The 72,089-nt window shown below is 43.7% G+C and overlaps 1 protein-coding gene across 1 annotated transcript; it reads left to right on the top strand.

Annotated features, from left to right (window-relative positions):
* The first annotated feature begins 21,882 nt into the window (after positions 1–21,882).
* On the top strand, positions 21,883–66,397 carry EIF4E3 (eukaryotic translation initiation factor 4E family member 3). The gene is made up of 7 exons (XM_015411443.1): positions 21,883–22,146; positions 36,755–36,827; positions 37,895–37,989; positions 57,768–57,828; positions 62,603–62,669; positions 64,924–65,079; positions 65,170–66,397. Exons 1-7 carry the CDS (start codon positions 21,959–21,961, stop codon positions 65,214–65,216), a joined length of 687 nt encoding a protein of 228 aa, XP_015266929.1. The 5' UTR covers positions 21,883–21,958; the 3' UTR covers positions 65,217–66,397.
* The last annotated feature ends 5,692 nt before the right edge of the window (positions 66,398–72,089 follow it).

Raw genomic sequence — 72,089 nt, 5'->3', positions numbered from 1 at the left:
AGGATCTGAACCCAGGCCTTCCCACATTCTGACTTCTACCCCACACTGGCTGTTAGTGCTGCCTTTGTCTCTTTCCATGTTCTAGTTTGTAGTTGAGACATAGTGTGGTGATGTCACAGAGATTTGTTGCTACTGCTATGCATTGGATGGCTTCTTCCATATATGGCTAATGTGAGGACAGTGTTGCTATGCTGGTTTATGACTGGTGTCTGTCAGCAGTGTCAATATGGGTTCCAGTGCTGTTGCTATGCTCTGAGTTCTTTGGGGTTGGGATTTTTATTTCTGTCATTTTCTGTGGTTAGGGGAACATGGGGTATTGACTAGCTATGCTACCAGCATGGTAGGCTTTAGGATTGGGCTGTCCATCACAGTCAGTGGCTGACTGACAGATGTATTAGAACTGTTGGGGTACTTCTCAGCGAAATTTGGAATATGTATAAGCCCAGCAGTGCAAAGCCAGTTTGGTGTAGTGGATAGGCGTGCGGACTCTAATCTGGGAGAACGGGGTTTAATTCCCCACTCCTCCACATGCATCTGCTGGTGTGACCCTGGGTCAGTTACAAGTTCTTTCAGCGCTGTTCTCTCACCAGCAGTTCTGGAAAGAGCTCTCTCAGCCCCACCTACCTCACAGGGTGTCTGTTGTGGGGAGGGGGAAGGGAAACGAGATTGTAAGCCACTCTGAGACGCCTTTGGGTAGTGAAGGGTGGGGTATAAATCCAATCTCTTCTAAGACTTCTAAGCCTCTTAAGGGACTTAGAAGGGTGTAACGCTGTTTAGGATTGCACTGTAGGACACCTTGATTACTAGGGAAAAAGACTGAACTAGGGTATTAGTACTTGGCTCCTCAAAACAGAGCAATCAAACGCCCTTTTCAGCCATTATGATTTTTGTGGGCCATTTACATGTTAGGTGAGCTAGTACCACATATTATCATCTCTATATACATGGTTGCCATTTCTTGTGAACAGGGCACATGTGTATGGTCCTGCTTTGGTATGTGTGAATGCATATTCTGACTGATACACCAGGGTTTTGGTCTGCATGCCCTGAAGCAGAAACATATGCACATTGCCCTATTCATACAAAATGGCAACTGCTTGTATAGAAACACTTGTACATAATGTGATCTCCCCTAACACACAAATTACAAACATACATTGTAATGACTGAAAAGGGCTTAAGTGTATTGCCAAATGATTAAGGTACCTCCACACCACTTACATAGCTGACATTTGTCACACTCCTAACCCTATACTCTGATTTTTACAGATGCCTGACAGGGAGCTATTTGCACCCAACAGTGAAAATATGGGACATTAAGTTTACGTCATAATAGATGACTGTATTCCAACTCACAGCAGGCCAAGCCACCCAGAATGGCAGGCTGTGACAAGTATCCTTTTTTTGTTCAGGCTTGAATTTGGATCTAACAGCGAGATTTACAGTGTAATCCTAAACAGTTAAGCTGTTCTAAGTCCATTGAAGTAAATGGACTTTGAAGGATGTAACTCTATTTAGGAGCACACTGTTAGTCAACCACTCGCACATTACTTAGCCATTTGCTTCCACTGAATGGTAATTGTAACCCATTTTTGACACACAAGACTAATTTTGTTCCATTCAAGACAGTTCAGTTCTTAAAACATACTAATGACATCGTAAACTAAGTCGCCTCTTGCAGTTTGGAGCCATTGCCATGATTACAGGACTTGTACACAGTGCTGCTTTTGCCAAGTTGTCAAACCCCAGTCATGCTAGGGAAACTCTTCACTATTGAATAATTTGCCTAGCATAGATTAAAATCACCTTTGGTACCATTGTCACTGCTCTACACACAAGGAGCTTGTGTATTATGGTCCATGTAGTTTGGCCTTCCAGTATCTATTGTGTACAAGTTACATATTAATTGAGCCATAAGCTGCCTTGAGCATGTTCTGATAAAAATTGTCTTTTCAGCTTCAGTTTGGGCTTCACAAGACCTTAACCTCCCTGTCTACCACTCTTCTTAAAGCTTCATGATGATTAACCAGCGTTCTCTGGAATGACTTTTCCTCCACTGGTGCAAAACTGCTCGATTCCTACACTGATCTCTTTGATTAGCAAACAAGAAGCTACGGGGATGGTTCCATACTACAGTCCTTTTGCACTGCTGAAGGATCAGTTTTCCACATTCTATAGCAAGCAGGGTTGAAATGGTGTTTCCACACAGCGTTATATTTCCCATAAAAATTCAGCCCCACAGGCAAGGTCCTATGATATACCTGCTCAGAAGGAAACCTTACTTCAAAAAAAAGCTCCTGCTGCTTGCAGATTCCCCCCCCCTTTTTTTTTTGGCCTAAGTAACTATTTCCCAGGAAGTAGCATTCTATGGCAGACCCATTTATCTCCGTCATTCATAGTTATTTGAAGACACACACGCAAGCATGTAACTTTAGCAACCACATGACACACATGAAGCTGCCTTATAGTGAATCAGACCATTGGTCCATCCAGGTTATTATTACTCAGACTGGCAGGCAGCGGCTCGCCAGGGTCTCAGGCAGAGGTCTTTTGCATCCCCTATTGCCAGATCCTTTAGCTGGAGATGCTGGGGATTGAACCTGGGACCTTCTGCATGCCAAGCAGATGCTCTACCACTGAGCCACAGCTCCTATTGGTTCCTGTTCCCTTGGAACGATGATGGACGGTGTTATGTGCTGCCTTCTGCTTTGGAGCCATTCATAGTCACTGCTTATCATTTTATGTTATCGTTTATTATCATAGCAGCATGACTACAAAATAATCATCAAAAGCTATAAAACCAAATAGCAGCTTCAATTGAGTGAAAAGTATAAAACAGTACTTCATTGTGCACAAGGAGCAAGAGGTTGCAACTGATTTATGAATCCTCCAAGAGAACCTGCTGACCAACAATAAATAATTAAGTAAAGGAGAAGAAGGAAGGCAGGGATGACAATTTCAAAAGGATAGTAGCCCTCAGAAGCTGCAGTAGCACATCAGTGATGCACACGGGACACCTTGATGCTACAACTGTATTCTAAGTTTACAAAATCACCACAAATCACATTCAGAAAAAGACTACAGAAAACTCATGAATGCAATAGATTGAGTACAACATTGTCTGAACTGTATCTAAAAACGAAGTGAACAAATCATGGTAATTCTATACTAAACAGCTAGTGTGAAACCATCCAGCATTGCTTTAAACCACAATCACATTGCCTGTGCACCTAACAACTATGGGCAGCAGCTAATGAGCTTGTGGAGATACAAAGACACAGTAATCTTCTTAGTCTAGTTATAAGTAGCTCTACCACTACTTTGCTGTAACACTATTATTCTTCTCAGATGAAAAATCCCTTCCCTTAAGAGGTAAGCACTTTATATCTTGAAATTAATAAAGTGTACCATTAGTTACTCGTACGTAGCATACTCAGAGCTGGAAAAATATGTTGGATGTATGCAGGAACAGATCACTAATACATTGATCCCAACACATGGCAAAGAATTCTCCATCACACATAAAAATGATAGACAGCACTAGACATCTTTTTGCAAATAGTGAAATAATAGGCTACAATCCAGCAGAGTTCAGGGTGCTTGGGCCCTTTTTTACAGCTTAACTTTTTGATAACCTTGAACTTTCCTTCTGAATAACATCGGTGTAGTCTTTGAGGTTTTCCCAGAGCTGCAGTACTCATGCTCAAACATATGAGATGGTTCATCTGGGATGAGGGTCAGTCACAGGCAATTTGTTGATTTAGCAGCATGACACGGACAGTAGCTACTTACTGGATAGTGACAGGAGTTCCAGTTATGCAGAAAGGTATGGGGGGGGGAGGACCGATGCAGTTGATGCTAATGTCACCAAGGCCCTGAAGCCTGCATGTGCAGGTATTTCTCACAGGAGGATGGCCATAGGCAGACAATACCAAGTTACTAATTTCCTTTCAGCTTCTCAGCCTGGCTGAGTAAAAGAGGTAAGGACAAGGTAAGTAGAACATGGCATATTTTATATATTGCATAACTTAACTAACGTATCTCACAAAAAGGAACTGTAGAATTCACTGAAAGGATACATGCAAACCAGTGTATGTGGTAATAAACTATTGACACTAGACTGCTTGTATATTGTGACCTGACCTTTCCTAAGGTAAATGTCAGAATTGGATCTGAACACAAATGTATAACAAACCGTTGTTTCAGTAGCTCAAAAAGTATTGATGGAAACCAAGGAAAGTGAGGAATCTCTGTTTCATCGTTTCCATTAATAAAATATGGAGGCTCCCTCTAATGGCCAGTTTATATAATAGTTTATATAAAGTCTACTTAATTGGCTTTGCAAGGTGGTATACTAAGTGCTCTTTGTACTTTGCTGTGCACCAAGATAATAAAAGTTTAGGCCAGTCACAATGCCAGGGCACTTCACAGACAGAATCTAGGGATTTGGAGTGCTCCAAAATTTCTTTTGCGTGCAGCTTTTTTCAAATCTCAGTTCCTTATTCAAGCAGAATGTGGCAGCCTGATCCTGTGCAGAATTATGTGTGCATAAGCCCACCTAAGATCAAACTGTTTCTTAAATAAAGAACTTGGGATCAGTCTCATCCCTCATTGACTAGAGCGAAGAGAAGAGGAGATTGGATTTATACCCTGCCCTTCACTTGGAGTCTCAGAACATTTTACAATCTCCTTTCCCTTCCCCTCCCCACAACAAACACCCTGTGAGGTAGGTGGGGCTGAGAGAGCTCCTTCGAGGACTGCTCTTGAGATAACAGTTCTGAGAGAGCTTGTGACTGACCCAAGGTCACACCAGCAGCTGCATGTGGAGGAGTGGGGAATCAAACCCAATCCTCCCAGATTAGAATCCGCGCTCCTAACCACAACACCAAACTGTCTCTCAGAGCTGCTGCCAGAATGTGAACAACTGAATCATAACACCAATAATTTTTTAAACCTGTGCACATTCATATGTTTAGCAGAAATTGTTATTTGGGGAAGGGCTGTGGTTCAGTGGCAGAGCACCTGCTTTGCCTGCAGAAGGTCTCAGGTTAAATTTGAAGGATTATTTGGTTAGCAGAGTGCTCAAAGCACACAACACAGCAGAGTCTATCTGGTTTGTGGTTGTTGTGTGCTTTGAGCACGCCGCTAACCAAATATTCCTTCAAAATCCTTATCATCAAACAATTAAAAGGAGCAGGTATTAATTGATGTGGAAAGATACCTACCTGAGACCCTGGACAGCTGCTTCCAGTCAGAGCAGACAATGCTGAACTTGATAAACCAACTAGATTTGAGTCTAGTAGCACTCGAATCTAGCTGTTCAACGTGGCTACCCTCTGAAATTATCTTGATAGACCAAGGGTCTGACTCAGCATACAGTAGCCTCATGTGTTCATTCCACGATTCCAGAAACCGGTTTCTTCCTAATCTTCCACATACACTCTTCATTTTCAATACACTGCATCAAACTTGTGCACACCATTGAGCCTGTTCATGCATATTCAATGTTACTAAGGAAAGAGTAATTGGGGTTGCCTACCTCCAGGTGGGTCCTGGAGATCTCCTGGAATTACAATTCATCTCCAGACTTCAGAGATCAGGTCCCCTGGAAGAAATGGCAGCTTTGTATGACGTTATACTCCATGGAAGTGCAGAAAAGGGCAAATGGATTGATAAAAGGGTTGGAACACTTTCCCTGTGAGGAAAGGTTAAGGCGCTTAGGGCTCTTTAGCTTGGAGAAACGACGACTGAGGGGTGACATGATTGAGGTTTATAAGATTATGCATGGGAAAGAGCAGGTAGAGAAAGAGGTACTTTTCTCCCTTTCTCACAATACAAGAACTCGTGGGCACTCCATGAAACTGCAGAGCGGTCGGGTTAGAACGGATAAAAGGAAGTACTTCTTCACCCAAAGAGTGATTAACACATGGAATTCACTGCCACAGGAAGTGGTGGCGGCTACAAGCATGGACGGCTTCAAAAGGGAATTAGATAAGCATATGGAGCAGAGGTCCATCAGTGGCTATTAGCCACAAGGTATAGATGGGGGCTCTGGGGCAAGTGATGCTCTGTCTTCTTGGTGCTTGGGGGGGTCAACAGTGGGAGGGCTTCTAATGTCCTGGCCCCACTGGTGGACCTCCTGATGGCACCTGGTATTTCTGGCCACTGTGTGATACAGAGTGTTGGACTGGATGGTCCTTTGGCCTGATCCAACATTGGCATCTCTTATGTTCTTATGTTATGAAGTCCCTCCGTTCCCCAAACCCCACCTTCACCTCAAGTCAATCACCGGGAATTTTCCAACTCAGAGTTGGCAACCCTGCCAAAAATAGTGGAAAGTTCTAGCTGCACAGATATAGAGGACGAAATGCTAACATTACTATTAGGACCAAAAAGAACAGACTGAAATGCTGAAGGCTGAATTTGTGTGTGAGCGTGGTAATGTGGAGACATAAGAAATGCAGAACACTGCTAACTGAAGCAAACAAGATTCTTGTCCTTAGATTAAGTGCCTCAATTTTCTGTAAATTTAAATTTCAAACATGCCAGATTTCTCTGGTGTCTTACCTTGGTGTTAAAACCGACACACATGTAAGATTTCTAAGCTAGTATCAATGTGGATCCATGGCAAACTAAAATAGTACAAGAAGTACCCCTGAGCTAAATGTTTAATAGGCCAAATTTAACGAACAAGTTATGTCTTGCAGTTCACCTCACTCATATAGTCCAGCTAACTGTGGTTATTTTCCTGCACGCACCCAAGTCCAGTGAAGAAAAACTGGAATGTACTTCTCTGCAATAATTCTGAACATTTAGTTAAGTAAATTATACTTCTCTGAATTCAGATTTTTGGACTGCTGCAGCACTGATGGATGGTTGTTTCCATAAAACCTCAGGCAGAATTCTATGATGCGAAGTTTCATGGGGGAAGAGATAAGCCAGTCTATTTTTCACCATTTCACGAACAAGTTAAGAAGAAGAAGAGGAGGAGGAGATTGGATTTATACCCTGCCCTTCACTTGGAATCTCAGAGCGGCTTACAAACTCCATTCCCTTCCCCTCCCCACAACAGACACCCTGTGAGGTGGGTGGGGCTGAGAGAACTCTGACATAAACTGCTCTTTTTCAAGAACAGCTGTGCCAGAGCTTGTGACTGACCCAAGGTCACATCAGCAGGTGCAAGTGGAGGAGTGGGGACTCAAACCCGGTTCTCCCAGATTAGAGTCCGCACACTTAACAACTACACCAAACCCGCCTTTGGTGGCCTTTATAGTCTATCTTATTCCTGCAATAACCCTGTGAGGTAGGTTAGTCTGAGACAAAATTACTGGTCCAGAGTCACTTAGTCAGCTTTATGGCTGAGGGCTTAACTGTATATTGCACTTTCCCCTATGTCTGGTCTCCAGACGAGGTTTGGGAATTTCTTTCCTGTGTCTCAGTTCCCATACATGTCGTGACCCAGTTTAGATCAGGACCATGGTGTGCAGGCAGAAGATGCTAAAGACTTCTCCCCGTGGCAATTTCCCACATGAAATGGCCCCAAGGATCCATTATTTGTCCCACTCTGGAAACTTATATGCAGTACACTTGGTGCTCTTTCAGTACATATTAATTTTCTTCAACAGGGCAAACAGCAGTTCCCCAGGGTCATTTCAGGTCACAAAAACAGCATGGGAGGGAGGCTTAAGTTCCCTCTTTCTATGTGCCATGGTCTCAACCCAAATCAGGCTCCTGCACACCTGAGAGTTTTGCCCTTATCTGTCAACTGGATCCTGTGTAGGGACCCACAAAAAGTGTAATATGTAGTTAGGCCCAAAGAGCCAACTAGATATGACAGTGTCCTCAAGTCCAGCACAGGGATGCTGCCATCATTAGGGATGAAATTCCCTATTTACAAAAGCCCCGGGGGACCCAATCCTGATCAGAACTATGGCATGGGGGGAAAAAGGGGTTCCTGTTCCCTTCCCATGGTGTTTTCAAGATCCCCAAAAAAAAACCCCCAATATTTGGGCTCTTGAACAGCATATGGGTGGAGGGAACAAGCATTCTCCCATAGTCCCGATCAGTGTTCCCTCTAAGCTGAGTTAGTGTGAGCTAGCTCAATTTTTTAGCCTCCGGCTCACACATTTTTGTCTTCGCTCAGAAAGGATAGCTCCAGAGCAAACCTGGTCAGAGGGCACAGCAGTTGTTTTCGAAGCCCTGTACAATTTTAATTCAGATAACATCAGTGCATAGAGCACCTACATTGATTCCCTTATGTTGGCTCTGTGGATTAAATGCAAGAGTGATGTTCATTGTTGTTTGTAATGGTTTATCTGACATGCTTTGCTACTGGGCTGGAACATCCATATAGAGCTAACATATGAGACAAAGTGGGGCAATTCAATGATCATTAACCGAACCTTATAGTGTATGTAAGCAAAGAGGGTCTGTTAGGGCCAAATGGGGGTGTACTGTCAAACTCGGTTTAACTTCACCGGGACTTGCAATGCCAGCATTCCAGTTTAAGTAATCATAGTCCAGCATATTCAGCACCAATTGCAACCATGTTCAGAAAGCCATTTTGTTTAAGGGGGAGCCTCTGAAGTGCTCCATAGAATGATGATGTGTGTGTTCAAGAAGGATCAATGGATAGAGATATACCATATAAGAAGTTTTGCGGAATGTTTAAATGTATGACTTTATATGATGAGGCTATGTTTGTGTCCACAACCCAACACAAAGAAGAGTTTATATGTTATTATTGTAAATGTAACTTTTTAGAATATTTTTCATTTGCTATGAGAATGATTTCAAGGCCTTTCCCTATGTAAGTACCTATGCAAATGTGCCCTGTTTTTGTTTGCTTTTTTTTTTGGAGATTTTGTTGTCGCACAGAGATTGATAGTGGTAGCAGTGAGCCAATATTTGGTAGTATGAATGGGAATATAAAGATTTTCATATATAGGTTTTTCCTTCTTGATTGTTCATATTCATATTTCTCTGGTTTTTATAGATTTATTCTTTAAGTAATATTTTATTAGGATGTTAGAAAGGCCTGTTATATAGAAGGCTTTCCTCTTGTAGGTCTGATATTGTCAGCAACATAATGGGTACAAAGTTCATGATTCTGTAGTTCTTAGGGCAAACCTTTCAATGTCTGGGTCAGATAGGATTTTAGTCTCGTATCAGTAATGAATACTTTTGTTTGGGAAAGAACAAGCTTTAGCCGATATGCCTTGGGTCATGTCAAGTAAATATGTGACGCTATAGCATAGGCACACCTTTCTTACATTTGACCAATAAGGAGATTTTTATGTAAATGTTGTTTCAGTTTTTGTAACCAATTATGCCTTTTGAATATTATTCCCATGATGATGGTATGATGATGTCATTTTAAGTATTTAACTTTATGTATTTCCTGAATATGTTCAGAATATGCTCAAGAAGAAGATGAAGAAGAAAAAGAAGAAAGTTGTCAATTTTTTGTTAACTATTTGATTTAATTGCTTTCCTATTAATTGAGGCATGTTTCCTGATTATGCTGAGAAGAAAGCAATCAGTTTTGATGGGTCCTTTGGCCCAACTGTTTTCCATATTTCATTACAATAAAATACAAGAACTTCCTCCTCATTTGACTTCATGGAATCTAATATCAGTGTTCCCTCTAAGCTGAGTTAGTGTGAGCTAGCTCAATTTTTTAGCCTCTGGCTCACACATTTTTGTCTTCACTCAGAAAGGATAGCTCCAGAGCAAACTAATTTATGCGGTAGCCAAATCGCTCACTCACAACTTCAATGCCAGTAGCTCACAAAGTAGAATTTTTGCTCAGAAGACTCCACAACTTAGAGGGAGCATTGGTCCTGATCACGATCAGGCCCCTGTGGCATTTGTAAGCAGAGGGAATTTTATCCCTAAAATGGCGGAGGCATCCCCATGGTGGACTTGGGGATGCCTTCACATCTAGTTTGGCTCTGAGCTGGGATTTGGACACAGGTTTTCACTGTCCTAGTTCAACAGCTTAACTACTACACCACCTCTACTGTGTGTCCCTTTAGTTACTGTTGAAATATTGGGAAGCCCTCAAAAGAATAAAGTGACACAACAGTTGTGCAGTATACACCTCCATTATGTAGTTATTAGAAATGGCCAGTAATTCAGATTTGGGCACTCTTGAGACTTGGTTCAAAACATTCAATACTTGTAGAACTCAGTTCACTTCTTATAATAATAAGTGGGAATCTATTAAACAAGTGCTGAAGTTATGTAAGAGATTAGTATTCATACAGTCCTGCAATTAGAATGCACAAATAACCTATTAGACACAGCATACAGCACCCCATATGTGCCTATTATCAGTGAAATTCATTCTGTTCCCATGACAACCTATACTGAACAGCTCAGATGATATGAGATCCTTCCTCAATGGGAAAGCTTTGCCAAAACTAAAATTCTGGAATGCAGCAATACTATCCTACTTTTAAAGGTTATTTTGTTAGTCTAAACTTGCATCATGATCATAACAACACAGATTAAGATGGACCACATGTTTTCATCCCTCCTTGTGTTTTGACTTTGCTTTTGACTACCACTAATCTAGATCTATAAATCAGTTTTGTACTGATGCCTTTCAACTAACCATGCTTGTGCAATCAGTGAGTCATGATGAATGCATGGTTTTCCTCCATCAATAATTAGTTTCAAAGATTGTATCCCCCCAGTTAGTGAGTCACCAGTATGGTAAAATCACCTGCTATTCAACAAGTAACCATAACAACCACTGAATTTGGAAACAGCTCAGACTGAAATCAGTGGTAAAAAATTGCTGCAATAAGTCTTTGTTCTGACCCAGAGTAAGGTCCGATGCATTGTTCTGAACTTGATTCTCCACCGTACTTACAGAGCGATCCTAGCCTCTGTCATACATTAAAAAGCTAATTAGAAACAGACCTAAACGCACTTGATACCGGCAAAACACAGAGTTGCTATGCGGTATGGATCCTGCTTCCTGTTTAGCATACGGGACCTAAGGCAGTGTAGTTGTATGTTCCACAGCTGTAGTTGTCCAGTTGAGCTCTGCAAGCTTTCTTGTAGTTCAGGAGTACAAAGGAGAAGACTGATTCCTTGTCACTGTAACTCTCAATAGCCATAGTTGCTATGGGAATGGTCTTGGTATAATGCTGGAGTTGGTGGTAGAACGACACAATTGCGATACTGTCTGCATTTGCAGTTCTTTTTTTCTATTGCTATTACTCTGTTTTGGAACTTTATTGGTGTATTACCAATAATAACACTTAGCATGATGTTGCAATTATTATATAATGTATTATTATATAATGCTAGCACAAAGTACATCATATACATAACCTCATTGTAATTTTCACAGCAGCCCTTTTATTATACCTGTATTGTCAATGGGTGTCTGAGTGGAGAGAATAGCTTGCCTGAGGCTGGTTAAGGAACCCACAAGATGAAATTTGCATCACAGACTTCCTTCATTTGGGCACTTTTAGCCCTCTTTTCTTGGCTCTAAGTGGCTTACAAATGTCAAAAACAACAGAAAATGATCAAATACCACAAACATTTTTTAACCCAGATTACAAATCCATCCATTACAAATCCATCCACCATCAAGAGATAAATCCACAGGGTGGAAAGGGGCAGAGTTGGTAGTAACCATTCTCCCCCTAATGGCAACAGTATAGGTATTTGATATAACTGTTCTGAAAATACAGAATTTCATTATTATCATATAATTTATTATTATTTGCATTTATATCCCGCCCATCCCGCGGGCGGGCTCAGGGCGGGTAACATCATTAGAATAAATACAATTTCAGTTAAAAACATTAAACATTAAAACACGATAAAACATTATAACAATTAAAACAATGGATACTGCTAGGAACAGCGTCATCTTGCTGGTACTTGTTGGCCCGATGGTACAATGAGTTAAAGGCCAGTTGTCGGTGGTCAGTAGACAGGTGACAGACGGGTGACAACCACCTCAGGGAGGCCATAAATGGGCCCCTCTGCCACCTCAGCCAAACGCCTGGCAGAACAGCTCCGTCTTGCAAGCCCTGCGGAATTGAAGGAGATCCCGCAGCATGATGTTAAGACATATATATTATCATATAGTTAATTTAAAGCATTAGAACTTTTCAAGTAATCTTTATTATAGAAATGGGGTGTACTGGGACTCAGAAAAGTAGGTTAATGTGGGAGAATGAAACTGAAAAAAAGACCCAGCAAGACAGGTTGCTGTAGAGCTATGAGACAAAAGGCAATAGAGATCCAGAGCTACTCCTCACCAGGGCTTTTTTGGTAGGAAAAGCCCAGCAGGAACTCATTAGCATAATAGGCCACCCCCCATGACTTCCCTTGGCTTGCCCAGGTGCCCCGTGGCTGCGGGAAGCTCAAGCAAGCCCCCCCCCCGAAGGGAAGGCCTCCCCAATGCCTCCCCAATCCTCCCAGCCCCCCCCCCCCACCTGCCTGCCTCGGAGTCACCGCACACAGAGGTTTTGGCTGTAGTGGGCGTGGTCAACTCTGAAGCCAGCTGGAACTCCATTCCTGTGCATTCCTGGCCAAAAATAGCCCTCCTCTTCACCTGGTCAGAGGGCACAGCAGTTGTTTTCGAAGCCCTGTACAATTTTAATTCAGATAACATCAGTGCATAGAGCACCTACATTGATTCCCTTATGTTGGCTCTGTGGATTAAATGCAAGAGTGATGTTCATTTTTCACAGATACCTCAGATAGGTTATGGCTCAGAATAAACAGGCACCATAGACATAGCTGCTAAATAGGTGTATATCTATTTTAAAAGGGATTTTAGATGATGTTTTTGTACCCTCAAAGTGCAACAGAAATTATGCAGAGTATCAGAATGTATCAGAGAACCAGCTGAAAAAGAACATAAGTCACTCAGTCTATTCCCCAGGGAAAGAAAGTGCAAGCACCAGAGCCACCCCCCCCCCCTCAGTCAACACAAACAAAACCACACTATGCAAAAGGCAGCATTACCAAATCGCATTACCAAATTGTACCTGCACGGCAACATTTTAGAGGACAAACAAAATTATTTTGCAACTCGGCATTTCAGGCTCCTTTTTCTCCTCAGTGCAAACATGTAACTAAGCTGGTTATTTTGCCTGTATACAATATGAAAAGTATGCCTTTGCATGCTAGACAAGTCTCACAGAAAACATCACACAACAGGAGGCAGAAATGAAGACTGCTCAATGTGGCCACTGTCTTCTGCCTTCTCTTTGAAGACAAGTAAATTAAACTAAAAAACATAAAGTGCTACCAGTGTTCTAGAGTTTATCAGTTGGGAAGTAATTATAATTTCCCATTTTTGTGATGCAATTCCTATTGTGTTTTGTTGCTTCCCACCTAATAAACAGTCACACTTTTTACAGATATTTCTGACCTTTTTCTTTGATTCAGCGTGTTATACGAGGAAACACAGCTATGTAGATGGCTTCTGGGATGAGGTATGCAGGAAATAGTTTGTCCTACTCTGTATACTGTCAGAGCATTTTATTAGTAACTAAGGTCCTGCCCCTGCTCTCTTGACTTGCCAACCCCTATAGTTCCCTGTTCTCACAATATTTAAGCAGTTCTGCCTCCTGCCAAAAGAGTTGCAGCAGCACCCATTGATTGCCAGGTTTGGATTGGGAAATAACCTGGAGATTCGGGGTAGTAAGAGCCTGGGGAGGGTGGGGGGTGGGGAGGGACTCCAATGGGGTATAATGCCATGGAGTCCACCTTCTAAAGTGGACATTTTCTCCAGGTGAACTGATCTCTGTCGCCTGGGGATCAGTTGTAATCCCAGGAGATCTCCAGCCGCCACCTAGAGGTTAGCAACCCTACCCATTGAAGCAACAGCGATCATCCTTTTTTTCCAATGACAGGCAAAATTAGATTTTTAACATACATCATATCCCACCTTTCTCCCCAACAGGGATGCAAAGTAGCTTACCTCTCCTGTCCTCCATTTTATCCTTACAATAACCTTATGAGGTAGGACTGGCTGTGTGTGGGTGGCCCAAGGTCCATGGCTGGTTGGGTATTCAAACCTGGGTATCCTGGATCTCAGTCGGACATTCTGTCCACTATACCACATTGGCTCTTATAGCTCAGGAAGGTTCTTAAGTCCCCTTGGTTTTGTAAAGGAGGGAATATTTTCCACCCTCCCTGTTTGTGATGCCTCTACTTTCCTGGGTTTTAGCCAGAAAACTGTCTCTTCCATTGCAAATAGCAGAGGGATTTACTTCATTTTAGACCTCACCTTCCTCTTCAGTGGAGAAAAGCAGCTTAAATCATGGTCCTCTTCCCCCCTTTTTTCCTCACAACAACAACCCTGTCAGATATGTGAGATTGAGGGGCTCAAGCTTCTGTAGCAGAGTGGGAATTTGAACTTGGGTCTCCTAGATCCTAGTCAGACACTCTAATCACTATATCGTATAGGCTCTGAAAGGTCAGGGTACTTAAACTCCTTGTGTTTTGTGATGGAATATTTGCCCCCTCCCTCTCGGTGCTGCCTTTCTCCTCAACATGGACCTAAAGTAGCTCACAATGTTCTTCTCGCCTCCATTCTGTCCTTACAACCACCCCTGTGTGTTGGGTTAGGTTGAAAGGGTGTCACTGGCCCAAGGTCACCCAGGACGCTTCTGCATTATATGGGCTCCGATAGACGAGGGAACCAGTTAAACTCTCTTTGATTTAGGTGGGTAGCCATGTTGGTCTAGAGCACTAGAACAAAGCTTTAGTCCAGTGGCACCTTTAAGACCAACAAAGTTTAATTCTGGGTATAACTTTGTTGGTCTTAAAGGTGCCACTGGACTCAAACTTTGTTCTCTTTGATTTGTGACAGAGGGAACATTTTCCATCCTCCCTGTCTGTGCCACCTCCACCTTCTGATTTCTCATGAGTAAACCTTTGCTTCCATTGCAAACAGCAGTGGGGTGTTATGGAGCTAGTCTGGGCCAGGATGTTCTGACCCCCTTTATTTTTGGCACTTCCAACTCCCACCAGCATGCTGAAGCTGGTGGCCAATTTTGAAACTCCTAGCTTTGTTTTCCAGTGAGTTATGCCTGCCACAGATGGACTGACAACGATGGATCCTTGTATTTTTTAAGGTAAAGGTAAAGGTTCCCTTGCTCGAAAGCCAGTCGAGTCCGACTCTAGGGTTGCGGTGCTCATCTCCGTTTCAAAGCCGAAGAGCCAGCGCTGTCCAAAGACGTTTCTGTGGTCATGTGGCCGGCATGACTAAACACCAAGGCGCACGGAACGCTGTTACCTTCCCACCGAAGTGGTCCCTATTTATCTACTTGCAATTTCTTGCTTTCAAACTGCTAGGTTGGCAGGAGCTGGAACTAGAGACGGGAGCTCACTCCGTCATGCGGCAACTCGGGTCTCAAACTGCTGAACTACTGACCTTCCACAGCCTGCAGTTCAGCGTCTTAACCACTTGAGCCACCGCAGCTCCATTGTATTTTTTAGATGCGCTTAATTACGTGTGGGTGATGTGGTCTCAGTGATGTTAAGAGGGTTACAACATGTGGGATGCGACTGGCTGCACATATGTAACAAAACCAAAATACACTGTGGAGAGCGCAAATTACTCGAGGTCAGATAACATTTAACTGCTACTTAAAGGCATATGTCTCCAAAGGATGTGTACCTAGCCTTGACCAGGGCCAGGGCTTTTTCTGCCCTGGCCCCCACCTGGTGGAACATGCTCCTTATTGAGATCAGGGCCCGAGGGATCTTATTCAATTCCACAGGGCCTGCAAGATGGAGCTGTTCCACCAGACCTTTGGCTAAGATAGCGGGTGTCCACATTTGGCCCCCCAGAGGTTGCTGTCTCCCACTCACTGATAACCAGCCATACGTATCTACATCAATAGGCCAGTTTCTCCCTATGACAAGCTGTGATTATTGATTTTATTGATTACTGATTTTATATATGTTTATACTGTGTTTTAAATTTTATTGAAATGTTGTAACCCACCCTGAGCCCGTCTACGGGATGAGCGAGATATAAATGTGAAAAATAAATAAATTTAAAAATACAATTAATGAAAAAAACCATGCTTAGAGATTGGAATGCAAATCCTTTAGTATGATCCACATATACATTACTTATTAAAGCACTAAGGCTTTGGAACAAATACACAAGTGCAAGTATACACAAACAAACCTCCCTAGAGCAAGACCAGTAAATTCCCAAGCTTTCAGGTCTGCAGAGAGGCTGAGAAAACTGGCTGACATCTCTTGTCGGCTGCAAAAGTTTCAATTCTTCTTCTTCAGAGCCAATGTATTCTTATGGTACTAATACAAATAACAAAACATGCAAAGAACACACTTCAAACCTTGTTACAAACAATTTGAAGCCTGACTTACCCACAAAGTTTACATATTTTGCACTCACATTCCAAGAGATACAAAGAATGGCGTGTTTTGCAATTAGAATAACGTTGACGTTGAATCATATATCCAGGCCTCGGTTGGAGCCGGAGCTCTAAGGAGCTGCGTTCCGGGAGTGAGGAGCCCAGGCGGCGGGCACATGACCAAGCCCCACCCCCTGCAGTCCTCAGTTGGGCCACGAGGAGGCAGAAGAAGGAAGGTAAGTTGCCTGTCTCCCGCCCCATCCCCGGTTCCTTGGGTCGCACGGCGGCCCCAGGAAGGCCTCCCGCCCCATCCCTGGCTTACTCCGGAGTCCCCCCACCTTTCTCTGCTCGCCCGAGGCGGACAGGCAGAGAAAACCCTCCGGAGCGCCCCCCCACCTTTCTCTGCTCGCCCGCTGAGGCGGACGGGCAGAGAAAGCCCTCCAGAGCCCCCCTGCCATTCTTTGCTCGCCCGCTGAGGCGGATGGGCAGGGACTCCCCATCTCTCTCTCTCTCTCTCTCTCTCTCTCTCTCTCTCTCTTGCCAGCTCACCATACTTCCGGTGATGTCAGGGTGTGTGGCATATGCTAATGAGCTCCTGCACCTCTTTTTCTATGAAATGACCTCTGCATATATCCTTTCTGTGGATGTGCATATGCCTTAATGTCCAAAGAATATTTACAGGCTGCACAATGTTGAAAACATTTATGATGCCCTAATACCACATTCTCCTTCTGAAAATCAGATCTTGTGGTGATTTCTCTTATGTTTCTGCCCCTTCTGTATCCAGTTTTTGGAGTCCCCGAACATCCAGCAATTCCTGACACCAAATGCCAGTGTCTATGAATTATGTAACTAATTTGTTTGGCCACTGGTGAAAGATCAAGAGCAAAAGACATACCCATAGCTCTTTGAGTACATTTATCCTGGAGCAGAGTCTTTCTATCAGTATGTGCTGCTCTTCTTTTAGCCTTTGACATTATGTCACTAGAATATCCTTGCTCTGTACATATGTAAAGCATCATCATCCAAGTACTTGTGGTAGAACAGGTGCATTAATAAAGACAAAAGAATTATTCAATCAAAACTATTAGGATTGGTGCTTTATAGATGGAGGCGGGGGGGGGGGATCAGCTTGGCTTTATCCAAGCTACCTTTAAATACGCTCACCATCCTGACCAGCTCACAGAAATTCCACATTAACTGCTAGAGCTCAGTGGCTAGAGGAAAGAAAGATCAGAACAGCCTTGTTGATACGTTAGAGCTTCAGCAGCTGTCTTGAACATGCCTCCCCTTCCAACCAGTACAATTTCCACCTTCATAAACAGATGCCCTGTAGCCTATAGGAGCTTCTTTGAAGGTACTCAAAAGCAGCAGAGAGTTTATGAAGGAAACCTTTTATTTACAGTATTTACTCTCTCCCAAATGGCACAGCTCTAGCATATATGCTGTGAGTGTGAGCTAACTACATTATTTACTGTAAGCCACTGAAGTAAAATGAAGAAGAAGAAGAAGAAGAGATTGGATTTATACCCCGCTCTTCACTACCCAAAGGTGTCTCAGAGCGGCTTACAAACTCCTTTCCCTTCCCCTCCCCACAACAGACACCCTGTGAGGTAGGTGGTGCTGAGAGAGCTCTGACAGAAACTGCTCTTTTTCAAGAACGGCTCTTCTCAGAACTATGGCTTGCCCAAGGTCATCCAGCCAGGTGCAAGTGGAGGAGTGGGGAATCAAACCCGGTTCTCCCAGATTTAGAGTCCGCGCACTTAACCACTACACCAAACATTAGCAGCTGTTCACACATAGTTGACTTAGATCTTACCAAGGTTGTCTCCACAGAAGTCTTGAGGTATTTTCTCCTTAGTTGCTATTACAAAAACCTGAACACATACATAGAGCTCTGAAATCTCTTGTACAACCCTACAGTATGGGAGCTTTAAAAGCAGCCATCTTATTTATGTATACCTCACCTTTTTCCCTAATGTTTAAAGAGGCTTCCGCTACATAGCTAATTTATATAGATATTTACGCCTTGCCTTTTCTTCTCAATGGGGACCCAAAACAGCTTACGACATCTTCGTTTTATCCACACAGCAACAATCCTGTGACATCCAGGGGCTTTCTCAGCATTATGCCCACCCCATCACACTTTCCAGTAGCAGTGACCAAGCTGATTTTAGTTATGGCCTGGGTTGTGGTAGGGTTGCCATGTCCCTCCTGGCCACCAGCAGGGGATGGGGGGGGGGGGGGGAGGGGTGCGCGGATGAGGTATCCAGGTTGGAAAACTCCTGGAGATTTCGGGATGAAGCCTGGGGGGGGGGGACAGGGACCTCAGTGAGGTACAATGCCATAGACTCCATCCTCTAAAGCATCCATTTTCTCCAGGGGAGCTGATCTCTGTAGTGAGATTCTGGGGGATACTCAGGTCCCACCTGGAGGTTGGCATCCCTAGTTGTGAGTGGTCAGTAAGACAATGTTATCTAATAACTGTGCTGGATTACATGCTGCTATTACAGAGACGCTTGGGAAGGTAGAATAGCAATCTGAGGTGATTTCTGCTACTTCCATCGTCCCATTCTCTTGTAGTGATTCACACCACTTCTTCCTTTCACAACACACACACACACTTATTGTGTCTTCTTTAGAAGGGCTCCATGCTTAGCGGCTTAGCTACAACAAGGAACATAACAAGGTTTACTGTAACTAGCCTTTGAGATTTTATTCCAGTTTTGTCTGAAGAAGTGTGTTTTTCACACAAAAGCTTACACTTTGAATAAAACTCTGTTGGTCTCAAAGGTGCCACTTGACTCACACTTTGTTCTGCTGCTTCGGACCAACATGGCTACCCCACCTGAAGATATTGGTTAATACAGCAAGGGACAGTAAAACTCTGCTGTAAAAGAGCTACAGATTCACACACCCAAAGCTTTACTGAACTCACAGACCATTTCTGTCAGAGACAGAGAAAGAATAATTTTATTTCTCTTCCTTAAACCAAAGAATCTCAGCCTATTGAAAGAACATTAGCTTGTCTCTTGGAATATTTCCCTGAATTCCCTCACAAGTCCCTGACCTACTATTCCCCTAAAGTAGCTCTATTCCTAACACTTTATTGGCCCTTGAACCCTATGTACCTATACTATAGATGTCTGAATTCTTTTTCTTTACTGGGCAAACCCTAACTCATCTCCCAGTAGTTCCCCCCGTTGCTTCCTCAAGTCCTATCTGAGGCCATGATCGACTCTCCCTCCACTTTCTCCCCCTTCCAGAGGTTCTGCAGGCTCTCACTGGTTGATGCTGGTATCTGGCTATTCCTCTGTAGGCAGGGATTTGCTGGGATGCCTGGAGGGTGGACCTAGTTTGGTGTAGTGGCTAAGACTCTAATCTGGGAGAACCGGGTTTCATTCCCCACTCCTCCACTTTGGTGTAGTGGTTAAGTGTGTGGACTCTAATCTGGGAGAACCGGCTTTGATTCCCCACTCCTCCACTTGCACCTGCTGATGTGACCCTTGGGTCAGTCACAAGCTCTGGCACAGCTGTCCTTGAAAAAGAGCAGTTTGTGTCAGAGTTCTCTCAGCCCCACCTACCTCACAGGTGTCTGTTGTGGGGAGGGGAAGGGAAAGGAGTTTGTAAGCCGCTCTGAGGCTCCAAGTGAAGGGCGGGGTATAAATCCAATCTCTTCTCTTCTTCTTCTATAGGCAGTCCCTCACACAGGACCTTTGTATATTATCAGGGCAATCGGAGTGGATTTTCCCCTCAACCTGTGCTGTAGGTCAGGCTGACCATATCCGCTTCCACACACCCTTGTTGTTCTATGGCAATAATTTGTGACTGGATGCCTTCTGCACACAGAAAATGATGTGTAGATCCCACTCAAGTTCACTCAGTGAGCTCCATGCTGAACAGAGATTTGAACATGGGTCTCACCATGCCTAGTCCAAAAACTTGTAGGCACAGCATTCTATTTGTTTAGCGCATTTCATCCTCCTAGAAGTTCAGGGAAGCCTGCATTATTTTCCCCTCCTCCATTTAACCTCACAACAACCCTTTTGAATGAGGCAGCAGACGTTCAGTCATTCTGCCCTCCCATGTACCGCTTCTCTCCCAGTGCCTGCTGTCAGATAATATTATTGGGCACATATATTCACCTGATATGAGGCATGGGGTTTGATGGTATCATCTATCCTGCCATTGACTGTTTTATTGCTTTTATTGTTTTATGGACTACATGCTGTAAGTCGCCCTGAACCCACATGTGGGATAGGGCGGGGTACAGGGTGGCTCAAATGGTTAAGACGCTGAACTACAGACCTGAAGGTCGGTAGTTCAGCAGTTCGAGACCCGAGTGCTAAATGACAGAGTGAGCTCCCGTCTCTGGTCCTAGATCCTGCCAACCTAGCAGTTTGAAAGCAAGAAATTGCAAGTAGATAAATCAGTACCACTTCGGTGAGAAGGTAACAGCATTCTGTGCACCTTGGTGTTTAGTCATGCTGGCCACATGACCACGGAAATGTCTTTGGACAGCGCCGGCTCTTCAGCTTGGAAATGGAGATGAGCACTGCATCCCTAGAGTCAGATTCAACTGGCTTTCAAGCAAGGGAAACCTTTACCTTTACTATAGATTGAATAAATAATAATAATAACCCTAAGACAGTGATGGTGAACCTTTTATAGACCATGTGCTCAAACTGCGACCCAAAACCCACTTATTTATCGCAAAGGGCCAACACGGCAATTTAATCTGAATACTGAGGTTTTACTTTAGAAAAAACAACTCATACATTAATTTAAGATGATCCAAACAAAGTAAGGAAAGCAATCCCAAATGCTTTCATTTACTTAAAATTATTTGGCAGAGAATACGACACTTTAATGAGGGTCTGGGCCTGGCTGGGGCAATGGCACCCGTGCCCACCGAGGGCTCTGAGTGCCACCTCTGGCACCCGTGCCATAGGTTCGCCACCACTGCCCTAAGAGGTAGGTTAAGCTGAGAGAACTATTGGTGCAAGGTCACCCAGTGAGCTTCCATGAAGAGTGGGGATTTGAACCTGATCTCCCAAATCACCTGCTGAAAAGTGTGCGTGTTAACTGCCATCAAGTCGCTTCCCACTCATGGAGACCCTATGAATCAATGACCTCCAAAATGTCAAGTGGTTAAGAACCCGGCTGAAATCTCGCAAACTGAGGAGGACCGCGGCTTCCTCGTTCCAGTCGATCCATCTCATGCTGGGTCATCTTCTTTTCCGGTGAGTTTTGTCTTCTCATAATGTGACCAAAGTAGGATAAGCCTCAGTTTAGTCATTTTAGTTTCTAGGGAGAGAGTTCAGGCTGAAAATTACTGGGAGGGACTGAGCAGCACCTTCCCCCTGCCCGTTTGTTTAAAACACGTTTTAACTGGCGCCTCTCTGGTGCGTGCCCGCCTGCAGCTGCTCCCCGTGCTGGGGTCGCGGCGACCAGGCAGGGCCCCCTGCTGCCCGCCGGCGGTGCATGCAGCTCCGGCAGGGGGAGAGAGAGAGAGAGGGCGGGCGGGCTTTCGCTTACGGAGGCGGCGCTGACTCAGCCTGGGCCGAAGGAAGCGCAGGGCAATGGCGCTGAGCCCCCCCGAGCGGCAGCCGGGCCCGCCTGAGCCCCCGCACCCGCCGCCTCCCCAGCAGCAGCAGCAGCAGCAAGAGGACGACGACGAGGCCGAGCTCGACCCCCAGCGGCTGAGCGGCCTGGAGACCGAGTCGGGCGGGATCCCGCTCCACTCGCCTTGGACCTTCTGGCTCGACAAGTGAGTGCGCGGGGAGACCGGATGGGGAAGGAGGAGGAGAGCGCGGGCAGCACCGGCCCGGCCCGGCTGTGGGTTTGCGCGCACCTGGAGTCAGGAGCCGCAGGCCTGGGGGGGGAGCGGGAAGCTGCTGCCCCTTAGGCCGGACCGGCAGGGGAGGAAAGCGGGACTGGCCTTCCTTTGTCCAGCCGGGCTCTTCTCCTCAGCCCTTCCCCCACACTGCCAATCCGCTGTTCTGTCAAGAGAGGAGAGAGGGAAAGATCGGAGCTCCGCTTCGCTCGCAATTCCAACCGGCACCAGCCCTTTCGCTCTTCCCGCATTGTGCCCTCCGATTCCCCCTCCATTCCCGATACTCGAGACGAGGCGGCTCTCTCCGCTTGACCTTCTCTTAGGTGTTCCGCTTCCTCCACCACCACCACCAACAACCCCCTTTCAGTTTCTTTCTGCATCGTGCCTCTTCCTTCCTATTTGCAAGGTTGAATTTGAGAAGATTGTTTAGCCCCGGCGCCTGTTTTCAATGGGGCGCAGCCTTTAGGACGCCAGTGGACTCAGCATGGAAACTAGTCGTGTTTCTGAACATGTGCTGAGTCTCCCCCACCAGCAGGAGTGATCTTGTGTCTTGCTTGGTAGGTAGAAATTCAACCAGTCTAGCTTTCCCCCCCCCCGGGGAGGGGAGCTGTTGATACTAATGAAAGGTTTATCTCTGCTGGGAAAAGACGAATGATTATGGGAATGCCCCATAATTATTAAAATTTACCATTATCTGTCTCACTGGGATTCTGCCATTGGCTGTACCCAAAAGAGGATTATTTATCTAGCTAACTATCTCTGGAAATACTTTAGCTGCTCTTTGGAAGCTTTGTCTCTAAGATATAAGCTCCCTAGGCTGAGAAAATGGAGTATTTCCACACACACTGTTTTTGGCCTGAAAGCAAACTAAGGATGTGTATTTGATTGGCATTGTGCCTCAGAATGCTTTATATATCCTCACAGTCTCATCCTGAACAGAGTTATGCTCTTCTAGCGTCATTGAAGTTAATGGGTTTAGAAGGGTATAGCTCTTCTTAGGATTGCACTCAGTTGTTATCACATTTCAGTGCATACTTCTAGGTGACATGGGGATTCTAACTTTTAATGGAAGAATTGTGTGGTAGTTAATCTGGATTAAACAAAGAAGTGATTTGTTTTACCTCTTTAAAAAGAAATTTCCAACTCAGCTTTCTATACAAAGCTCTTGGGGTGGCTTTAAAAATGTAGCAGTGATATGGTGTGTGTCTAAGTCATACATATGAATACAAAAAAGTGTTTCGCTAGAAAGATGGAACATGTCTCTAAAATTTCACCTACTGTTTATTTTCCAGCAGTTTTTAAAGCCGTGTGGTCTTCTTCCCAATATCTGTCACATTCCAGACCCACTCCTTCAGCCTTTCCAAAGTCAAACTGAGGATCTTTCTTCTTGTTCTTTTTCTAACCGTTGAATTCTTTATCCTCACTTTTCATAACTCCATGATCTCCTAACCTGCTCAGTCCAAATTCATAATAGGTGAAAGGCTTGTTTCCATTCATGGATCTGATTTTGTAATCTGAGGGGGGAAATGAGTCTTTGGGGCATAAGTGTCTTCCACCAATCAGCTAGGTGGGGCCCAAAATGTTGTTAAAGTTACTTACATTTTATTACCACCTTTCCTCCCAAAGGATTTAGCAAAACAAAATGCTGAGGGCCATACTAGATGTGGGGCAGCTCATACCTTCCCACATCCCCTCTCACTGACTCACCCAGCTGAGGTAACTTCTAGTACTATAGCCTGGATAAGGGGAAAAGTGCTTGGGAGGAAAACTGTTCAGGGGAAGGGTTCTGCGCTCTCACCTGGGCTCCCTTTTTCCTGTTAAAGTGCAACTGCCCAGACACTTATTTTGTGTTTAAACACAAGAAGCTGTCACTATCCTGGCTCACTGTAAACAAAACTAATCTCAGCCAAATCTGAATTGTAGTGTAGCCATCTTGTGTCAGTTATTTTGCTACATGCATGACAGCTTGTTGTGGAATAAAGGAAGACACCAGTAAGTCATAAAACTGAAAAGTGAGATGATTTAGGCCAGCTCCTGCTCCTAATGTGATGCAGAATACATCATGCTTCAGCCCATCTGCATTTTAATCCGAAACTACCAAGCAGACAGCAGAAACAAGAAAGAAATCCCCACAGTTAGAGGTACCTGCGTGTAAGGAATAGTTCAGGGTGAAAAAAAACCCAGAAGGCTTCAGGAAGCTTCACAAGCTGCAAAGGAAGCCATGACATAGAATCACAGAGGTGGAAGGGGCCATACAGGCCATCTAGTCCAAACCCCTGCTCAATGCAGGATCAGCCTAGACATGTCTTGGGTCACTCTTTGCCAGTGAAACTGTGCTTCCAGTGTCATGGTTAGGACTTTAGCATGAAATAAACCTCTTTTGTGAACATCACTAGAGAGATCTGGGCTTTCTAACATGAAGCCATAGTTTCTGATTTCCACCCACGTCTGATTTCCACCGAGGAAAACCTGTATTGTACTATACAACAGGAGTATTGTTGTTCAGTCGCACAGTCGAGTCCAACTCTTCGCAACCCCATGGACCACATCACGCCAGGCCATCCTGTTTTCCATCGTGCTCCGGAGTTCGCTTAACTTCATGTTCAGGAGTAGATTATGTAAAATGGGGGAATATGTGTAAACTTATTTTATCTGTATACATTCTGATTTTTCAGTTTGCTAGAGTAAAATGTTTTGGAGTAGTGAACTGGGAAAGAAACTCTAAAATCTGTACCCCTCTCACTGCCTAAGCATTTGGCAAAAACTGAGGGTTTTTTACATCCCCCATAACAAAAGAGCTCGAAACTTGGTCCTTTTTTAACAAGCAAGAGCACTTGTTCTTGAATGTCCATAGCTGCTATCAAATTCAGTGTTAGGGCTCCTGTTTCATGCTACATTGTGTGATTATAGCCATGGAGCTGTTTAAATTCTCCAGACCTTATGTTTCAGTGGCACAGGCTTCACTACATTTGGCCTTCACAAACTGGAGTGTGTGGGGCTCCTGCCAATGAAAGTCATATGTTTCAGCTGTCAGTACTAAGTGCAAAAAGTGGAAAGTCCCTCACTCGACTTGTGCCTAGTTTGAGTACTACTGTACTGGAACAGTCTGTTATGAGCCTGCTAGCCTTTCCATCCATAGCCTGATTTACTTGCGAGTCCCATTTTTAAAGAAACAAAATTCTAAAGCAAGTTCTATTCTATCAGAAACTTTACCTTATTATTATGGCCATTGTCCTGAGAGCTACTTAGGGCAGCTTAACTCTCCTTGAGTAATTTGAATTGTTCTAATAATTGGAAGCGTGAACCGTAGCAGGGTAAGAGTCATGAGCCAGTTTCCCCCTCCTGGATTTCAAATCTAACCCCAAAGTTAGATAATTTCCAGGATGGAATAGGTTTTTAAAAAATATTTTAATAGGTAGACACAGAAGTCATGGCCAAACTTTGCAGTGATTCCAGCAGCCTACATTTGAGGAATGTGAAAACATAACAAGATCAGACCAAAGGCCAATTAAATCCCATAGTCTACTTTGAGCACTTTTGTTACTTTTGAAGGTAACAGAAGAAGGGGATAGCAAAGGATGAGATGGTTAGACAGTGTTACCGATTCAACAAACATGAAATTGAGCAAACTCCAGAGGATAGCGGAAGACAGAAGGGCCTGGCATGATATGGTCCATGGGGTCACAAAGAGTCGGACTCGACTGTGCGACTGAACAACACTACTTTGAGCAATGACCAGTCAGATGCCTTTATTAAGTTTAAAACCAAGCCAGGAAAGACACAACTTTAGTCTGCAGTTGAGAGTGTCCTCAGTATCAAATTGATTCATTGGACCTGTAATGATTGTTTCAGATGACTATCAACAAGCTTAGCCGTAGTGGCATAAGGTACTTGGAACTGTGGGGATGAATCTTACAACTCCTTCCCATTTATGGAGCAGTGGAAGAGGGTCTTCTGCCGAAGAAAGGTTTCTTGTACCGGAGGGAAGCTCTTTGAAAGAGGCTAATGGATTCTCTGGTTCCATCCATGATCAATTCTAGTGCTTAAAATAAACATTACCATTGAGAAATAATTCTTGCCTTAACCAGTCAGTTGTTGTGAAACAGACTGACTGCTAACTATACCTGTCTTTTGTAAGAGGAGCCTTCACAAGATGAAGCGAGATGCAAAGGACAAACCCGTTCCAATAGCTAAACTGGTGGATAGCTGCATGGTTTCGATAGAAAATCAGAAAGTCATAGGAAATGCTTTTATTCATGTATACGGTAACATGAGATGTATAGATAATAAATTGAAATAGTCAGGACTCAGGAGGCTGATGATGAGGTTCAGATAATGTAGGTTCTTAAAGTAAACATGTAAATGAGCATACGTGTCAACAGTATGCATAAAGCTTGGGTTGTGCTACTAAGAGTGCCATCCTGAGCACATCCTAAGTGTCTGATGAATGAAGCGTTGACTCTTGAATGCTCATTCCCCACACACACACACACACCAAATCTTATTGGTCTCAAAAGTGCTACTGGACTGGAACCTAGCTGTTCTGCTGCACACCAGAACAGCTACCCTGTGAAACTATTCTAAATGCAGTTACAGCATTCTGCGCCCATTGGCTTCAGTAGACTTAGAAAGGTATAACTTTGCTTATAACTGACTGTGGGAAATTTTGCCTCTACGTTGTATGCAGTAGCTGGTTACAGGAGAGTAGAGTCTATTGGAGGGAAGGAACACACACCGTGGTCATGATGACTTCCTGTGGAATGCTTTGTCTGCATTGTGTGGCAACATGATATCATGCAGCAATGTGGATAGCACGATAAATGTCAGAAGAAGCAGTGGGGTTTTTAAATCAGTACGCAGTTATGTTATTATTTTTCTAACACCATAGCTGTCACTTTAAAAAAAAAATCATGTAATCTTTTCTTACTACGCTTTGACTAAAAATAAAATGCTGCTTTCCAGGTGTGCCCCAGGGTTGGTGTTGCCTTTTGAGTTGATACAAGAAATTACATAATTACTGGTACAGAACAATGCAGAATCCACAAAAGTCATAATTCTACACCATTCTTACCATCACTCTCGTATTAATTCAGCAATCACTGTTATAGAGTGTGCTAGAATTGCCTTTTAGTGCCTGCCCTCTTATTCTGCTTCTAAAGTCCAGTGTCACGATTTTCTTTTCGTTCGTTGCTGTGGTTGTACTAGCTTCAGTGGGAGGATTGAGGCGTTGGAATTTGAGGTATGATGTTTCTCACACCTCAGAACCTTCTGGCCCCCCCTCTCAATGGTTGGGGCTCCTTTTTATTAGGGCGAAAACTCCTGGTCAGCGTTACTTCACAGCTGATCCATTCTTTGTTTCGTCCTCACCGGCTGAGATCATTCTCCTCTTTATTCCCATCAACCTATACCCCTCCCACTTAAAGCCATAGTGACACTGTAGCATCTCTTCCGGCAGCCCTTCTGTCTGGTCCCGTGTTCCTTCCTCTTCCCTCGCTGTTGGTTTGTTGTCTTCTGTGCTCCACTTCCTCCGTGTCTCTCTTCTTTGTTTCCTTGCTCTTCCTGTCTCCTTGGTTCTTGTATCGGCCGGTCCTTCTTGACGGGTGTCTTCTATCTCCTGATGAGCTGAGCCAGTCAACTGTATCTGACATCCAGCTAGTCATTGGAATTGTTAGGGTGAATTACAGTCTAACATATCTAGTCTATCCCTCTGAGGGTAACTTTGCTACATGTAACGGTTACCATGTCCACATGGTATAGGTATACTGGGAAGGACTCCAGTGCTGTAAGCCCACCTTTGACAGCAGTTGATGACTTGGGGGGGGGGGGCTAGTGTGGGACTTTAGCTTGTAGCATGTTGAAGCCTTTCATATTAGTCCATAAAAGTCACTAGCCCACAGCAATTTTTATTAACCCATTCATAATCATTTGTGGCATATTGATAGCCTGAAAGGAGGGGCGGGGGGAAGCAGACAATCTCCAGTCTAACAGATTTCCAATCTAACAGATTTCCTACCCAAATTGCCCAGAGGCATAAATGAGTGGTTTTCTAAAAATCTTGTCTGTGGCTCTGCAGACCTGCACTTAAGGTAAAACTACAGTGACCTCTCATTGTTGTGAAGTGGTAGTGGAGGGTACTGTTAGTCATAACCACTTAACACAGGGGTGTCAAACTCATTTCTTATGAGGGCTGGATCTGACATAAATGAGACCTTGTTGGGCCGGGCCATGTGTGTCATAAAATGTAATGATAGGTGGTGGAGATATAAACTTTATAAAGGACACAAACACAAAGGTTGGGGTTTTTTACTTAAAATAAAAACATGCTTAAAACATTAGCACTCTTGCAATATTTTGTTTCTTAAACAGTGTCTGATAACTGACACTTCTTGCTCTGAATTATTAAATCAAAATGTCTGTGCTGTTGCAATCTTGAGTATGCTGTTCAGGTATGCTGTTCAGGTGTAAGCTGCAAACCTACAATGATGCAGCAGCAGCAGAACTGGAAGAAGAAGCAGAAGATAGCCAGTTCCACCGCAGGCTTGATAAAAGACCTCTGGGGGCCTGATCTGGCCCCCGGGCCACATGTTTGACACCCCTGACTTAACATTTAACCATTTTTCACCCTAACAGCTTTGCTTGGTCATAAATGCAAGCATTTTTCCTCCTTTATACACAGGGACAGATGTTAGCAGGGGGACATATTCTGCATGTTGAAGACAACACAAATTATCTTTCCAAAGATATAAAAGGTGTGTTTCAGTTTCCTATTGCTTGCCCCCATCAGGGCAATAGGTTGAATTGATGTGATGGGAAAACATGATAGTTAAGGTACATTCACCTGTCACATACCTACCCCAGGGCAACGAAAAGGGCGGTTAACGTTTAGATTATTTATTACATCTTTATTTAGATTTTTGTCCTACATTCTCTTTAAAGAACAGAGCTTGTAACAATCTAGCATTTAATTTATTCTTAAAGCCACCCTTTGAAGTAAGATGAACAGAGAAAGGGTTAACAAGCCACAGTGTGAAATTCACTTGCCTAGTGAACTTCACCAAGAGTTCTAACTTTAATTGCGTTGGAGTTTATCCCAAAATATTTCATCTCTCCCCCAGAATACACAAAGTAACAATGATTAAAAACAAAACAAGGAAAAAACACACCTGTGGCCAAATTTGGAAAACATTATCCTCACAATCTGTTACTACAACCAGCCCCCAAGGGGTGCAAAATTGCAGTAACCCTGTCACCAGTGGCAACCATATAATTAAGTCTGGCTTCTGGGAGAAAGAGAAAAGCATGATGTTCACCCTCTTTCACTGCCAAATAAAAAAACAGAATCAATTTAAATGGCTGAGCTGCAAGTCACCTGTGCCTGTAGGTGTCAGAGTGTACACGCAGGGCTTCACCATATTGGTTTCATTGTTTGTTCAGGGATACAGCAGTTTGCTGGACAAAGTTTCTTACAGTATAATCCTAAACAGGTCTACTCGGAATCCTAAACAGGTCTACTCAGTTGGGCTTACTGTCAGGAAGGTGTTCTTCAGACTGCACTGTTAGTCACCCAACAGATTGGTAGCTCTTTATCTTTTAATCATTTCATGTCCCTCTCTTCCCCTTACGTTTGTTATCTATGGCTTTCTTACCCCAGGGACTGCAATAGGATGGGATCCACCTTCTGAATGCAAGGTGTGTAGCTTAGAGATGTCCTAGGCTAGGCATGAGTTTGAACTAAAGCAATTTCCAGTGACTTTTAGAGGTCCACATGCTGCAGAGAGGGAAGGGAAGCATAGTAGTAAGGGGGGGTTAGAAGAGAAGGAAACAGAAAGCAAATCAGAAGGAAGAAAGATAGGGAAACATTAAGCCATGTAAAAAAGGAATAAAAGAGGAAGAACAGTTGAAGAAAGCAATAGAATGGGGGAAAGAAGGTGCTATGGCAAGCCCTATGATTGCTTTGGGCTATTAGAAGGGGATTGTTTTTAATTCCCAGTTTACAGATTGGGGATTGAGGCTGAAGGTGGAGGGGCTTGTCTGATGCGGCACAGTGATTCCATAGTAGAGGCAGGATTTGAACTCAGGTGCAAGTCCCAGTGGTGGTAGGATGTAAACCTATCTCCTTTTAAATATCAAATGTTGATGTGTATGGAAAAAGCAGAGACCGTAGTCCTTTTCAGACATAAATCACAGCACTACATATTCCCACTCCAACCTCCACGCATGCCGCTGAAAGTTGGAATAGAGCCAGGGTACATACAACTTGCTGGTTCCCATGCATGCCCTATCACAGTTGTATGTTCATATGTTCTGTTCCAACCTTCAGCTGAATATGTGTACTTCTAGAGGGGATGGTCCATGTGTTCCCCTTCCGAATTAATGACCTCCAAAATGCCCTATCAATAACAGCCTTGCTTAGATCTTGCAAACTGATTGCCATGGCTTCCTTTATTGAGTCAATCCATCATGTGTTGGGTCTTCCTCTTTTCCTACTGCCTTCAGTTTTCCCTAGCATTATTGTCTTTTCCAACTGTACAAATTTCATAGAATTCTGTCCAAGAAATCAACCATACCACTCTATAGAACATCATACTGTAATTCTGCATTAAGTGTACTCATGAGGAATTTGGGAGAAAAACCTTGGAAAAAGTCTGTGATGTAGAACACATGCAGCCCAATATATTTTGTGTATGACTTCCTTTCCTCTTATCGTGAAAGGTGAGTTAGGGTGTCATTCATTACTTGTGTCTTATACACAGTTCAGTATATGATACTTGAGTTTGATGATTATTCCTTCAAAATTGAATGTCTTTGCTTCACCTTACAGCACCTCATGATCCTTTAAATTCTTTGGCCCGTCAGTAGCATGCAAGACTATAAGCCTGTGATAAAGCTGTGTCCTTATTTCATTAATATTTCTAAAATTGCTGATCCCCGAGGCCCATGCCTGTTCAGGTGGTCTGGCATTTGTCCTGTTATTAATGTCAAAAGAGTGAGAGCTTTGAAAGCATCATGGAGAAAGTGATTAGTTGGCAACCAACTTGATGGGAGTTCATGCAGCATAACTACATTAATTACTTACAAGAGAGAAAATGAATAGGAACCATACCACAAAACTTGGCCCAGACGTACACTCTGCTATCAGTGATTCTGGACGCTGAACTTGCAATGAAATGTTGTAATATTTGAACAGTGAAGTTGTGGTGAAATAACTTAATATAATTTGAAGTTTTCAACAGGACTTTTCACTGTGGAATTCTTAGGATAGATTCAGACAACTATGCTTGTATCATTAAATGCTCCTCCAAGCAGTTGAGGTGTTACAGTATATTGACTAAATGTCTTCTGCTGATACGAGTCTTCTGGCTGCTCTCTTCCACCTTCTGCTTCTCAGTAAGCTCTTTTGAAAGTGTAATATTTCAGTTTGTTAGACGCTCCTATTGAGGTAGGAGTGTTCATCCATGACCACTGGTGGACTTTAATCCATTCCTCTAAAGTTAATGATAAATCTCCAGTTGACATATCTAGATACAGAAAATGATAGTCCCCTGAAACGTGATGAACCATCAGATAACATGCTGTTCATGTCTCTTGAAACATGTTGGGTTATCATAAAGAGCTGGGAAAAGTACAGGAGAGGGCAACCAGGATGATCAAGAGATTTGAGCACCTTTTCTATGAGGAAAGGCTGGAGAGTCTGGGACTTTTTACTTGAGAAAAAAGGGCAGCTGGTGGGAGGACATGATATTGGTTTATAAAATAATGCAAAGAGGAAAGAAGAAAATGGATAGCGAGAGCTTTTCTCCCTGTAATGCTGGTACTCAGGGGTAGGGATGGGCACAAAGATAAAAACGGCAGTTCGGGGCGGCCCACAAACCGAACCTCAAACTGACCCAACCCAAACGGCCTCCATCCAAACTGAGCTGGTCCAGCAAGTTCAGTTCCCCCTTTCTCCCAGCTGCGGCTGGGAGAAAGGGGGTGGAAACCGTCCTGAAAGGGACTTTCCTTCCACCTTTCTCCCAGCTGTGGACCAACTCAGCTGTTAGGTTTAAATGGCTGGCCCAAACAACCAAACCGGCCAAAAGTCCGGTAAATGTTTGGGGAAGGTTCCTTCCCTGGGTTCCTGGGATCTGAACTGGCCCAAGTTTGGCCTGAATTTTGGCATGTGAGCCAGTTTGTGCCCATCCCTACTCAGGGATACCCAATGAGTTTGTTGGGAAATAGGTTCAGGACAAACAAAAGGAAATACTATTTTAGTCAACAAGTAATTTACCCGTGGAACTAATGATGGCCACAAGCATAGGTCATTTCAAAAGGGGGTTGGACAGATTCATGGAGGAGAGTTCCATCAATGGCTACCAACCATGTTAACTAAAGGGAACTTCCATCTACAGAGGCAATAAATGTCTGAGTACCAGTGCTAAGGTGTACTTATGAGTTCTTGTGCAGCAGAAGAACTCCTTTTTTATCTACTGTGAATAGAATGAAGCTCATTATGCATCAATGTGTTTCAGGCCACTACTTTAATAAGAGATGGGAAGAGAGGAGGCGTATAGGTTGTACAGTGCATCCATTGTGTGTTCCATAACATCATCTGAAGGAGATACAGGGTTAGATCCAGTGGCTTTCTTCTGCTTCCTCTGTTAGATACAGGACATCTTTTCTCCATCAGAGGAAGTGCCATTTAAGAAAAAGATTAAGACATTGGATCCAAGCCATAGTCAATGGGCTTACAAGGGTGTAACTGTGTTTAGAATTGCAGTGTTAAATGCTTATCTCTTGCTCTCTCTTTTTGGCTAACTGATCTACAAGAATAAAAACAATTTAAATCAATCAGCTAAAAGAAAATAATGATGTTATAACTGCCAAAGGCTCAGAGGAGAACAAAAAACATCCAGTAAACAAAGCTTAAATGATGTCAGGTGCTACTGGAAAATAATTTTCTAGGCTAGTTGCCTAAAGACTAGAACGGTCAGAGCTGGATGCTGACATTATCTGTCAGGGCCAAGAACAAGTGTGAAGGTTGTTAAATGAGGGAGTTTACTTTGTGCATTTAGATATGGGAAAACTTAGTAGGGTTAAATTCAAAACCTCTTGCTCTGAAGTAGAGTCTTGTTGAGTCAGGCTACTGATGATGATAAGCCACTCAACTGACCCAAGTAACACTGTTTGGTGTAGTGGTTAAGTGTGCGGACTCTAATCTGGGAGAACCGGGTTTGATTCCCCACTCCTCCACTTGCACCTGCTGATGTGACCTTGGGTCAGTCACAAGCTCTGGCACAGCTGTCCTTGAAAAAGAGCAGTTTCTGTCAGAGTTCTCTCAGCCCCACCCACCTCACAGGGTGTCTGTTGTGGGGAGGGGAAGGGAAAGGAGTTTGTAAACCGCTCTGAGACTCCAAGTGAAGGGCAGGGTATAAATCCAATCTCTTCTTCTTCTCTTCTTCTTCTTCTTAACTGTATTTTTGTGCCATTTGTATCCAGTGGCAGAATGTCATTCTTATGAAACAGTTTAAAAATCCTGTATGCCACAGAATGACTCAGTCCCCTCCACTGTCCCCAGATTATCCATAGCTTTATTATCTTGCTACTTTTTACAACCAAGTATGAGCTTCTATCTGCCTAGTCCATTTATATCCTACCTTTCTGCCAAGGAGCACAGGCTGAGTTGCATAGTTCTTCCTTCCCCATTTTATAATAACCTTGTGAGGTAAATTAGGCTGAAAGAAAGTCACCCACTGAGCTTCCTGACTGAGTAGATATCTGAATTTGGGTCCCACACTGTGACCACTTCCCCAGACTGACTTTCCTTTTGTGATCTGTTTCATACAACTTAATTTCACTTTCCCCCCCTACAGAACTTAAAACTGTAGTTGGCAGTGTGGTGTTTTCAGCTGTATCCTTTCATTTTAATAAGCCTAACAATATGTTTTTGGGGTTGGTTAAGGCAGATTATCTGAAACAGTATGCCCATACATTCTCTGATAACTGATTTGAGTCTTGACTCTTAGACCATTAAGTATTAAAAACACAGTGTCTTTTATTATGCATATGTTCCCTGCTCCCTTACCTGGGAGGGGTGCTGGACTATGGATTTGTCTCTACTTTAGAGTCTCATAAGACGATTCAGCAGCACTCTGTTCCCTGTACAACAAAGGGCATATATTGTGTGAGACAAATTACTGAAAATAAGCCTTCCCCTCATACTTTAAAAACAGCTTGATAGTTAAGAGCTTCATGCCTTCCACAAATATATTGGATGTCTTACCACTGCATAGATAAAGAACTAAAAATAAGAACCCCAGTCCAGAGAACTGCGCATGCAGCACTGGGTGGTGCGTGCCTGGCACTGTTGACATTGCTCATCACCTATTTGGGAGGGGGACCCTAAATCCAGGTCTCGTCTCCCTGGCAGCTCTTACAAATATGCTGTTTTATAGGAATGTAACTCATCCCAGTGTCACAAATATTCCAAAAAGGGAGTACGCAGAATCTTTGCAGAGATTGAACACAGGCATTATCTCTGCCGTCTGTACTGGTGTGGGAATGACGAAGTTGCTGTTAGTAGCAGATAAATAGCTCAGATATACATTCATCTTGGCTGTTCTGCTAAGAAAGATAATGTAGTCTATGGAGCCTGAGGATATGACTCTTTTTGAAGACGCAAAGAGAGTCACTTGTACCAGCATTATTCACTGCTGTAGAACATTTATGATGTCTTGAACATTTTTATCTTCTTTATTCTTACAGCAGCAGTGTTCTCCTTTTACAGATTGGGGAATGGCAGCTAAGCAGTAAAAAGCATGCTTATTGACATTTGTAATTCACTAGCTTTATTTATTTACTTCATTTATTCCCCGCCTTTCTCCCAGAGGGGACCCAGCACAGCTTATGTTGTTCTTTTTTATCCTCACAACAACCCTGTGAGGTGGGTTAGGCTGAGAGTGTATGTCTGGCCCAAGGTCACCCAGCAGCCTTCCATGGCAGGGGGAGATTTGAACCTGGGTCTCCCAGTTCCTAGTCTCTCTAACCACTACACCACCCTAGCTCTCAAGAAGAAGAATAGGTTTTTATATCAAAAGTGGCTTACGATCACATTCCCTCCCCCTCCCCACAGCAGTCACTTTATGAGGTAGGTGGGGCTGAGAGAGTTCTGAGGGAACTGTGACTGGCCCAAGGTCACCCAGCAGGCTTCATTTGAAGGAGTGGGTAGTCAAACCCGGTTCTCCAGATTAGAGTCCACCACTGTTAACCTCTACACCATGCTGGCTGAGCAAGAATTGAATCTAAATCCAACACTTCTACTGATCATAGTGGTACATCCTTGCTCAGGAAGTTCATCTTGAAGTACTGCCTGCCAGTTGTAGTCTCAGTGAAGATTAATGTTGCATATCAAGCGCATTTCATATGCACCAGGGTTAGTGGCTCTCTGTTGTCCAGAATGCTTGTGGGGAGGTCCACAAGTGAATCATGCACATAAACGTGGCATGGTTTATCTGGAGATAACCATGGTTATCTTTTACCATGGGCTTGGTCTATAAAAAAAGCATTTGGGGCTGTATTTGTGGTTGAGATTGAACAGGGCTGTACTGTGTCAGTGCAGGGAAAAATATGTGCATGGTTTGCGGCTTTCCATATGTTTCAGCATTTCCATAAATAAAACAAATATTTTCTCTTGAAATAAAAATATCACGATTACTGATTAAACTAGCCTCTCTTAACCAGTGTGTGGATTTGTTTGATTTAAGTCATTATGTGAGGTCATGCTAGATTTGTACTATGTTGCCATCTAGTGGTTTATGTCTGAAATTAATACAAAAATTATTTAAAATGTTTGCATGACCGGAACGTTTTGTAATCCTTGAGCAGGAAACACAGACTTTTTAAAATTGCTGTGATAAACTAATAATGAAGCCAAACCATCACTTAAGATTGCTAATTAATTTGCATAAAAGAGTAGCTGTGGACAAAATCAACTTGAAGATACATCGTTTCTCTCATGATGACTTGTTCCACATTCACCTGCTGTCCTGTTTACAGCTGGCTGCTTAGATCCCACTGAATTAAATCAGATTGAAGCAGCCTATGTCAGATTTCAGCCTTCATAACTGTATAACCTAAAAAAAATAAAAATGTTTGAATTATATTGTTCCTTTCCAGCTGCCCCCAAAGAATGTATTAGTCAAATAGCCTTGAATAAAATCAGTACTCATCAAAGCTGTGGCATCCTTTCACACCAGGGAAGCATACTCGTATGCCTATTTGATACAATGTTTACTTTGCCACTTTAACATTATTAATCAATGTGCATAGTGTGAGTGGCAACGTAGCAATCCTCTTCTACATCTTAATATTTAAAGCTCTTTTAAATATTTAAAGCAGTTTTAAATAACTAGAAATGATTTTTCTAGTTTTCATGTGCATTGTTTTTTTATATTTAAAATTGTGCGTATAATATATGTACATTTAACATTTTAAAGTGTTTGATAAGTACATTTATCATACTTCTTATTTAATTAATATTTTCTCCCCAACCCACCTTTTTTTAAAGGTCTCTTCCTGGTACAACAGCAGCTGAATGTGCATCAAATTTAAAGAAGATCTATACAGTACAAACTGTACAGGTAAAAAATTAAGATGTTGCAAATTAGAACAACTTATTTTCACGTTAGAGTCACAGTGATCCAAGATCTTACCTTAAGTTAAAAATTAAATAGATTCTTTCACAGGGATTATATTGCTTACCTTTCTGCCTAGTTGAACACTGAGAGACAAACCAAATAGAAGGTACTGCATAAAACCAGCCAGTCGTTGTCGAGGCCAATACCCCCAACACTGATAGATGTTTCAGGATCAGCATAAACTGCCTCTGAAGTGGAACATAACTAGTTTTAGCATTTTTAAATTCTAAGCCTCACTTATTTAGAAACATAGAATAACAGAGTTGGAAGGGGTCATCCAGGCCACCTTGTGTCAGCATATACACAAAAAGTCCTTTTCTTGGGGACCTTGTATTTCCTCTCATAACAGAAAAGTAGGCTGGGACTCCCTACACTGCACTGTTGTTCCAGCAATCAAAGCCTGAGAGCCAGCTTTTGAGTGACATGCAAACTTGGAGATGGTAATATCAGAATATACGGATCTGTTTTAGCAGGATTAAGATTTTATATACAGGGTGGGTTTTTCCTCTTCTGTGTAATTGTAAATTTCTGTAATTAAAAAGTTTGAAATCTAGCTGAGTTATAGCACCAAAAACTAGGCTTCACTGCAATCTGCTAAACTGAGAGTCAGCCAGGGCAGTCTGTAGAGGTACATGAACGGTATATCTCATTAATTCAAATCAAAGCACCTATATTTAGGTAGGATGGACAATTAGTTGATCTTTCAAAGAAGGCATTAAGGAGAAGTTTTGTTAAAACTCACAAGTTTACCTCACGTATGAGGACACTGAAAGTGCTACATTACAGAAGGTTTCTTACAGGCTAGTTACTTCCTTTCTTGCCTTTGCAGAACTTTGTTTAAGAATGGGAACACACCAAGGTATAGCTCTAATGCCTTGTGCTGCTGCCATTCTCTTTAAAGGAGCTTGCGCACGAGATATTTCCAGTGCCGCGTCCCAAGCCAAAAAAGGGAAACATTGTTCTGTTCTCCGTCGTATGTGGATTTATAACACCGTTATCATTCTCTTTAGATTTTCTGGAGCGTTTATAATAATATTCCTCCTGTGACAAATCTGCCTCTGAGATGTAGTTACCATTTAATGCGTGGAGAAAGACGGCCGTTGTGGTAAGTATATTCTCACATTTAATTTTAACCTGCTTAAGCACTGAGTGTTGCTTTTGGAATAAAAGGAGGCAGCAAAGCTTTCGTTTTTATACTATGTTCAGTAAATACTAGAACACATACAGTGACCAGTGCATGCAATTCAGTGCCTTTTCAACTTTCCAAGTGGCAGTATTTGCCTATGCAGTAAGATCTATGTTATGCCGTAAGATCTTGTCCATTGCACACATTTGACTGGAAGTAGGCCTTGCAGACTCGGATCAATCTGAGTAAAATGTCTTTGATGATCAGAATTGACTGCTGGGTATTGTAACAGCCGCAAGGCCAGTTTCCAGTGAACTGTGTATCTCTTTCTAGTCAGTCAATGGGAGGCCTTAGAAGATCTACAGTTCTGGAGTAGTGTTCCGGAGCCCTCATGTTGCAGTGTGCTTTTGAAAAGTAGCTTGCGATAAGACTTTTGAGTTCTTGTGTGCAAAGTATAAAATCATATGAGAAACTTGCAACGTCTTAAACATACCTAAAGTAACTCTTTGGATTTGGGCCAGTGTATTTACAAGAACAGTATAGTCAAAGAAGTAGAGCATGCTCATTTGGATAGATCTTTTGTTTACTTTGAGAAGTGATGATGACAACTTGTGTTCTAGTGGTTTATAATACTAAAGAGTTAACTTTTTGCTTAATTCAACTGCTTATGTCATTAAATAATTACACTCTTTTGGACCTTTCAACAAGTGTAAAAACTAGCAAAACCATCTGGTTCATCAGTCAAAATCCACAAATGAGTTCTGTTAAGCCTATCTGTGATGGTGTTTGGTTCTGTAATAAATGCACTCTGAGTAAATCCAGACATGGTAAAAAACAAACAAAAACTAAATCACACAACAGTGAACATTTAGACTGCGTTAATAGCACTTTTGTCCACACAAAGCAGTGTAGTATTACTTGCCACAGGTGAGGCAGTAATGAGTTCTTTTACATCAGAATTCAGCATTATGATCTTAGTATGCCTTTTTGAATGCTGAAATCCTGCAGGAAGCTTCAAGTGTCATATAGTCTATGAGAAATACCATTGTTGGACATTTTTTTAAAAAAAAATGCCCACATTTGCCTAGTATTTTACAATCTGTGCTTGTCACAAGTAAAGCCTGTTCTTCTTATGCCAGATACAATTGGACAATCTCACGATAAGTGTTATAAAGCCAGTACAATTAACAAGCCAAATATTTTTGTAAATTGTGTTGTACATTACATGTGCTATGTGTGTGTACAGTGCTGTTAAGTCACAGCTGATTTATGGCAATCCCAGCAAGGGGCTTTCAAAGCAAGTGAGACGCAAAGGTGGTTTGCTATTATCTTCCTCTACAGAGTTGTTCTTGGTGGTCGCCTGTTTAGCTTCTGGGATCTGATGAGATCGGGTTATACCATGCTGACTTCCCACCCTGCATGTGCTATATACACAAATAATAGAATATTAATAATGAATAATAAGTGTTCTATATAAATTACAAATTCATAAACATTCAAGAAAGGGAGAAGAGCACTTTGCTTATGAGAACTTTTTTTTAAAGTTCATAGTCCGGTGGGGGGGGGGGATGGCCATATCTGCCAAGATTTGGGAAGTTCTTTAGCCGAGAACTGCACCAGAATTCTCCAGTAAATGTGTTAAGCTTGCTCTCACCATGGAAGTGAGGATCCCCAGAGTCAAAGGGGACCTTAGAAGCCATCTATTCCAATCCCTACTCAGTGAGGGAGATCCAAAGCTGGATCATGACCAACAGATGACTGTCCAGCTTTTGTGTGAAGATCTTCACATAATAGCTGGTTTACCTAACCCCATCTACTTTTTGTGTCAAGTCCTGCCTGTGCTTCTGTGACGGGATGATATCCCAGCATGGCATGGATAAGTCCTGATGCAAAAGGTAGGCAGATGTAGGATTGAGTTGAGCCTCTCAACCCACACCCACACTGTATTTATGGGAGGGAGAGTGGCTTGTGCCACTTCCAAATTCTTGGAATACTTTCTAGGGTTCTCAGTCTTTCACCAGTCTCGGATGTATGGGCGGGGGGGGGGATGGCTTTGCTTATCCATGAATTTTGTTGCTTCAGGTCACTCCCTGCCCCGACAATCTCCAGCTTTGAATGTGTTGACCTAGCATGTGATGTTGAGGAGAGTTTGGTTATCTGGCTGGTGTACTGACTGCCTAACGCACTGGCAGATACCCTGTTAGATGCTGTATCAGGCTGGACATTGGAATATCCCAGACTCTTGGTCCTGGGTGACTTCAATGTCCATGCCGATGATGCAGCATCTTCCCAGGCTAGGGGAAGCACTGGACCTCTCCCAGTTTGTAGCGACTCCCACGCACCAAGCAGGCAACATGCTGGATTTGATTTTGGGGATGGGGATATGTGTGGATCTGATAACTATGAATGTAGTTCCATGGTCTCACCACTTCGCCCTGAAGGTCCGGCTGAGCATGCCATGCCTTCCCCGTTTAGGCGGCGAGTGTATTTATGCTCACCCGTGGAGCCAAATGGACCCTAGTTGGCTTCAGGAAGTTCTGCGGGATCCAATGCCCCCTGGTGGCTCGTTGGATGAGCTGGTAGAGGACTGGGATATCCAGCTCTCTGAAGCCATTGACAAGATCACCCCCCCGGCATCCTCTACACCCTCGCACCAAAGCAGCACTGTGGTATACCATGGAGCAGTGGAGGATGAAGCAAGATCGAAGACAGCTAGAGCAGAAGTGGCAGCATACTCGTGACGAGGTGTCACGAACAACCCATAGGACGTTTATGAAAGCCTATGAGATGGCAGTGAAGGTCACAAAAAAGGATTTCTATGCGGCCTCCATTGCATCTGTGAGCTTGCGCCTGGCTCAGTTACTTAGAATTATTTGGTCTATTAAGACTCTGCCACGGGGCAGATCAAGTAGTAGGGAATTGGCTATTGGCTATGAGGCATTTGCGAGCTATTTCACAGATAAGATCATGACACTTCGCCAGGACCTCCCGATCACTGTTGAGACAGTAAGGGAACTGGAAGCCCTTTGTCCATCTTCTGGTCCAATATTGGACCACTTCAATCGACTCTCCCGGGAGGAAGTTGACAGGCTCCTGGTAGTGATGAGGCCTACTACCTGCCTCTTTGACCCATACTCTTTCTGGCTGGTGAAAGCCTGTGGGGAGAGCATTCGGGTCTCTCTGGGAGAAATCCCCAGTCTATCCATTTCTACTGGGACTTTCCCGGAGGCTCTGAAGGAGGCAGTGGTTTGCCCACTCTTGGAAAAGCCATCACTGGACCCTACGGTCCTGACCAACTACCGCCCAGTATTGAATTTACTGTTCATGGGTAAGGTGGCTGAACAACTCCAGGCTTTCCTGGATTACATTTCCATCCTTGATCCCTTCCAGTCCGGTTTTCGCCCTGACCATGGGATGGAGACGGCTCTAGTTGCCCTTACAGATGATCTCCATAGAGATCTGGATCGGGACGGATCGGCACTGCTGTTGTTATTAGATCTAATGGCAGCATTCAATATAGTCGACTATGACCTGTTAACCCACCGCTTCGCTGATGCAGGGCTTCAGGGGACTACCTTGAAATGGTTTTCCTCCTTTCTCCATGGTCAGGGACAGAGGGTGGCGCTTGGCGAGAGGGTCTCTCCACAATATCCAGTGGAATGTGGAGTGCCATGGGGGCAATCCCCTCACCAATATTAATTAACATCTATATGTGCCCCCTCACCCAGTTAGTCCGGAGCTATGGGCTGGGTTGATATCAATATGCCTGAAAATTTGGCTGAGGCATTGGACACTGTGGTTGGTTGCGGCAGAGTCGGTTGAAGTTAAATCCATCAAAGACGGAGGTCCTGTACCTGATTCGGGGGGGGATAGATGTGGGCACCAGGCTACCCACACCAGAAGAGGCGCCTTTAGTGCTGGCCCAGACAGTGAGGAGCCTGGGAGTAACACTGGATGCCTTTCTCTCTATGGAGGCCCAGGTTGCAGCAGTTGTCAGATCTGCATTTTTCCATCTTAGGCAGATTAGGTCACTGAAGCCCTATCTCTCCCCCCAGGACTTGGCTACAGTGACCCATGCAATGGTCACTTCCAAGCTTGATTACTGCAATTCACTCTAGCAGGCTTGCCCTTGAGGCTGACCTGGAAATTGTGGCATGCTTGCTGACATTGACACCTGTGCGGGCTCACGTTTGGCTTGTGTGTCGCCAACTGCATTGGCTGCCAGTTGAGTACTGGATTTACTTCAAGGTGTTGGTAATGACCCTCAAAGCCTTACACGGCCTGGGACCAACATATCTAAGGGACCGCCTCTTCCTGTATATGTCCTGGAGAGCGCTACACTCTAAAGATCAACACCTCCTGGTGGTCCCTGGCCCGAGGGACGTCTGTCTTGCCTCAACCAGGGCCAGGGCTTTCACTGACCTGGCCCCAGCCTGGTGGAACATACTCCCTACTGAGATCAGGGCCCTGTGGGATCTTCTTCAGTTCCGCAGGGCCTGCAAGACGGAGCTTTTCCACCAGACCTTTGGCTGAGGCAGAGGGCGCCCATACATGGCCTCTCTGAGGTTACTGTCATCTACCCACTGATAGCTGGCTACTATTCCATCCATATCAATGGGCCAGAACCCTTTATAGCCAGCTGAATCTCTGTTTTAGTTGTAACTACTAATTTTAGTGTTTTATATTGTTCTGTGTTTTAAATTTTAAATTCTAATTGTATTTATTATAAATGATATTATCCGCTGTTAAAAACTGGGTTCTGGGGCTTCCGGTCGAGCCAAGATGGAGGACTGACGCACTTTCACTTTTGTGCGAAGTGGGCGACAGCTGCTTTTGACAGTTTGGGCAGTTTCTAGCCCAGCGCATCGCTCCCCAGCGAGGGGGGGGGACAAGCAGGCAGCAGCGCCTAAAAGGGAGTGTTAGGTTGGCGTGATTCCGCTTCGGAAGAAGCGGAAACAGGCTTTGATCTCCTCCCGCGAAGAAGGCAATTGCCGAGCAACTCTCCAGCAGCCGTTCGAGCCGGTGTACCGGTTTAAATTCTCCATCAGCCGACCTCTTGAAGATGGGCAACAACAGTGAGTGAAAAGAAGCAATGCGAAAGCCCGTTTTGATCGTGTAGATAACAATAAACGTGCCGCTTACCTGAACTGCGTTAAAAAATAAATTGAATCAAGCGGATGAGCGGATAAAGAATTAATATTCCCAGAACTCTGATTCCGGCAAAGAAATAGTTGATTGAAGGCTATAAAACAGCAAAAAAGCATTTTGTTTAACATTCCTGCGGTGAGGACGGAGCTGAGCGCGCAGCAGAAAAAACCGAAACTGACGAACAGTATCGCGGGAAGATGTAGGTTGGTGTAACCGGCAAAGTATTCCGAGTAGGTTGAGCAGTGAGAAGATATCCTAGAAGGGTAACAATCAACAGGAAGAAACTCGGACTCTTCAAACTGCAGGACCGGATGTGAGTGTATGCGAACAGACGGGACCTGCAGAACGCCAAACCGACCTACTCTATCCCTAATTACCATAGAGAAGTTGTGCCCGACATTTTGAGGAGGACTTTAACTTAATTTGATTTTTAAAGACCTTTTAGAAGATTTTTGAAAGCGCAAATAGACGCATTTGGACAATCGAAAGCTTATCTTCTAGAAGAAACAACTTGTTGTGTAAGTTTGCGCACCGCAGAGAAATCGCCAAAACGGAGACCAGAAGGGCACCGAAACGAACCAATTCTGACCCTGACGTTCAACCAGTTGTGAGACCAAGGACAGGCTCAACATCAACCCCTAAAATGTCAAAAGAGAGGGAGAAGGATAAGAAAGAATTGTATGCAGCCATGGAATTGATGGAGAAAAGAATGATGGAGGCGATTCAGGCCATGGGTGAGCAGATTGAGAAAAGGTTGGGGGTGCAAGAAAAACATATGGAGCAGCAACTGGAAGAGCAAATGGCAAAGCAAACTCAGATACACTTGAAACAAATTGAAGAAGCCCAGGAGAAAAATGTAGCAGCATTAAAAGAATTGGTTACAACAGAAATTACTTCAATCAAGCAAGAATTAGATGGAGTCAGAAAAGAAATACAGGCTAGTGCAACCAAAACTACAGAGACAGAGGAAAAAATGCAACAATTGGAAGAGAAACAGGATTCTTTGACTCAGCAATTTAGGAGATCTGAAACAATGATGGAGTTCAGAAGAATGCAAACTCATTTGAGATTTAGAGGTATCAAAGAAAAAGAGAATGAAAACATAAGAGAGGAAATGATAAAAGCGATCACTTTGTACTTGGAAGAGGAAGAGGGAACAATGGAAGCAGATTTTGATTTGATATACAGAGTGAACTCCAGAATTGCGGAAAAGAAAAATTTACCAAGGGATGTAATTGTACAATTTGTAACAAGAGCAACAACAGAAGACATCTTTAAGAAACAATTTACCGTCCCGTTCGAAATTGAAGGGAACAAGATCATGGTGATGAGAGAGCTCCCACGAGCAGTATTGCAAGATAGAAAAAGGTATAAACCTCTGGCTGACAAACTGAAGACCTTGAATATCAGATACAGATGGGAGATTCCACAAGGCTTATCCTTTACTTACAAAAGTGGGAGGGTCCAGATCAGATCGGTGACGGACTTATATAAATTTAAGGCAGACAATTTAGATGCCTTTGGAGAAATTTAACTTAAAATTTACAATGGATTACAAATTGTTGTCATGGAATGTGAATGGACTAAATTCACCAAATAAGAGAAAAAGAATCAATCATTGGATACAAAAACAAAACTGTAATGTGATATGCTTGCAAGAAACTCATATTAGAAATTCCGATACTAAATATTTAAAAAATGTCAAATTTGGATTAGAATTTTATTCTTCGGCCTCAAACAAGAAAAAAGGAGTTGTGACATATGTGAAAAAGGATTTACAACCTAAAGAAATTTTTAAAGACTTGGATGGAAGATATGTGGGTGTGGAAGTTTTGATCCAACAGAAAAAGACATTGGTGATCAATCTATACGCACCCAATGGAGCAAAAGAAAAATTCTTTAAGGACTTAACTGAACATCTACAAGGACAAACCTATGAACAAGTCATTTTGGTCGGAGATTTTAACGGAACTGTGGACCGTTTGGATAGAAGATCACAAAAAGGCAACGAAATTAGTGGAAAATTGCCAAAGAACTTTTTTGAAATAGTCAAGCAGGAAAAACTAGAGGATGTATGGAGGAAATGGAACCCGACGCAGAAGGATTTTACTTTTTATTCCAATAGACATTGCTCTTTTTCCAGAATTGATATGATTTGGATGTCAGAAGAATTGTCAATGAAAACACATAAAATTGAAATTTTGCCAAGATGTAATTCCGACCACAACCCTGTTTTGTGGACTTCTATAGAAAGGAACAAATCCTTTCTTTGGAGAATTAATGAAGATTTGTTGGATAAAAAAGATGTAACTGAAATGTTAAAGGAAGAAACAAAGCAATTTTTCCAACAAAATCTGAATAAAGAGACCCCAATTCAGGTGGTGTGGGATGCGTATAAAGCAGTGATGAGAGGGATTCTCATCTCTCAAAATGCGAAGCAAAAGAAGGAAAAATTTCAAAAACAAACAGTAGTGTTGGAAAAAATATCACAAAAAGAAAAAGAATTAAAGAAGAAACCAGGGAAAAAGAAGATTATTCGAGAATTACAGTTGTTGAAAGAACAACTGAATGAAACTTTAAACCAGGAGCTCTATTGGAATTTAAAGAGGCTACAGCAAAAATCTTTTGAAGGGGCAAATAAACCGGGGAAATTTTTAGCGTGGCAACTTAAGGCTAGAAAAGAAAGAAGAATGATAACCAAAATAATAGAAGAAGGAAAAGAATTCGTTGACCCTACTGGCATAAAGAGAAGTTTCTTCAAGTATTATGCTAAATTATTCCAAGCAAATAGAACAGATCTTGAGAAGATTAAAAAATATTTGGACAAGGTTCCGTTACTTAAAATAAGCAACGAATTTCAGGAATTACTGAATGGCCAAATTCAAAAAGAAGAAGTGAGGAAGGCAATTGAAGAAGCGAAGTTGGGGAAGGCGCCAGGACCGGACGGATTTACCGCAAAGTTTTATAAAAAAATGAAAGAAGAAATTGTTCCGGTCATGGAAGCTTTATCCAACGATATACGTGAGAGTAAGAAGGTGCCAGACTCTTGGAAAGAAGCAATTATTTCATTAATACCAAAGGAAGGACAAGAACCAACGAATGTGAAAAACTATAGGCCAATTTCTCTTTTGAATAATGATTACAAGATTTTTGCAAAAATTATTGCAGAGAGGGTGAAAAACTATTTACAAACAGTGATTTCAGAAGACCAAGCTGGTTTTTTACCAAAGAGACAGATCAGAGACAATGTAAGAATAGTAATGGACGCAATTGAATATTATGAGAAACACCCTGAACAAGAAGTAGCTTTTTTATTTATCGATGCCGAAAAGGCATTTGACAATCTTAACTGGAAGTTTATGCTGCAAATGATGGAAAAAATAGAAGTGGGACAACACTTCAGAAATTGCATTGAAGCTATCTATTCTGAACAAAGAGCTAAACTGAATGTAAACAAAGAACTGACAGATAGCTTCAAGGTACAGAAAGGCACCAGACAGGGTTGTCCCCTATCACCGTTATTATTTATCTGGGTGTTGGAGATACTTCTACAAAAAATACAGCAAGATCAAGAGATAACGGGATTGACACACAAAGGACTTAAATACAAATATCGAGCATTTGCTGACGATGTAATGTTCATTGTGCAAAACCCGACAGACAAATTACCGTTACTATTCCAAAAAATAAAGGACTTTGGAGAATTGGCCGGATTTTATGTCAATAAGAACAAGACGAAGCTTATTTGCAAAAACATGACGAAACAAAAACAAATGGAACTGCAAGACCTGGTACAATGTGAAGTAGTAAAAAAGACTAAATATCTTGGTATTGAGTTAACTGCAAGAAATATAGACTTATATAAGAACAATTATGAAAAACTATGGACTAAGTTAACTCAAGACTTTAAGAAATGGGACAAAATGAATTTGTCACTGATGGGAAGAATATCAGTCATAAAAATGAATGTCCTACCACGTTTGATGTTCCTGTTCCAAACAATACCAATACTTAGTAAGACAGATTTGCTACTTAAGTGGCAACAAGAACTATCAAAGTTTGTTTGGGCAGGCAAGAAACCGCGAATCAAGATGAAAATTCTTTGTGATGCCAAAGATAGAGGTGGGTTACAATTACCAAATCTTAGACTATATTATGAAGCGGTCTGTCTAACCTGGATGGAACAATGGGTGAAATTAGAAAATGATAAGTTACTGGGGTTAGAAGGCCATGATTGTAGATTTGGTTGGCATGCATATTTATGGTATGACAAAACAAAAATGGATAGCTTTTTTAAGCTTCATGTGGTAAGAAAAGCACTATTTGTGGTATGGATGAGGTATAAAAAATACTTTTGTGATGTAAGACCATTGTGGATTGTACCAGTGGAAGTGTTAACATCTTACTCAAGACATAGAGATAAAGATTGGTTGCCATATAAAGATCTAATTAAAAAAGTGGGAACAGAATGGGTAATGAAAAAGCAGAATGAAATTGAATATGATTATGAATGGCTGAAATATATGCAGATTTTTGACCTTTTTAGATCAGACAAAAGAAACTATGGTTTTAGAGAGGAAAAAAATGAGATTGAAATGATTTGGGAGAGTGAAGGGGGAAAAAATATCTCTAAAATGTATAAAGTGTTACTAAAATGGTATACTGAAGATGAGACTGTAAAAGGGCAAATGATAAAATGGGCGATAAATATGAATACGGAAGTGGCTATTGAAACCTGGGAATATTTGTGGAAAAATTCTATTAAGATATCGCCTTGTACCAATGTTAGAGAGAATTGTTATAAAATGATGTATAGGTGGTACATGACTCCGAAAAAAATTGCAAATATGAACCAGAATATGTCAAATAAGTGTTGGAAATGTAAAAGCCATGAAGGCTCATTTTACCACATGTGGTGGACTTGTGAGAAAGCAGTTGACTTTTGGACAAAAGTCCACAATGAAATGCAAAAAATTTTGAAATGCTCTTTTAAAAAGGCACCGGAAATTCTGCTTTTAGGATTGAAAATGGAAGAAGTCAATACAACTAAAAAGACTTTATTCTGGTACTTAATCACAACAGCGAGAATGATTTATGCACAATTTTGGAAAACAGAGAAAGTACCAGAAATTGAGGACTGGATACAAAAAGTTCTGTTCATGGCAGAGATGGACAAAATTACGAAGAAATTGAACAACAAAGAAGATGACGTGTTTTTTCAAGAATGGAGTGACTTTAAAATATATCTGGAAAAGAACTGGGATGTGAAACAAAACTTAATATGTTTAGACCAATATTAAGTCAAATGATGTTATCTTTAGATTGTAATGATAAGAAACTGATATTGTTGATGATATGAAGCAATTTGGAGCAGGGGTGGAAGCATTGTGGGAAGCCAATGGAGGGAGGGGAGGAACTGGGAATGGGGTAGACAATTGAAAGAATGAAATGATTTAATTTTACATGTTGTATTCCTGAAAATAAAATTTGTTTACCAAAAAAAAAAAAAAACTGGGTTCTGGACGCATTGCAGTGAACAGCTCTACTTTATTAAATTATTTCAGGAACACTACAAGGACAAACTTCAAGGCAGCTGCCCTGTTTTTAAGCATGCTATCACCACACCCCAAACACACCCCACTCCCAGAGATAGGCTATTTACATAACACTGTTTCTCTGTTAGTCTACTCCAGGATCCTAGTAAGCTATTGTTCGGGGGAAACAAGCTCAACCAGATCCTGGTACTAGTTCAGGGATGACTCAGACTCAGTACACAACACCCACCCTGAGCCCGTTCGCAAATACCAATAGGGGTTGATGCCTTCTTCTTCCTGCTTTGGTTCACCATCATCTGATTTCTGTAATAAACTGATAAGTTCATTCAGAATGTCAGATGGAAAAGAGAGCTGTTCGTATTGTATTTGACAACTGTATTTCCAAAAAGCCATATTTTGTAGACTTTTTCTCAAAATGATGCATGTTACTTTTGAAGACTCCTTAAGAAAAGGCAGTCAGCACCCACATTTTGACTCAGAAAATTGGTCGCATGAATGTCACACTTCTGTAGTAATTATTTTAAGAGAAGCCACAATCTCTCATACAAGTACTAGTTCAGGGATGACTCAGGCTCAATACGCAACACCCCTCCCCCATACGTTCCAAGGCACCTTAACACTCAAAGTCTCTTAGGTATGCTGGTTTGCATTGTTCTGTGGTTGTAGCAATTATTTTAAGAGAAGCCACAATCTCTCATACAAGTACTAGTTCAGGGATGACTCAGGCTCAATACGCAACACCCCTCCCCCATACGTTCCAAGGCACCTTAACACTCAAAGTCTCTTAGGTATGCTGGTTTGCATTGTTCTGTGGTTGAACATCGCGGCTCTATCTGAGGAGTCGTGGTCTCTGGACCTGGACCTTGGTCTGCCGTTGCTGGCGCAGTGCTGCTGGAGGGCTGCGGGGCTGGCGGGGCCACTTGATCAGGTGTTTTGTCTCCTTGGCAGTCTGGCTGTGCACTGTCGGAACAGTGACTCCCTCGCGGTCTCTGGTTCCTGTGATCACGGCAGTCCTGCATCACTGTCTTCCGCGACTGCTGACGGCGACTCTGGCTCTGCTGGGAGGAGATGGTGGCGGCGCTGGTCTATGTGTCTATGAAGGACCTGACTGTTCTTGGTCGATACCTCGTATGACAAGGGGCCGGTAACTCGGATGACCTTGGTAGGAACCCAGGCAGGACCACTGGAAAAGTTCCTTACGTAGACAGGGTCACTGGGGGGAAATCTTCTGGGCGCTTCCTGGCTCTCTGGCGACAGGTGATTCTCCGGGGCTCAATCTGGGTGCATCCTGTCCAGATGGGTGGTTACACACCTGCCCATGAGAAGTTTGGCTGCGTTGGGTCTGTTATAGCACTCGAGGTCACCCGGTGGTCAAAAAGTAAGGCCGTGAGTCTGTGGTCCCAGTCTCCGTGGATGATCTGCCGGAGGGACTCCTTCGTGGTCTGTCATGATGGTGAACAGCGGCCCGTAGAGGTAATTGTGGAATTTCTTCACCCCTGTAACGATAGCCAGAGCCTCTTTGTCGATCTGTGCGTAATTGCGCTCGGCAGAAGACAGGGTGTGGGAGTAATAAGCCACAGGGACCTCCCTGCTGTCCGGCAGCTAATGTCCAAGGACAGCGCTGACCCCATATGGAGAAGCATCGCAAGCAAGGATGACGGGCAGCATCTCGTTGAAGTGGGCCAGGACGGTATTGGAGGTGAGCAGCTCCTTGACGGCCCTGAATGCAGCGACTTGTTTTGAGCCCCAGACTCACACAGCTTTTTTGTTGAAGGAGGTGGTGAAGCGGTTCTCCGAGTGCAGCTTTATGGGGCAGGAAAGAATGATAGAAGTACAATAGTCCCAAGAAGGCCTGCTTGGAGGATGGCGCAGGAGCGTCGACGATGGCACGCGCCTCCGGTGTCAACAGCAAACCCCAGGAACTCGACCCACGGAATCCCCAGGAGGCACTTCTCCCACTTCACCTTGAGGCTGGCCAATTGGAATCGCTGCAGGACGATTCCTGCAGCACAGTCTGCTGGCGAAGTCCTCATCTGAGGGGGCGGCGATTAGAACATCATCAAAGAAGGGTTGAACCCTGGAAATTCCTTTAAGGAGAGAGTCCATGAAGATTCTTGGAGCTACGCTGACCCCGAACTGCAGCTGCCGCACCCTGAATGCACCCCTGTGCATTACTGTGGTCTGGGCCTCAGCAGTCGCATCATCCACAGGCAGCTGCTGGTAGGCCTGGGCCAAATCTAGCTTTCTGAATACCTTGGCACCTGCCAGAGAGGCCAAGACATGGCTGACTACCGGGACCAGGTAGGAGTGGTCCCGCAGCGCTTTGTTGGTGGTGCATTTGTAGTCTACGCAGATGTGGACATCCCCATTGGGCTTAACAGGCGTCACAATCGGGGTTTCCCAGAGTGCATGTAGAACTGGTTCCAACACCCCTTGGCCCATCAACTGATCCAGCTCCTCATCTATTTTTGGCTTCAATGCGAACGGGATGCGCCTGGCCTTCAGCCATATGGGCTGCACCTCTGAGCTGAGCTGGAGTGAGACAGGGGTCCGGTGTAGCGACCGAGCGTCCCATCGAAGACAGTTGGGAACTTGTTGCACACCCGCTGAAAGTCTTTTGTGGCCATGTGGTGAACCCCAGTTACTCGGAACCGCAGGGGTGCAAACCAGGCCAGTCCTAAGAGACTCGAGCGACTGCGTCCTACCACCAGTAAGTCCAAAAGTCCATCAAAATTCCAGTACTGCACCCGGAACTTCCCCACCCCCTTCACGGCCACTTTGTTCTGTTGGAAGTCCTGTAGGGTGAAACCAACTGGCCTAAGGTGAGGGCCCTCCCCCTTTGGCAGAGCCTCCTAAAGATGTCCTCCAATATTGTGGAAATGGAGGACCCTGTGTCAAGCACAGTCACTGTAATTTTATCTGGGCTGTGCTGGGGCACGTTCAGTACCTGTTGCTGCTGAATGGAGATGGTGTGGAGTTCTGCTGTGTGCGTTGATGCTGGGGCTGCTGTCGGTCACCTCCGATTTCCCTTGGAACGGCAGGCTTGGGTGATGTGGCCAACCTTTCCACCATTCCGACATGTGGCATCCCAGAAACGGCAGGATCTCTGCTCATGGGGCTCCCTGCAGCTGACGCATGGCATCGATGTGGCAGTTTTGACGGCATGTGCTGATGCAGATGGGTGAGCACCAAGGCAGGCTGGACACTATAGTTGCAGGACCTCTTCCTCCTCCTCGGAAATGTCCACGTTGTGGGCCACGGTGGTTGGTCTCCTCGAAGATGTCGGACCTCTGCTGTGAAATGGTTGGCCGCTTCTGTGTTGAGAGTTAGTTCCATGGCTTCCTTGAATTTGGGGTCTTGCTTGGCGATGAGCTTTCATTGGATCCTCTCATCCTGCAGTCTGCATACCAGCCAGTCACGGAGTTCTTCCTCAGGGTTGTGGAAGTTACAATGTCAGGCAACCCGTCGGAGGGCTGTGACATAAGCCATGATCGATTCACCTGCGGCCTGGTTCCTAGTCTGGAATGCATGGCAGGTGGCGATGATGGAGGGCTTTGACGAGAAGTGCTCCTTTAGCCGGTCTAAAATTGTCTTGTACAATGCCTGGCACTTTGGAGCAATGAACTGGACCTTCCCCTCATCCCAGACAATGTACAGGTTGTGGTCATATAACCATGGACTCCCCAGGACTAGCGGGAACCGGGAGGCGGGGGTGATGATGAAAGGTCGGTGCTCCCAGTGATCCCCCACCCCCATCCGCAGCAGGACCATTTCAAATTTACACGGCTCTTTCATGGCTGAGCCATCCACCTGTGTGAATATAATGGGTTCGGGGAGCCTGACTACTGGAGCTCCTGGCCCTGTAGCCAGGGAGGGATTCATTAAGTCCCTGGCACACCCCAAGTTTATTGAGGCCCTCACCCGCACATGGGTCCCCAATTCTAGATTCGTCACAGTCACAAAGAAGGGGGGTAGCTGCTCACTGTCTTCGGCGCCACTTGAGTTGGGACCTGCTGCTCTGCGCCACTCACAGCAGGTCCTGGCCTTTTCCTGCTGGCTTGTCCTTGTCTTTGCTGCTGTGTTCCGAATACCCTTCCGGGGTGTTGACTTGGAGGGCTCGCTGGAATTTCGGCTTGATGGTGCTCCTCCACACAGGGGTGTCTTGCTATTTCTTCTTGGGTGCCTTCCCTCCTGGGGCAGTGCCCGCAGCCTCCGGGCAGGATGCGTTTAAAAAACTTTAAAAAATAAATAAATAAAATTGTCTTGTACGCAGTGTTTCGGAGCTCTGCTAGAGCCAGCAGCGAACGAGCGATCTCGAAGGTCGAGCTTTTGCAGACATGGAAGAAGGTAGCACACTTCTTTTCATCCTCAATGATCTCAGAAGACTCGAGGAAAAACTCGAAATGGGGGACGTAGGAGTCCGAGTCCTCCACAGCGGCGTGTAATATGTCAGAGTGTCCTGGAGCGGCAGCCATGGTCCCGGGAGTAATGAAATGCGTGTGGCACTGGAACTAGGTGCCCAGTGCGGTGCTGATGGACACTGGGCTGGCTCAACAGAGAGCCAGTTTGGTGTAGTGATTAAATGTGCAGACTCTAATCTGGGAGAACCAGGTTTGATTCTCCATTCCTCCACTTGCAGCTGCTGGATGACCTTGGGCAAGCCATAGGTCTGTCAGAGTTGTCCTTGAAAGGGCAGTTCTGGAAAGAAGTCTCTCAGCCCCACCTACCTCATAGGGTGTCTGTTGTAGGGAGGGGAAGGGAAAGGAGTTTGTAAGCCGCTCTGAGATTCTGAGTGAAGGGCGGGGTATAAATCCAATCTCTTCTCTTCTTCTTCAACAGGATCCCATCCTCCTCGCCAATGTTAAATGCTGGGTTCTGGATGCATTGCAGTGAACAGCTCTACTTTTTAAAGTGATTTCAGGAACACTACAAGGATTAACTCCAGGGCAGCTGCCCTGTTTTTAAGTATGCAACCACCACACTCCAGGATCCTAGTAAGCTATTGTTCGAGGGAAACAAGCTCAACCAGATCCAGGTACTAGTTCAGGGATGACTCAGACTCAGTACACAACACCCGCCCTGAGCCCGTTCGCAAATACCAATAGGGGTTGATGCCTTCTTCTTCCTGCTTTGGTTCACCATCATCTGATTTCTGTAGTAAACTGATAAGTTCGTTCAGAATGTCAGACGGAAAAGAGAGCTGTTCGTATTGTATTTGACAACTGTATTTCCAAAAAGCCATATTTTCTGGACTCTTTCTCAAAATGATGCATGTTACTTTTGAAGACTCCTTAAGAAAAGGCAGTCAGCACTCACATTTTGACTCAGAAAGTTGGCCGCATGAATGTCACACTTCTGTAGCAATTATTTTAAGAGAAGCCACAATCTATCATACAAGTACTTCTTTCCTTTCTCTTCTTACTCATCCAGTTTGGTTAATATTTAGATTATAGTTTGGTATTTGCAGTTGAGGAATTTGCTGGTCACGCTTTTGAAACTAAATTATGGCCCAGATCCATTCTCTTAGAAGCCACTCCTTAAGGCAGGGTCCCAGTGCAAGGCTGCAGCTGGAATGAAGTGTGAAGGCTGCAGAGCTGGAATGAGGAATTGAGAGCTCAGTCCCACCCTATAGACTTTCAGTTTTAAACATAAGTTCCTGCTTTTGTTGCCATTAGAGAGGAAACATTCTCAAAAACACCCAGTCCTTTAGAAGAATGTCTGTTTGGAGACCGTTGGCAATCTGTAATGATACAGATTTATACCTGAAAGTACTACAGAATCTGTTGTTAGGAGGGGGGGGGAACGGGACTATTTTAAAACTTTTGTTTCAGTAATTGTTAAAACCAAAGTTTCCTGAAAAGTTTTTACTAAGTTGAGTTGTGGCAATAGAATGTATATCACGATAAAATAATTGTTACATTCTAATGCAGGGTTTTTAAGTCATTGTATTGATTTTGTAGAAATATAATTAGTGCTGCCAACTGGAGAGCATAATTGAACAAGTGTATTGTGCTCACATCTGAGATCCAGAGATTCAAATGTCTAGAGAAAAGAAATTTTCAGAATAAAATAAAAATTTTCATACAAGAGCTACTTATGATTACACATTAGTGTGCAGCTGCATGTCTTTGCCAAATATTAGATTAGGCATGATTATATTTTTTCTTAAGAAAATACCATTTTCTAAGACTGGTACAAATGTTTATGTTCATGTTACATCTAGAGAGTGGGTCTGGAAAACTATTTTGGGTTCCCCTCCCCTTCTAGAGTTTTGCTTTAGGAATAATTTTTGCAGTTCATATATCTGAATACCTTTATTTAATTCGCATGTTATGTACAATGTAATCCATTTACTTCTTTTGAACTTTTAATTCTTTGTTAATTTTTTGGTCAGGGATTACAAAAGAAAGGTTGAGGTTAAGGAGAATAGATCTGTCAGGGAATGGAGCGAGAGGGAAAAGATCCAAAGATGGTGTTCGGTAGCTCTTCTAAGTTACCAATAATACCAATAAACAGTAAACTCACCCAGACCTTCCCTGTTTCCTAAGCTTTTAGCAGAAATTATACTTCCAGCTTTGTTCCATAAAGCATGGGCCCTTTGTATTTCTAGATAAAAGTATGAAGATTTTACTTCAGGTACTATACTCTACATGAGAAGCCATCATCTTTCATTCAGGGGGCCCAATTACAGCCATACAGATTTGTAGCACCCCTGCATGTGTGTGTGTATTTCTGTACTTTGCCTCAGTTCCTTTGTTTCCTGTACAGAAAAAAAATCCAGGCTAGAAAAGAAATGCGTGGAAATAGTTTGGAAAGTGCAATGATGACTGTGGGAAATTTCTTTACATAGAATTCTGAAATGGGCCTAACGTTACGGATGCTTTGTTCAGTCTCCTGTAGTTTGTCATAGCAATTGGCAGCCACTGTGGCAATACGATCTGGTCCCCAAGGGGGAAAGGAAGCCATCTCCTGACTCATATCATTTCTGAGGATTTAAAGGAGAAGGGTTTCGCTCTGGCCCTGGCTGGGCGTTTATTTCTGACCCCGCTCTGGAAGGAGAGTGAGGGCTGGTTGGTTTTTTAATGGTGTGGGAGAAACAGAGGAAACAAGCAGAACAGAGTTGAGACCAGTGAAGTTTTATTCAAGGTGTGTGAGCTTTTGTGGGCACGCACACTTTGTCAGACAATGAAATGGAATTACAGATCATACCTGTATATATATACAGAGTGGCTTGTTTGTTTGTTTATTTTTCACATTTATACCCCTCCCTCCCCAATGGGCTCAGGGCGGCTTACAGAGGCAAGGCAGAACCTTGCCATAATAAAAACATAATATACATAATATACATAATATAAAACATATAATACATCATAAAACATCCTCAGTTAAAACATGGTGCTCAGTAACTTCCATAAATCCAAAGATGGCAGATCGTAGGTCCGAAGTTCCGAGTGGTACTTCCCACGGCTTAGGGCTTCTTCAATATTAAGATGTTTCCTCAGGGCGGTGGTGGTATAGTAAGGGCGGCAGCTCCTACTCAAAGGCCTGGCGGAAGAGCTCCGTCTTGCAGGCCCTGCGGAACTGCATAAGGTCCCGCAGGGCCCGGATCTCCCCTGGGAGCTCATTCCACCAGGTAGGAGCCGCCACTGAAAAAGCCCTGACCCTCGTAGCAGCTGATTTGATGTCCTTGGGGCCCGGGATGACTGACAGATTTTGGGCCCCCGACCGTAGTGCTCTTGGGGGAACATATGGGGAAAGACGGTCCCTTGTTAAATTAGCATGCAAAATAGTGAAGATTTTTAAACAGATAAAAAGAATGAGAAGCTTGGTTTCTGGCTATCATCTGTTTGGGTTCAACTGGGGGAGGAAACAAGTAACAGGCTTGCCCTTTGCCCTCCTCCTATGCTTGCCTGTTCTCCAGTGGTTTTTTAAAAAATCGACAAGAGTGTCTCTTCAGATCTACACACAGACACACACACACACTCCTCTTGCCGAAACTCCCCCAGCACCATCCCTTTTGCCAAGAACTAGATATTGGAGTCAAAGTGATCCCCCCCCGCCTCTTAACTACTACTACTAATTGGTTTGCATTTCCATCATGTCGAAGAATATTTTATTATTTATGTACTGCCATCAGAGTGCATGGATACAGGGCACTGAGGCAGCTGTTCCTTCGACACTGGAAGTCCTACTCAGCGTGCTGCCGGCTTCTGAGATTTAGTGATGCCTTCAGGTGGGCAGCCCTGTTGGTCATCAGTAGACGAGCAAGACTTGAGTCCAGCAGCACCTGAAAGACCAACAGTTTTCCCAGGATAACAAGCTTTCAAGAGTCAAAGCCAGTTCGGTATAGTGGTTAAGAGTGGCGGGAGAACCGAGTTTGATTCCCCACTCCTCCACATGAAGCCGGCTAGATGACCTTGGGTCAGTCACAGCTCTCTCAGAGCTCCCTCAGCCCCACCTACAAGGTGTCTGTTGTGGGGGGATGAAGGGAAGGTGATTGTAAGTGGCTCTGAGACTCTGAGTGAAGGGCGGGGTATAAATCCTACTCTTCTTCATCTGGTATCTGATGAAGGAAGCTTTGACTCTTGTAAGCTTATACCTTGAAACACTTGTTGGTCTTTAAGCTGCTGCTGGACACACTAGGCCTTGATACCCACTTGTGAGCCTCTCGTTAGAGACACAAGGCTTAAAAAGTAAATGCAATTTCTTTTTTCCAGTTGAAAACGAAAGTTTGGATCCTGTGACTCTCTGGTTAGCCCTTCTGTGTGTAAAAGGACTCCTTGAAAAGTAGTGCTCTTTTGCATGTGGAAGCCCTAGCAACAGAGGAAGTAAATGCTGCCATGGAGGAAATCTTTTGCGGCAGCCAAAGAGAAGCACAAGGGGAACAATGGCATAAGATCCAAGCCTAAAGTTTCAGAACACTGAATTCTGTTCCTAGTACCATTTTATCCACTTGCACAAAATTAATGAATAGATGCAGCCTTACAGTGATGTATATATTACCAAGATGAAGACCTGAGTAATGATGATTGTTTTCCCCCCCACACGAACCAGGGAAGAGGAAAGCAATGCCAAAGGAGGAGTGTGGAAAATGAAGGTCCCTAAAGACAGTACGGTATGCTGTACTTCTAATCAGATTCTGTTGTGCGGGGGGGGGGGTATTTCTTTACATGTTACACACCCTTTTAGCCATGTAACCTTATATAGCTGTCTGTATATTCTTCAGAAGCATAGTTGGATCCCAAGTAAGCAAAGGGCACTTCCACAGCAGCAGTAAGCTCCCCATCCTATCCCATTTCCAAAAGTCCTCTGACTCTCAGGAGCAGCTTTGAGGGTGGTGGGGGAGCTCCAAAATCAGGAAGAGGTGGGCAAGATCCATTCTGCTTGTGCTTCTTTAAATCAAAACCTTTGTTTTGAGAAAAGCAAGAAAACTTGTTTTGTCACGGATAGCACAGAATATTCAGACTCTTGCCTTTAATGGCATTCAGCAGTGTATTGTTTTAAAATGACATCACATTCTATCCATGTTGTCATTTCATGCTTAACAGCCCCTAGATTTTTTTTTTAAATAAACAGCTGTTTCTTTGGGTTTGTTTGGGGCTGGAGGAGGAGGTTTGCTGCTGTTGTCATTTTTGCTGGTTTTAACAGTTACTACAGACGAGAATTCACACACAATTAATCATAGCTACTTTGAAGACCTGACTTAATTAATTGATTTGCATCATAATGTGCCTTATTTAAAGGGCTTGCATGGGGAAATAATAATTCTAAAGGCCAAATTATCCGTGATCATATCCTTATCTTAATCCTATCCCTGGTGAGTCCCTGGGGGGAAAGGGAGTTACAGAGTTGGTGGGTAGCCTCCAGACAGCCCCCTGCATGGCACTGCAGTACAGACTTGGTGCACAATTGGTAATAGCATGCTACTGTTCTCCTTTATGGTCATACTAGATCATGTGGTGTGGCATTCGCTTACACACAGCGGGCCCATGCCTTTTAGATCATCACTAATATGTTGTGTTAAACCCGGGGAGTTATAGGGAGTAACTGCAGACAGGGGAGCACTGATGTTCTTTGCTTCATTACACAAGAAGAGCCCTGCTGGATCAGACCAGTGGGGTCCATCTGGTCCAACTTGCTCTTTTCCTTAGAGGCTGACCAGATATCCCAGAAGCCCACAGGCAGGGGCACAGAAGCCAAAGCCCCCCCCCCCCGGCCGCCCTTTATTGTCATCCTCCAGAATCTGGTATTAAGAGGTATGCAACTTACATCTAGCTATCAAGGCAGATAGGAGCTGCGGTGGCTCAAGTGGTTAAGACGCTGAACTGCAGGCTGTGGAAGGTCAGTAGTTCAGCAGTTTGAGACCCGGGTGCCGCATGATGGAGTGAGCTCCCGTCTCTAGTTTCAGCTCCTGCCATCCTAGCAGTTCGAAAGCAAGAAATTGCAAGTAGATAAATAGGTACCACTTCGGTGGGAAGGTAACAGCGTTCCGTGCACCTTGGTGTTTAGTCATGCCGGCCACATGACCACGGAAACGTCTTCGGACAGCGCTGGCTCTTCGGCTTTGAAATGGAGATGAGCACCGCAACCCTAGAGTCGGATTCGACTGGCTTTCGAGCAAGGGACCCTTTACCTTTACCTTTATCAAGGCAAACAGCCATTGATTAACCCATTCTTTACACATTTGTCCAATACCCTTTTAAAGCCTGCTGTGGAAGTAACAGTGAGTTCTATAAATAAATATGCCTTGTGCACCACCACCCACACAGAGAAGACAACAAGCAAAGGAATAAGGGGAATACAGCCCTCATCTCCACTGTAGGGTGGACCATATCACGAACAGTAGGAGCCCTGAGATGAAAACACATCAGGGAATTTGGCAGAAGTCGATGCATTTTCCCGGGGAAGACAGCCACACTGGCCTCCTTAACCCCGTGCATCCACAGATAGGACATCCAAGACCTCTGCCGTGCCAGGGTTCAGATCAGGAGCTCCTTGCCTTTTGCACGGGGAGGGGGGAAACAGACACTAGGACACCAGCTAGGGACCACACAGGTGCACATTCCCAGAATGCATTCCTGATATCTCTTCTGTAGCTCACTGGAGGAAAGCAGCCATGTGACGTACAGGAGGCATGGGTCTGAATCCAGCCACCAGGAATGCTGTCAAGAATGCAAAACTCACCTTATGGCCGACAACAGGCCAGTCAGCAGGAAAACAGAAGGAAGAAGCCAGACTAGAACCCACAGCTCACACACTTGGGCACAGTCCTTTCGTCGCATACCCAGCTGGGTGCACAGCTGACAGACGCAGCATAGTGAGTGAGGAATTCTCCAGCAGCCATGGCTGTGAAATCTGCCATATAAATCAGGACAGGGAGGACTGTAGAAAAAAGCATAGTGCAGTAGAAATGCACAGGTATGTATCATACCAGTGGTCCATGGTTTAAACTCTGCATAGGGCTGGCTCTGTAAAGGTCTAGCTCCATATAGTCACTTGGGATGAGCACCATTTCTGGTTGTCTTTTGGTCAGAAATCCCTGAAGCACTGTCCTTAAGCTGCACACAGAAGGCTACTTACTGCCACCTGCTCTCTCCATCCCAGCAGCCTTTGTAGTGGTTTGGTGTAGTGGTTAAGTGCGTGGACTCTAATCTGGAGAACCGGGTTTAATTCCCCACTCCTCCACTTGCACCTGCTGGATGACCTTGGGCAAGCCATAGTTCTGTCAAGAGCTGTTCTCTCAAGGGCAGTTCTCGAGAGAGAGCTCTCTCAGCCCCACCTACAATAAAGGAAGAGAAAGGAGTTTGTAAGCCACTCAAAGACTCCCTTGGGTAGTGAAGGGTGGGGTATAAATCCAATCTTCTCCTCCTCTTTCTTCTGCTTCTTTCCTTCTCATCCCTGCTGTATTTGTGTCCTGGGGTGGAGAACTGTATGGGTTTTGAGCAGAACAGTGTTTATTTTTGTTTATTTATACATTTATAGTGGGGTTTTCTCCCCAGTGGGGGAACCAAAGCAGCTTACAACATTGCTCTTCCCTCCTCCACATTATTCTCACAACAACAACAACAACCCCGTGAAGTAAGTTAGGCTGAGAGTATGTGTGGCTGACCTGAGGTCTTCCAGTGAGCCTCCATGGCAGAGGATGTTCAAACTTGGGTCTCAGATCCTAGTCGGACACTGTAACCACTGTGGCTTGTGGCAGGAGGCTTGAAGACAATTGTATTTTCATTCTCAGTGAAGTCTGGGAATTTTTTCCCACTGCACTGAGTTTGGGGAGGAGATTGGAAAAGCTTAGGACACTGTCTAAACTCTAATGCTTCTCCTTGCCTGACGCTGCCCAGTTCTGTGGCAGTTCTGGTGCTTACACCAGCACAACACCAATGTATTTTCACTGTAGGGATTAGTCATTTTCCTAAATTGTTCAGAGGCGGGGTTTAGAGTTGCTCCCTAAATCTATTTTGTTTCTAGTGTGGTGAGTTTATTCTTTTCTGAATTTGACTTGTAATAGTTGTCTATAGTAGTAAAAGAGAAAGGAGCTCTGTGGTCTTTCCTTTTGGGGAGAATTTTGGAGGAAAAGGTTGACAAAAGCAGAGAAGTTTGCCTTTTGCCATTTTGTAAGAGCATGCTTTTAATAAACATTGGATATATTCAGAGTAAAAAGACACAGGCTTTTGGTTGAGGACAGCAATGGTTTCCATCCTGGCTGGCCTCCTCTCCAGACTGCTCTGTTCCTCTCCCCCCCCCACCCATGGGGTAGCCACAGTCTGGAATGAGAAGAAACATCACCATCTGATTCTTTTAGACTTGCTGTATTAGTACTGTTTATGCATTTTATTCTATGGTTTTGATGTTTTTTTATCAAACGTTGTACATCGCCCAGAGCCCTGCAGTACCAGGGATTGGGCGATCCACATCTCCCTTATAAATAAAAGCCGAATGGTGGTGGCACTTCTCTAGAACATTCCACACGCTCCAAAATCAGTTCGCTCTCTGATCTGTCATTCAGAGGGTCTCCCTATCCACTGGCTGCTTTGCCTGAGTCCTGCCTCCAACATTCTAAACATTTTGCTTTTCCTCTCCCCCCCATAGCCAGTCAGAACACAGAGGTTATTTGCATATGCAGCCTCATTGGCCTCTGCCTCGGAACACAGAGGTCGTTTGCATATGCGACTTGATTGGCTTTTGCCTCTAACATTCTCAACAGTTTTGCTGTTCTGAGGTAAAATGGGTCCAATCTCCAGGTGAGGGCTGGAAATCATTCAGAATTACAACTGCTTTCCAGATGGCAGAGATCAGTTCCCCTGGAGAAAATGGTGGGCTCTGTATCCTTATATGCTGCTGAGGATGGCCCCCGTATGACAGCCAATGTGCCGTAGCAGTCAGGGCTTCAGAGCACGGGAGAGGCTGCAGGTGTGTGGGGGGGTGGAAAGCTGAAGAGTGAGGGGGAAATCATAGACTCCACCCTCCAAACCAACTATTCCCTTCTGGGGAACCATCTTTGCCAATCTCCAGGTGAGGGCTGGAGATCACTCAAAATTACAACTGTTCTTTAGGTAGCAGAGATCAGTTCCTCTGGAGAAAATGGTGGACTCAGTGTCATTATACCCTGCTGAGGTCACCACAGCAAATTGACACTGAGTGTCCAAGGCTGGGGCACCCGCCCAGAGCCTCTTTCTTGATTTATTTCCACAACGGGCCTTTTTCCTAGTATTTAATAAATAATAATAACAACAGTTGGAGTGATGTTCTTATTGCAATTAATGTGAAGTTTATAACAAGACACACACTATAATAGCACAGTGTTTGTTAACACGGTTAGTGTATTACAGTGCAGGCTGCATACCTAATCTTGAATGTAACAAAAATCTAAATATGTTTTGTTTTGTTAGTCCGCAGTTTGGAAAGAGTTATTGTTAGCAACTATTGGGGAACAGTTCGCAGACCGCTGTGCCGGAGGTAAGAAATTTCCTTCCCCCCCCCCCCAATTTGTTTTTATTTTGCACAGGGCAACATTAAGAACAAAAAGAGCGAAAAAGAGGAGGGACACCTCAGTAAGGCAACACAAAAGTTACTACGTGCCAGAGGTCTCGAAAAGCACAATTGTACTTGACTGTGTAAAAACAGCATTGAGACAGAAATGTTTTGCCAAATACCATCATCAAATGCAAATCAAAACACTTAGGCACCCTTATGTCCAAGTGAAATGTCCCTTCAGTTATAAGTTCTTTCAGAGCTGTTCTCTCTCTCAGCTGTTCTCTCCCTCAGCCCCACCTGCCTCACAGGGTGTTTGTTGTGGGGAGGGGAAGGGAAAGGAGATTGTAAACCACTCTGAGACTCCTCTGGGTAGTGAAGGATGGGGTATAAATCCAGTCTCAGTCTCTTCTCTTCTTCCCGGTCAGTACCTAGGGTTTCTAACTTCCAGACGGTGCCTTGAGTTTTCCTGGAATTACAAAAGATCTCCAGAATCCAGAGATCAGCTCCTCTGGAGAAAATGGCAGCTTGGGAGGGTGGCATCTGCGGTATCACACTGAGCTTCCCTCTCCACCCCGAGTTACCTTCCCCAGACACCACCCCTACATCTCCCGGAATCTTCCAAGCCAGAATTGGCAACCAGTCTTCGAGGCGTCTTTCACGTGTTGATTCCTAGTGTAGCCAGCCTTGGGGAGGGAGCACTGGTAGAGCACCACCTGTGTGTTCAAAAGGTCCCAGGTTCCATCCATGGCATCTTCAGTCAAAAGGATCAGGCAGTAGGTGATGTGAAACTCTAGAGAGCCACAGCCACACAAAGTAGACAATACTGATCTCCATAAATCAATGATCTGACTATTTATTATTTGCTAGGAAACACCGGGAACACAGCCAAATCAGTGGAAGGGAGTATAAACGCTATGTAGCCCTAAACTGCTCTAAAATAGAAACCTTATTAACAATAAAGGTAAAAGGTAAAGGTTCCCTTGCTCGAAAGCCAGTCGAATCCGACTCTAGGGTTGCGGTGCTCATCTCCGTTTCAAAGCCGAAGAGCCAGCGCTGTCCAAAGACGTTTCCGTGGTCATGTGGCCGGCATGACTAAACACCAAGGCGCACGGAATGCTGTTACCTTCCCACCGAAGTGGTACTTATTTATCTACTTGCAGTTTCTTGCTTTCGAACTGCTAGGTTGGCAGTATTAACAATACTACCAAGTATATTAAAGACCAAGCAAGAATGATAACAAGAAATGTTACAATCAACATTCCAACATAAACATCCAAAAAAGAGTCGTGGATGAAACCCGGCTCATTACTTTGAACTGCCCGCAAAAAGAGCCATGTAGTATAAATCAATGCATAAACAGTTGCAGGGACGATGTGAATGTCTCACAAGTAACGCGGCTCCTGGCTCTATATGCAGCCGTGGAATCAATTATGCACATCTGTCATAATTAAAAAATCAAACAAACAATCATATTATCAAATAAGATCATATCCGGAATCCTTGTACTATTGTTAATAAAGTTTCTATTTTAGAGCAGTTTAGGGCTACATAGCATTTATACTTCTTTCCACTATTTATTATTTGCTAGCATTAGAAAAGAATAAGCTAGATGCTTCCTAAATGCTTCTTGTGTAAAATTCTGCATATATTTATTTATTTATTTATGTTCGATTTATAGCCCGCCCTCCCTGCAAGCGGGCTCAGTCAAAAGTCCAATTTTGTATCAAACAGAAACTAGTGCTCTTTGCACTTAGCACCTATATATAGTTATCGAGTCTTTGTAGTGGCAAACAAAATTATTTCCAGTATCTGTAGTAAAAATCACATTCGTGTTGTTTTCATTGTTCTAATTAGGAAAGTCCTGTGAAATGAAAGAGCTCAGTCTTCTCCCAGGTCTCCACTCTTCAGACAAACATCATGCTGGCTTAGAACAAACAAACATAAAAGCCCACTCTGATAACACACTGGAAAATATATTTCTAAGATCTCCATATATGAAGTGTTGACATTGCTGTCAAAAGCAATCCTGTCAGAAGTAAGGCTGACCGTATAACTTCATGGTAGAATTTTTACAGCAGCATCTAAAATACATACATTAACTTTCTTTCAACAAGACCCTCAGTTCAAGCTTGGAGTTCTTGCTTCTCCTTTGATTTGGGGGTAAAACCATCCAGTCTTATTTCTAACTTAAGGATACCTTTTTAAAAATAATAATACTCTTTTTTCCTCTTGGCAGGTGATGAAGTAATAGGGGTTAGTGTCAGCGTTCGTGACCGGGAAGATGTCGTTCAAGTGTGGAATGTAAATGCCTCATTAGCAAGCGAAGCAACAGTTTTAGAAAAGATCTATGAACTTCTGCCACACACATCTTTTAAGGCAGTTTTTTATAAACGTAAGTCGTATCGGCACGCAGGGTGAGTGGAGTTTGCGGTCCGTACCATTTCACCACTGGTTTAATACCGAGATTGCTTTTGTCTTTCAGCTCACAAAGAGCATCATGCCTTTGAAGGTGGACGTGGAAGACATTAACAGTACTGAACTCATGTTGTAATGATTATTTTTGTGAAGATCATCACAGTGGAAAGATGGACAGTACATTTTGCAAAAGCACCACAACCCCCTGGTTATTTTAGGTCTCTTTCTATTCACATGCAATCACTGGTGCTCAAAAGAAAGAGAATTGCTGCCTCAGTTGCTGATCAGGATGTTTCTTTGGACTTTACAACAAAAGAAAAATCACCGTTCAGATTACCTTCGTGAATTTTTTTAGGTAGAAGATTTTCTCGTTGTTTTTCATTAGCTTTACTGTTCTTAGTTTAAATGCAAATATGCACGGGCATGAGATGCTGCTTTCCTTAGACTTGCTGTACTTAGAGACCCATACCGTGCTGTACGTAGTGAACCATGGGTTTTTTGGTAAGCCTTATTGTGAGACATTCCTGTCATGCTAAAATCTTCTCACAGATTGTCCCGAGAGATATTGGAAATTTGCACTGTGTTAACTTCTAATGGAGAATGGGAGAAATCCAACAAGAAGAGTTCATTGGACATGAATGGAGGTTGCTCAGCAGCTGTGCTGAACGCATTGATTTCAGGGTCATCTGGTTATGCACTGATGTTAACCATGCTGCAAAATAATAATAAGTTTTAATAATCACTGGACAGAGAGAGAGAGCCTAGAAACAGAGATTAGGTTTCTGTAGGTACTTAATTTTAAATGCCGGGGTGGGGGCCTTGAACAACCCTTGGACTGGTTAATGCCTGATGGCGGACTCCGTGGGAACATTTGGCCCCACCAGCAGACTCAATCAAGTGACTGTGATTTGCTTCCCCCACAATTGTGGCAGCACTCTTTCACTCACTGCCATTGTCTTAATTGCAGCATGAGGGAGCACTGTCAAGCATGGAGTAGCATGTTTGTTCATCAGTGTTTCCTTTTGGCTGTTTCAACACAACACCTATTTAGCCAAATGAGTAATCCTTCGATAGTTAAGGTGGATGGGAAAACACCTTTTGTTTTAAAGGTGGATAATCTTGCATTATGTAAGCTCTCTCTTTTAAAAGAACACTCTGCTGTGCTCTCTGCTGAAATAGGAAGGTTCGCAGTCCCATTTTAGCATACTTTTGCAAAACAGACCTTCATCTCCCATAAAAACATAAGAGACGCCAATGTTGGATCAGGCCAAAGGCCCATCCAGTCCACCACTCTGTATCACACAGTGGCCAAAAATACCAGGTGCCATCAGGAGGTCCACCAGTGGGGCCAGGACACTAGAAGTCCTTCCACTGTTGCCCCCCACCCCCCAGGCACCAAGAAGACAGAGCATCCCTTGCCCCAGAGCCCCTATCTATACCTTGTGGCTAATAGCCACTGATGGACCTCTGCTCCCCCACACACACATACCCGCCCTCCTGTCCAGTTTTCATATCAGATGTGTTCTGCTCCCGTTTAAGGTCAGTATCAAATCCATAATCATTTTATTGTAAACATAACCAGTTGGATCTAGTTGCAAGCGATGATGTGGCGCCTCATGTTCCCCACCGTCATAGACAAACTAGTCAGTTACACTCTGCATCTGAATGTGGAAGTTTCAGCATTAGCTTTTGTGTGTGGTTTTCTTCGCCTTCTTTCCCATATTAATTACTGGAGCTTTCAATATGTTTTTATTACAGCACCAAAGATTTTATTTAGTTTCTCAAGAAGATGCTGTTGAGTGGGAGGGAAGGCACATCCCTCTAACATAGCATTAGTGGATTAGCATTAGTGTTTGGAAATTGTTCTGACTGCACTGATATCAACCCATCTGATCATATGAGAGGCGGCCATTGGAATTTAATACATTTATAAAGAAATCAATTTCCCCCTTTTTAATTTTTGTACTAGTTCATCTGTATTTATGAATTAAACTTGTGCATTTAACAAGCATTATTAAACAACTGTTTTATAAATCATCTATATATATATATATGTTCAGTTATTGCATTGATCATTGAGTCTCATTTTCAAAAAATATGCTCAAGTGAAGGCTGTTCCCTAGGTCCCAGTCCCGCCATCCATTCACATAATAGACATTTACTACATTACGGGTGTTTTTGCCCCCCAACACACTGTAATAACACAGCATATCCTAGCTGTTTGCAGAATCAGGGTTAAAGGAGCAAATAAGGAGAGAGAATCAAATGAAAAAGAATTGTGATATGATTACATAGTTTGGTATTTTGAATGGAGATACAGATGTAGGATCTTGCCTATGGCTCTTTCCAGATAAGACAGTAACCATGCCCTTGGACCGTTTTCACCACAGAAAATGCCCTTAATTGTGTGAGAAAGCATTACAATTTTGAACCCTGTAATTACTTTTATTCTTGGCAAGGAATTCTTGGGGGATTAGTTGGAAGCCGAAATTCTCAAGCTGTAAACAGTTACTGAGCATAATGCAAACTTCTCCATTAGAGACATCTCACAGTTCCTAGCTTGGTAACTCACAGAGCTGAGAAGTGCGGACAAATCAGTAACTTTTAAAGCCTTTATCCCCCCCCCCCCCTTCTCATCTTTGCTTTAATTCAGCTGCACTCGGGAAGAGTCAGAGTATCCACATGAAACTTGTCACAGCAACCTTTAGAAATACTTGATTTATGGTCAGATCCTCTTTTTCTTTCTTTCTTTCTTTCTTTCTTTCTTTCTTTCTTTCTTTCTTTCTTTCTTTCTTTCTTTCTTTCTTTCTTTCGCTCAGAAGGAAGTCCCATGGAAATCAGTGGGACGACTTTTAAATAAATGTGCTTTGGATGTTGGTGTTGGTGTACTTGATAATAACAATCTCTTGATTCAGCACTTCCACAACACAACTCAGAAACTCTTGTTGGTCTCTAAGGTGCTAGTGGACTCAAATCAAACTGTTCCACCACACAAGGGGCTTTTGCACCACAGTGCTTTCATTCCAGTAACTGTTGCCCTTGCCCTGGGCACAAAGAGAGCTTTGCTTCTCTTATTGCTTCTTCCCAATGAGATGAGCCTCTGCAGGAACGCGGAGGGTTCTGGAGGTCCCCAGACAGCAGCATTATGGTTAACACAATGCCTTTTAATTGTAAATTCCCTTTAATAAGGATGAAAGCTCTGTCCACTGGGGCATCCTAATTAAGAGGCTTCTGCAGCAGTAATTAAGCATTACTTTGCAGCACACAGTTCATCTGAAGAAACATTTGAGTTAGGCTATAGAGAAAGGTCATATTTCTCATAATTTGGTGTCCCCTTGTCCCTCCCCACCACAGACTGTAGTTTTTCCCTCCATTTTCTTTTATTTTCTCTTCTTGATTTGAAAGTAACAGTGTTTAGGATTGATGTGGCAGTTTATGATTTTGCTCATTCCTCTGAGTATTATTTCATTGGGCATTTTGGGCAGTTCTCATATTTGGATTTGTGGGGACTTTTCTTGACCCAGTCCTGGTTTTCTAAGCCATGAATCTGCTGTAGATGAATACCAAGAATCTCTCAGCAAATTAAACATGGTTAGGAAAACATCAATTAAAGTGACATACATAGGGCATTATTTTAAAAAAATTGTTGTTATAGGAATTCCCAAGATCTTGCTAACAAGCAATGTACTACGAAGAGGTTACCATTGTCATTGTTTGTGGATACTGTTCTCATTAGACACCAGTAGTACCTGCCTGTATGCTTTGGTATTCTTCCCTTACTAGTAGTCTAACTTTCTTTCAGCACAAGAACTGGATTATTGTAGTGCTTGGACATTGAACTATTCCCATCAACTGTTACTGAGAACAGTCGTTTATCTTTGGTCTTCTGTGCAGTCTCCGGTCTTCTGTGCAGTCCCAGGCCAGCCACCAGAGGATTCCTTCCCAGCTTTTCCAGCCAGTTTGGTGTAGTGGTTAAGAGGCAGACTCTAATCTGGGAGAACCAGGTTTGATTCCCCTCTTCTCCACATGTAGCTGCTGGTGTGACCTTGGGTCAGTCATAAGTTCTTTCAGAGCTGTTCTCTCAAGGGCTGTTCTCAAGAGAGCTCTCTCAGCCCCACTTTGTGGGGAGGGGAAGGGAAAAGGATTATAAGCCACTCTGAGACTCCTTTGGGTAGTGAAGGGCAGGTTATCAATCCAATCCCCCTCCCCCCCCTTCTTCCATCCCTCTCTATAAAAAGCTGAAGGGAGCCCCTCTCCCCTGAGCTGGAGGTACATCTTCCCACCCAAACAGCCACATGCTCCTGGGAGGGGCTCCCTTCCCTCAGTTCTTGCTGCCATTTTTTCTTGTCACCAGCTTCTCCTTATCTCATTGTGACCTCCTTAGAACAGCTATGTTCTAGAAGGCACTTTTAAAGAAATGTTCCCAGTGTGGAACTAAAATGACCCACTCCGACAGGCATTCCCTCTGTCCCCTTTGCCTCAGCAAAGGACACAGTACAGTCAGCTGCAAACATTGCCTCCAGTTCACACCGAAGGCAAGATCCATCAGAGCAGCACAACTGAAGGCTAGCGTTTGGGGGAAATTCCTTTCATGCCCTGAGAGCTCGACAGCAAAGTCTTCCACTTCAGTGGAGTGAAACATACTCTTGACAGAAAGTCTCCTGCCTTAACCAACCAACCGTCATACCCACCCTCGATCATATTGGTTCCATCGGGTCTGAGTTTGGCTCCAGTCTTGCATCATTCCAAATTGCCTAGGCAGTCTTGCTCTGCTTTGGAAGCACCCCTGAGAAGACTAGAGCAAAATCCAAACATAAGAGAGACACCATGATAAGCATCATATGGCCTCTAAGTGCTCTGCGACCTCGGCCCCTCATCAGTTCCAGTGGATCTGACACCGTTGGTTCCAGCATCAGTTCCAGAAACCTCACCTCAGAGAGTCCCATTGCTGCACCCGTAATCCCTGGCTCCATCCTGTTCAGAGGGAGAGACTGAGGCTAATTGCAAGTCCCGCAAACTCAGATGGATACAACACCGATCTTGGAATCCACTCGGCCAGTTCCATGGCCTTCTGTGACCCCTCCTCAACCCTGGCAACAGTATCCCTTCTATTGCCCTTCCCCCTTTCTTCAAGAATGGGGTGATCATCCTAGATCCTCTGGAATTGAGCCTCTCCTTCAGGCACATCACTTCTATCCACCTATATCAAGCTGGACAGCTGCTGTACCGCCCCCTGAAAAGGATCTACTTATGTTCTCAGAGTCAGAAGATGAGAGTGCTGTCTCTATTGGAACCGAGCTCTGGTCCACTTTCTGATCCTTCACCAGATGACACCGTAGGAAGTACAGATCTGATCTCAACTAATGAAGACTTACATCTATATGTTGAGCAAATTATTAGGATGGCCAAAATATTGGAAATCCAAGTTACGTCGTCAGTTCCTAAACCCAAGGACAAAATACTGGGTAGGCTCTACTCTGAGTCCCCAGGAGCTATCACCTTCCTTATGTTAGAGGGTATTTTAGATATTTCCAACACTATATAGGAAAAGCCATCCAAGATTCCTGCCACTTCAAAAAGAGTAGAAAATCTTTATAGGGTACAGTGGGAGGTTTGCCCTTACCTATTCACACATCCAGCTCCATCATTCCTCATTGCAGACGAAATGCAAGCTCATCACCGACCAGGTGTCCATTCTTCCCCTGAAGACAGAGTAAGTCACAAGATCAATGCCTCAGCAAAAAGGCATGTTCTTCAGCTCTCAACATTCCAATTGCCAACCATGCCACTGTAATGGGCAGCTACCAACACTTTTTATGAGAAAGGATGTCCTCTTCTATTGACCGCCTACATAACAAGAAATCACTTGCCTAACTTCTTCAAGCAGAAGCCTTGCATTTGTCAAAGCAACAGACCAACGTAGGGAGGCATGCGGCAGATTCTTCCACCAGGGTCAGAGCGAAAGGACATAGTCTATTTTGGCAGCAAAAGGGTAGTACCTTCAAAGGGAAGGCCCTCGATTTTCTGACGCAGTGGAATTAAGCCACACATTTCTGTGAAACACTACAGCTTGCTATAGCCCCACGTGTGTTTAGAAAGTGTATAGCTGTGGCAGTATATCTTAGATCTTGGGGCTCAGGGGCTATACTATCTACCCCTACCTCAATGATTGGCTGATTGCTACCCCTTCTAGGGATCTTCTCTTACAGCATGTCTCATTGATTCTTGAGACCCTACAGAAATTAGGCCCGATGTTCAACTCTGAAAAGTCCAAATTGACTCCTGTCCAACAGGCATCTTTTATTGGTTCTCTCCTGGAGCTATGGTGTATGGTGGTCCAGAAAATGCTACCTGTCAGCCTTCTCTTTTCAAAAGCTATTAGGCCTTATGGCTTCTACAGTAGCTACCATCCCATATGCACACCTCAAGATGAGGCCCTTCCAAAATTGGTTTGTTAGGTTTAACCCCAGCAGACATTTTTCAGGGACAGACATTCTCCTTACCATGTTATGGAGTACGACAATTGCATTGGTGGCTGCTAGAGGGTAATTTGTCCACTGGGGTCCCCTTCGGGAAGCAACAGTCCCAAGTGACTATTACCACTGATGTTTGGGTAGAGGGGTGAGGAGCATTTTGTGGCCACTGTTCCCTCTAAGCTGAGTTAGTGTGAGCTAGCTCATAGTTATTTAGCTTCCGGCTCACACATTTTTGTCTTAGCTCAGGAAGGATGGCTCCAGAGCAAACTAATTTATGCAGTAGCCAAATCGCTCGCTCACAACTTTAATGCCAGGAGCTCACAAAGTAGAATTTTTGCTCACAAGACTCCACAGCTTAGAGGGAACATTGTTTGTGGCCCTTTCTGGGTACACAGCAGTTGGCTTCCCTCCCCCCAAAATAACACATCTTAACCTGTTAGAATTGTGTGTGGTTTGTCATGCCCTTAACTCCTTTTCAGCATTTGTCAGGGACTGAGTTGTCCAGGTCCAG

Source organism: Gekko japonicus, unplaced genomic scaffold, assembly GCF_001447785.1.
Source record: "Gekko japonicus isolate JY-2015 unplaced genomic scaffold, Gekko_japonicus_V1.1 scaffold3819, whole genome shotgun sequence".
Lineage (NCBI taxonomy): Eukaryota > Metazoa > Chordata > Lepidosauria > Squamata > Gekkonidae > Gekko > Gekko japonicus.
This window is presented reverse-complemented; position numbering and strand designations above follow the sequence as displayed.

What these genes read in the sequence shown, in the direction of transcription:
- EIF4E3 (XM_015411443.1), top strand. Translation starts at nt 21,959, where the DNA reads ATGGCGCTGAGCCCCCCCGAGCGGCAGCCGGGCCCGCCTGAGCCCCCG. An exon ending in TGGACCTTCTGGCTCGACAA is followed by an intron (nt 22,147 to 36,754) that starts GTGAGTGCGCGG and finishes CTTTTTTTAAAG; the next exon opens with GTCTCTTCCTGGTACAACAG. An exon ending in CGCAGACCGCTGTGCCGGAG is followed by an intron (nt 62,670 to 64,923) that starts GTAAGAAATTTC and finishes TCCTCTTGGCAG; the next exon opens with GTGATGAAGTAATAGGGGTT.